The sequence below is a fragment of the Ailuropoda melanoleuca genome, chromosome 7, assembly GCF_002007445.2.
Source record: "Ailuropoda melanoleuca isolate Jingjing chromosome 7, ASM200744v2, whole genome shotgun sequence".
Lineage (NCBI taxonomy): Eukaryota > Metazoa > Chordata > Mammalia > Carnivora > Ursidae > Ailuropoda > Ailuropoda melanoleuca.
The window spans coordinates 68,101,956-68,168,779 of record NC_048224.1 but is presented as its reverse complement, the minus strand read 5'-3'; the positions used below and the strand labels follow the sequence as shown (position 1 = coordinate 68,168,779).

General features: G+C 40.9%; 1 protein-coding gene, 1 long non-coding RNA gene and 2 other non-coding genes across 13 annotated transcripts; 1 reads left to right on the top strand and 3 right to left on the bottom strand.

The window, feature by feature from the left end:
- Nucleotides 1-8,217: 8,217 nt before the first annotated feature.
- On the bottom strand, nt 8,218-12,680 carry RPL21 (ribosomal protein L21). Of its 2 annotated transcripts, none has more exons than XM_034663695.1 (6): nt 12,415-12,439; nt 10,429-10,507; nt 10,108-10,169; nt 9,428-9,540; nt 8,527-8,677; nt 8,218-8,346 (listed from the first exon to the last, which is right to left on the bottom strand). In XM_034663695.1, exons 2-6 carry the CDS (start codon nt 10,493-10,495, stop codon nt 8,257-8,259), a joined length of 483 nt encoding a protein of 160 aa, XP_034519586.1. In that variant the 5' UTR covers nt 10,496-10,507; nt 12,415-12,439; the 3' UTR covers nt 8,218-8,256.
- Nucleotides 9,257-9,383, bottom strand: LOC117803210. Its single transcript, XR_004626903.1, has one exon. It is a non-coding gene; the product is annotated as a small nucleolar RNA SNORA27 (small nucleolar RNA).
- On the bottom strand, nt 9,656-9,726 carry LOC117803197. The gene has a single exon (XR_004626890.1). It is a non-coding gene; the product is annotated as a small nucleolar RNA SNORD102 (small nucleolar RNA).
- A 277-nt stretch (nt 12,681-12,957) lies between the features above and the next one.
- Nucleotides 12,958-39,355, top strand: LOC105241118. Of its 9 annotated transcripts, none has more exons than XR_004626673.1 (7): nt 12,975-13,024; nt 17,704-17,809; nt 19,762-19,862; nt 27,761-27,980; nt 28,321-28,408; nt 35,061-35,286; nt 35,397-39,355. It is a non-coding gene; the product is annotated as an uncharacterized LOC105241118 (long non-coding RNA). The 9 variants fall into 9 exon arrangements; XR_004626672.1 differs by having other exon boundaries at nt 12,975-13,115; XR_004626676.1 differs by lacking the exon at nt 17,704-17,809 and having other exon boundaries at nt 12,977-13,024; nt 27,864-27,980.
- The last annotated feature ends 27,469 nt before the right edge of the window (nt 39,356-66,824 follow it).

Below are 66,824 nucleotides of genomic sequence, written 5' to 3'. Positions count from 1 at the left end.
CCTCTCGTCAGGCTGTGCCTGCGCCACCCTGGGGGCCCCTCCACCCCGCAGAGGAGAGCCCGGGTCACTAGACCAGTGGGTGAACCTGAGATCAGTTACGAGCTGGGGGAGGAAAGAAAGAGGAAAAAGTGCCGTTGCTCCGATGTTTCTGCACGGGAGGGACAAATTCCTGTTGAGTATACTGCCCTTTTTATTTTCAAAAGGTGCTGAGGGGTGGCACTAATAAGGAAAAAAGAGGAGGGTAAAGGCCTGAATTAGTAGCTGTGTAAGGGAACTGCAGTCTCTGTGACCTTGCTCCAGATATGTGAAGGCCCCTTGGGGGCAGTAATTGTTTGCAGCTCAGCCTCCAACCCCAGACCCTCGCTGCTGGCCTTGGTTGAATCCACTCATTAGTAAACCCTCAATACACATTCCATCCCCTGGGAGCTTTGGCTCTGGACTAATTCTCCATCATTAATACCATCCTATGCCCTTTGAGTCATGCATCTGCTTTTATTATTCAAGTACTATTCTAAGCGTAAAATGAAGTTTAGGATAAGGATGGGGGAGTGGAAGAAGGGGACACAAAAGAGAAAAATGGCCTGGTCTTGGGTTTGGGGAGCCCACCATAGTACGGCAGCCTTGGGATTTGATCCTTACAAGTTAGAACTTCATGCTTCTGGCCTCCTGTGTACCAGCCTCGTATGTCCAATTGCCTATTGAAGGGCCCCATCCTTACCCGTTTCTCTGTCCTGGTTGTATTAGTTAGCTTTTGCTGCACGACAAACTGCACGAAACTTAATGGCTTAAAACAACAATCCCCCATAGTTGCTCACAAGTCTATGCGTCAGTGGAGTGGTTATCCTAATCTAGGCCAGACTCAGCTGACCTGGGCTGGGGCCCTTTCATGTACCTGCAGAGACCTGGCAGAGGGTGAGTTGTGGCTGGCAGGCAGTCACCTGTGATGGGGGAGGGGCAGTGACAGAGTCGCGTGTCCGAGACCCCCCCCCACACACACACACACACAGGCTGGCTAGGGCTTGCTCTCACAGTGGCTGAGCAGGTTTCAGAGAGAGAGTAAGTGGAAGTGGAAAAGGCCTCTTGAGCTCTACTCCACGGTGGAACGGATAACCCCTGCTCCATTCCTTTGGCCAAAGCAAGTCACAATTTCAGCCCAAATTCAGGGAGAGGGGAAGGGATACACTCCACACCTCAGCAGAGGGAGCTGAAGTCACATTTGAAAGGGGTGGGTGGCTCAGGTCGGTTAAACATCTGGCTTTTGGTTTTGGCTCAGGGACTCAGGTCATGATGTCTGGGTTGAATATCGAGACCCGCCTTGGGCTCCCCACTCAGTGGGGAGTCTGCTTCCACTCTCCGTCTGTCCCTCCCCACCCCCCTCCCGGCTCATTCACTCTTTCTCTCTGAAATAAGTATTTTAAGGAAAAAAAAGGGCTGGGTGATGCAGAGGGGGATAAAGAATGGGATCCATTTTTAGCAACCAACTACACTATGCATGTTTTCCTCCATCTACCCAGAATTCCAAACCGGCAACCTGTGAGCCATCCTTGACTCCAACCACTCTCACTTCCAAGTTCCACCATTTCTACTGCCTACACCCTTTGGTGTCTCTCCCTCTGCATCCCCACTGCCCTCTTCACCTCTCAGTTGAATTCTTCAGGACTCCTGCTGTACAGTAGGAATAGACCGATGACTTGTTTACTTGCTCCTCTCTTGGAAGCTTTCTTTGATCTCCCAGTTCCTCCCTCTTAGGACACCCTTGGCAGCACTGATCTCAACTGTCACTTTCTGTAAAATTTGTTTCATGACAGTCTCCAGGGGGGCAGAGACTCTAGCTTGTGTCTTTAGCACCAGCACAGAGTGGTACCTGGGACTTAGAAGTTCCTTTTCTCACTGACTGACTTTCTGAATGAATGAATGAATGAATGATGTCTTCACTGTGTGAACTGGAAAAGACAGAAGTCATATGTGTAACCATTATCCCAATACCTTGGTTTTGAGAGCAACCTACTCTCAAGAGAAAGTGTTCCAGGAAATGTCCCGAGATGAACTGCAGTATTTCAGTTGCACTGACTTTTGGCAGCTTACACAGCAATCCCCTTCTGTTAAACTTCAGTTTAACCGGAAAGACTTAAAGCAGGGCACCTCATTCCTTGACGGGGTAGAAAGCACCATAAAGACATTTACTATTTACAGAACAGCCTTGAAACCATTAGGTTCCAGGGATCCTTCAGCTGTTCAGTGATATGGGTCCAAGTTGTTGTGTCCCAGATGCTCTTGGCTCTCTTTGAACACAAAATGGCCCGTTTCACCAAACACCCAAGTCCTCACCAAAGCAGGAAGGGAGCGTGGGACTCTATTCTTGTCTATTTTTATTATGAAATAAAATAATTCTCAGAATCCAGCAGACTTTCTCTTACCTCTTAATCTCCAGAACTGAGAAGCTGAGTTTATCCAAGTATCTGGCAAAGAAGACTAGGATTGCCACTGCCTTAGAACAACCCTGGCTCCTCCCCAGGAGCTAGCAGACACCTCGCTCCCCCATCAAGAAATAGGAAAGGGATCACTGTTGAGGAGTCAATGGACTCTGCACCTTTCACTTTCCTGGGATTAAAACACAGAACTCTGGGGCACCTGGGTGGCACAGCGGTTAAGCATCTGCCTTCGGCTCAGGGCGTGATCCCGGAGTTATGGGATCGAGCCCCACATCAGGCTCCTCTGCTATGAGCCTGCTTCTTCCTCTCCCACTCCCCCTGCTTGTGTTCCCTCTCTCAATGGCTGTCTCTATCTCTCTGTCAAATAAATAAATAAAATCTTAAAAAAAACCAAACAGAATTCTCAAAGAAAAAGAGAGCACTTTCTTGGCTGAATCTTGGACTTACCTCTACACCTCATTCCCCAGCTTACATTCCTTATCAGGAATAACATCATTTTAGTTTAAGGTCACCCAGTAAGTAAGATTCCTAAGACTGTTCTCTGTCCACTGATAATTATGTTCCATTTTGCATTCACATTGCACCTTTGCTCAGAGAGCTCAAAATGTTATTCGCATTTGCAAATAGACAAGATAATCCATGACCTTTTTTTTTTTTTTAAGGATTTTATTTATTTATTTGACAGAGATAGAGACAGCCAGTGAGAAAGGGAACACAACCAGGGGGAGTGGCAGAGGAAGAAGCAGGCTCATAACGGAGGAGCCTGATGTGGGGCTCGATCCCATAACACCGGGATCACGCCCTGAGCCGAAGGCAGACGCTTAACCGCTGTGCCACCCAGGCGCCCCAATCCATGACCTTTTAATACAGACAATATGTTATCGAACTGTTAACGGAACATTATAAATAGCATTGCCTAAATTGTTGCTGCTTGTGTTCTATTTCATTTTGAATTTCTTTGTGTCCAGAGTTATGTAAAACTGTACTGCAACCAATAGAACACAGGCATACTGAAGTGGTTTTAAAATGATAATGGAAATGCGTAGGCACAGATATGGATACACAAATCCTGTGGGTGTTTAGAATGAGTATGAAGGGCAAAATTTGGTAATTCGCAAGCATCAGCCTTGGGAAGTTATTAACCCTTTACCAGCCAAGGAAGCTTGATTTCTAGCCCTGAGGCAAAGCTGCCAAGGCTTCTCTAGTTCAAGAACGTCTCTCCCTCCACCTTCCATCGCCTCTTAAAACAACTCTTGCTGTGTATCCTACATCCTTGAACAAGGAGCTTACTGGAGACTTGCAGACTACCTTTAGATAATTTCACCAGAATAAAAACTGTGCTTTCCTACCAGCTCCCTACTTTATTTCAACAGTCAGAATTATTGAAAATCTACTTGTTGCAAGACTCCATTAAGTGCTGGTACAAAATACAAGTAACAGTTAACTTTCTGTTACCAATCACTTACTGAGGGGATGCCAAAGTAGAAGACATTCCTGCCTGCCTTCACAGACACCCCCATAGTGAAATTAATTATCCTTTATAAATTTGTGAGTTTACCAAAAAATTCTATTTCTTCTTTAATCTTAACTAAACCTGTAAAATGGGTTAAGTATATCCTCAACTGAGGTTCAGACAAGTTTAGTAACTTACCCAGTCACTGAGCCATTCAGTAGGAGACACCCTAACCCCTCCAATTTCTAATCTTGGCATTTTCCATCAACATAGAAAGAAGGATGAAAACACTCTGGTCATAAAAAAGGAATGACAAAGCAGGTCAGGGTGCCAACTCCGATAGAGCTGCAATGGGGAGAATTAAATCTCAATGGGGGAGGTGGGCAGTGGTAATCTGGAAAAGCTACAGGAAGGAACTGCCCAATCTCTGAGCATGAGCATTATTTGGTAGGTGGAAACACAGAGGGTGGGAGATGGCACGTCAAGTTGAAGAAACAGCATGAGCAAAATCACGAAAGTAGAAGTGTAATGCGTCTGGGGAGCTATGAGTAGTCTCAAACATTAGAAGGATAAGGTGGATGGCCCAAGAAGTTGGGGACCAGACTGTGGATGGCAACACATGCCATGCTCAGGAATTTATCCGGAGGCTATGGAAAGCCACTGAATTCCTTAAGGAGGGTAATCCTGACTCTATGTAACAGGGTCAGTGCTAGAAGCATATGAAGAACAGAGTATCATCTCTGCTCTCAAGGATCTTAGAACTGTTTACTTATTCATCTCCCACAAGCAATTATTCTGAACCCCCTTCTCTATCAGGAGCAAAAAGTTCAATCACATCCTCACTTGAGCTAAGCTATCACCTCATTTCAGAGAATAGAGTACCTCATTGCATTTCCTTTCCAAATTAAATGATTTCCATAAATTCTGATAATGCAAGGAAAGCAGGTATCAGAGAATTTTCTCTATGCTTTTTCCATTTGGCGCTTTATGAGCAAGCCTGTCAGTTAATCCTCACCACACAGGTTTGCAGTTTGAAAAGAATCGTAACACAGAAACCCTGGGATGCTTATTCACTCCTCTGTACACTTTCCGCTTCAGCAATACGAGCTACAGACACTGCCTCACTGCTATTATTGATAACCAAGTAACTTGTCTAACAGATTCTGGGAAGCTTTTCTACCAATTGTTTTCAAGTGCAGATTGTATTCCAAATCTAATTATTTCTCTTGTGTTCAAAAAGATACACCTACTTTGTTTAAATCTTAGCAACTTTTATTGCTACATTTTTTTATTTTTTTAAAAAGATTTTATTTATTTGACAGAGATAGAGACAGCCAGTGAGAGAGGGAACACAAGCAGGAAGAGTGGGAGAGGAAGAAGCAGGCTCACAGCAGAGGAGCCTGATGTGGGGCTCGATCCCATAACGCCGGGATCACGCCCTGAGCCGAAGGCAGACGCTTAACCACTGTGCCACCCAGGCGCCCCTATTGCTACATTTTAGCATAATTGTTTTTTCCCACCATAGCACAGAGAAAATGTTATTGACACTAGCGAGACTACACTAGAGATATGAAGCTGTGGGTTTTTTCTGCCACAACATTGAGTATGATATATTTTATTCACTGCTTGGGACGGGCTCAACTGAACAAAAACAGAAGTCCTCAAAAGGTACCTGGCTAGATCAGAAAAGGTAGACTCAAAAGCTCAAGGAGCCAAGCAACTTCATTTATGGTCATGGCTCTAATTTAGGAATAGGGCAAAAAGTTTTATAGTTAGAACATTTTTCTTCATCCTCACCAAGTGTAGAAAAGGGAACTGTATAGTAAGAGATTCATTTATAACTTCACAATCTATAACAATTACTCATTTAAAAGGACCTGCATTTCAAGGCAGGCATATAATTTATCAGCACACACACATTACTCAAAGCTAGGGGAGTTGGATGCAATTTATTTCAAGAAAACCTCTTCAAACTAATCTGTGTATTTGCAGGATATTCAGATGGAGCTGCCCAAAAGGGAGTTGGAAATACAGTTAGAGGTTCAGAGAATTTGAGTTCTGAAATTTGAGCCTCAAGTGTATTAGAGGTGACTAAAGACATAGATGAGTGGTTCTCAAACTTGAGCATCTCAGTCACCCAGAGATGTTGTAAAGAGTGCTGGGCTCACCCCCAGAATTTGATTTAGTAGGCCCATGTTTTTAACAAGTTCCCCAAAATTGTTGATGTCAGGTGGGGAACGATACTTGAGAACCATTGGAGCACAGCAGAGCCTGACCGCACGACCAAGACCTAAGCCAAAACCAAGTCTGACTGAGCCCCCCAGGCACCCCCAATACCAAAAATGTTTTATGTACATTCATGGTACCACTATCACCATTAACAGCGCATTAGAAAATTGCCACACTGTACACCAGATGGAAGAGGTCGCCTTTCCTGATGATCTGCCCTAAGAACTCCATTAAACCAGTTCTATTTGCAGCCCTTCTTTTTCTCAATATTCACCTTCATCAGCCCTCCTGAACTGAGGGATCTTATCCTCTGCCATGTCTTGTCACAATTATGTCATCTGGTGGTCATGGGAGTATGAAGTCATAGGCCCTATGTGCATAAAGGACCTCTAGGAATCATTTGGTCCAATCCCTGTACCTCATTTTACAGGGGGCAACAGAAAGTGGGGCTAATACAAACTGCTGGAAAATGAACAAAGTTTGAGGTTTCCCAGTCTTTCCACATCATGCAGGAGACTTAATCATCTCAATTACTCAAGAACAAAAAACATTATGAGTGCTCTAAAATCACAAACATTCTAGTTTGGTAAAGTCCACAGGAAAAAAGATTAAACACACTGAATTTAGAAAATGTCTGCTCGGGGAACCCGGGCGGCTCAGTTGATTAAGTGTCTGTCTTTGGCTCAGATCATGATCCCAGGGTCCTGGGATTGAGCCCTGCATGAGGTTCCCTGCTGGCAGGGAACCTGCTTCTCCCTCTCCTCCCAGCTTGTGCTCTCTCTCAAATAAATGAATAAAATCTTGGGGCACCTGGGTGGCTCAGTTGTTAAGCGTCTTTGGCTCAGGGCGTGATCCCGGCGTTATGGGATCAAGCCCCGCATCGGGCTCCTCCACTGTGAGCCTGCTTCTTCCCCTCCCACTCCCCCCGCTTGTGTTCTCTGTCAAATAAATAAATAAAATCTTAAAAAAAAAAAAAGATAAAACAAACAAAAAAATGAATAAAATCTTAAAAAAAAAAAAAAAGCAGTGCTTTCCTCCATTCAAAGAACATTTATGAAATGCTTATTATATGCCAGGACCTAGCGGGGGCAAAATTTACTAAGACAGTCTTTAACCTCAGGTCTAATGGGGAAGATTAAGTTTTTAAAAATAAACACTGTAACAGCAAACACACCTGTAGTGGGAACAGGTATAAAGGACTTTATTCTATCATCCCAAACCACAAGTAATTTCTCTGATTCCAAGCACTTTCATTCCTCTCCTTAAAATACTTTTATCAGGGAAGGTTCATTTATGACACACAAGGTGAACAAAGGACAATCAGGACTTCACCAACTTAAGAAAGTGTAGGTATTTCAGGCAAAGACAAGTACAAAGGAAATGGGGCAAGAAAGAGCACTTCCAAGAAATAAATTTTTCCTAAAAGCTAGAGCACCATACAGGAAAACCGTAACAGGAAATGACAGGAAAAACAATTTAGTAGGAACCAGACAGAGTGCTTTAAACCACCTATTTTTTTTTAAAGATTTTATTTATTTATTCGACAGAGATAGAGACAGCCAGGGAGAGAGGGAACACAAGCAGGGGGAGTGGGAGAGGAAGAAGCAGGCTCATAGCGGAAGAGCCTGATGTGGGGCTCGATCCCATAACGCTGGGATCACGCCCTGAGCCAAAGGCAGACGCTTAACCGCTGTGCCACACAGGCGCCCCTAAACCACCTATTTTTAAATAGTAGGCTTCAAAGGCAAGTTCTTTATCCTTAAAACACAGCTATTTAAGACAGGATACAAGTACTCAACTTTCCCTGAGCTTAAATGCAATGCAAAAGATAACCTTTTACATATTTTTTAAATTCCTTTTTCTTAGGGATTTGGAGGGATTATTTTCCAACTATAAATACTTTAAAAGTAATATCTGGCAGTTTTCTAACCAACTGAGTATATTCTGCTCTATTCTGAATATTCACTTCACATCTTTCAGGCAGAAAAAAGCCACTAAGTTTGAATAAAGACATCACCCAATGAATTAGGACACAATTAAAGTTTGCTTTAAATATTTTTTGGGGGAAAGGACACCACACTTCTAACTCAAATAAGAGAAACATTTTTACAGTCTTCAGGTCTTTTATTTTCTTTACATTTATCATGCCATGAATTCATAGGGAATGGGTTCCAGCAGTTCGGGCTCCTTTCCATTGGTTCTCACAAAGTGTGCTTCTCTGGGTGGGGCAGGCTATTTAAAAAAAAAAAAGCAAGGGGACAATTATGTCAAGGACTGTAATCAATTTCAAAGTGTTCTCAGAAACAAAGAAATATACTCAATTCATTAACTTTCATATAAAAGAAAATTACCACTGAGCAAGTTTGAAAATTCCCAAGATCAACAGCAAGAAACCATCTGTCAAGGACTCACCTGGCGCTTCAGTTGAACCCAAGTACCTTTCTCTTTGGCTTCCTTCTTTTTCTGATCATTTTCCTTCACACGCTTCAGGAAGCTATCTCGGCTCTTCGAGTGTTTAATATGCTCTATGCGTACATTAATTCTCTTGGCAAGAATCTTGCCCCTGGGGAGAATCAACATTACTATAAATGCTTCAGCGAAAATATAACAAAGCCCAATTTTATCTGGCAGTTTCATTTATTAAATAAACCACAAACCTTTTACCAACAGAAAGGATTACTCAGCAAGCCGATGGCTAAATCTGTAATCATTAATTGTACTAGAAGAGGCCTTGAAGCAAACATCTCCACTTTTTTTTAAAATTTATTCATTGGGGCACCTGGGTGGCTCAGTTGGTTGAGCATCCCACTCTTGGGTTTTGGCTCAGGTCACGATCCCAGGGTAATGGAATTGAGCTGTGTCAGGATCTGCACTCGGGGGTGTCTGCTGGAAGATTCTCTCTCTTCTCCCTCTGCCCCTCCCCACTGCTCATGTTCTTTCTAAAACTAAATAAAAGATTTATTTATTTGGAGGCGGCAGAGGGAGAGGAGTCTTAAGGAGACTCCATGCTAAGCGTGGAGCCTGACACAGGGCTCGAACCCACAACCAGAGCTAAAACCAAGAGTTATGTGCTTAACTGAATGCGCTACCCATGCATCACCAAATATCTCCACTAATAAAACTTTCCATTAAGTCTAGTTCAATCTGTTTCCTCTGACAGGATACAAGACAAACACCCAGTTTGCTTGAGTTTTAAAAGGATATTTCCTTTGCCCCATTTGAATGACCAATAAAGACATAAGTCCAATTGGCAAAGTGAAAAGGGGGTATGAGGGAATACTAAGCGGCTAAAAAGAACCCTGACGTTACTTACTTAACTTGTTTGTTTACAACAATGCCAACAGCATGCTGAGTAACATTGTAGACTCTTCCAGTTTTGCCATGGTAACATTTGTGGGGCATTCCTTTTTGAACAGTGCCCATTCCCTGTTAAGAAAGGAGATTAAAGTTATGCCAGCATTTCCCCTTCCTTTTATATCCTGACTCTTATTAAAGTAACTAAGATACTTTAAAATTTTTTTCTTTTAAATGGTAACTCAAAAGCTTTCAGAGCCGGTGAAATGTGTTTTTCACATTGCTTTAAGCAATCAAAAAGACAATCATCATTAAGCTCCAGAGTACCAAGACACATTTAAATAGTGGTCACAAAAGAACATAACTTTCACTGTTTTTTTTTTTTTTAAATAACCTCCATCTCCATCAACAATTAAATTTTGCACTAAGGTGTAACACTCCTTTCCACCTCAACAAACTCTTGATTTTTTTCACAACCCGTTAACAAGTAATGACAAAATTCTTAGATGCAGGAATAGCACTTTAAAAACTCTGGTTTCTGAGTTAAATTAGGAGTCCTTATTCAGATCAAAGATTTTCCTTATTCAGGAGACTAAAAAGCCAACAGATGCAACATACACTAGTATTTGAATTCCAGTATTAAAATTTTCTACCTTCTAATATTACTCTGTAGGTTATTTACCCAATTTTCAAATTTACCTTGATGTCCACAATATCACCTTTCTTGTAGATTCGCATGTATGTGGCCAAAGGAACAACTCCTGTAAACAAAAAAATCAGTATAGTCAGTATCAAGATTAAAGTCTAGAGTATAAAAGAAACATGCAAGCTTACTAGCTTTCAGCACTCTATCCTTTTGACAGTTGTATTTTTAAATCTTGTTCATAGGAAACTACTATATGAAATTTATGCTTTTTATTTATTACAAAAACAAGTTAGGTAGATGCTGGTTAATTAATGCCATTTAGTAAGAATGCATTGTATGCTATGTTTGCTCTCTACAAGGGTAAATCTACTTACCATGTTTTCTAAAAGGCCTAGAGAACATATAGCGGGTACCTCTCCTCTTTCCCTTTGTGTTGGTCATTTTGGCGAATTACTGAAAACAGAAGTATAAAACAGTCAAATGCAAATGCAAAACTGACCTTTGTCTTTTTAAACAAAAAACCAAACAGCCCTGTAAATGACAAATGCCTGCATTACAGGAGCAACATAATTAAGAAATCTAAGAAGCTGATTCACCAATCAATATTTCTTATAAACGGTAAAAACCCATCATTTTGGCATGTAAGATCTCTGCTGAAACTGTCTAAGTGCTATTAACATTAAAGCTACTAAGTAGCAGAATTGGATTTTAGAACCCCCACCAGTACTTTTCCTATCAGAACATAAAAACACAACCAAAGTTCTAAAACCATGCTACTTGTAGTAGAACCCAGCCCAGAATGCTAAAGGCACTGGAATTACTAACTAGTGAGTAATCTGGTTGTTGCTGGAGAGCAAGACAACTCAGCCCGGCATTTTTACATGGTGGATTAAACCCCTTCTCCTCCTGTTTTGTTTTGTGTTTTTTTGTGACAGTGTATCTTACACAGTAGAAGCAGAATCCCCACTAAGCAGGGAGTCTGACTTGGGGTTCAATCCCAGGACCCTGGGATCATGACCTGAGCCTAAGGTAGATGCTTTACCCACTGAGTCACCCAGGTGCCCTCTTATGAACACTTCTTAGATTTTATTTATTTATTCGACGGAGATAGAGACAGCCAGCGAGAAAGGGAACAGAAGCTGGGGGAGTGGGAGAGGAAGCAGGCTCATAGTGGAGGAGCCTGATGTGGGGCTCGATCCCATAACGCTGGGATCACGCCCTGAGCTGAAGGCAGATGCTTAACCGCTGTGCCACCCAGGTGCCCCTCTTATACAGGTGTCCCTCTTATAAACACTTCTTAAAGAAAAGTGACTCCAAAGTATCTTATTCATTAAATTGGGAGGTATGGAGACGCAATGTTTCACCTAACCCACCAAAGCCAAATCACTGTTACAACAAATCCATCCATTACTTTTTAAAAAGGCAACTAAGCATCTATTAAGTGCCAAATACTTTGCTTTAATCCTCAAATCCCCTACATTTTTGTCAACTCATACCAAGTGTCAAGTTCATAAACAAGGAGATGCTCTGCAGGTCCAAATCACTTTATGGAGACACTAAGTGGCAGATTCAATAATGTAATTTCTGACTTTAGCATGCTGAAGTGTCCATTCGCCTTCCACCAGATCCATTTTCCCCAGTAAGAAATCTATCTTACATCACGAACCAATATACACTTTACAGAATAATTAACGTAGAAAACAGTGATTAGATTCTGTAACAGTACCAAACAGTACCCGCTATAAAATGCAACCTGCCGTTTGCTCAACCCTGGTACCTAACCATTTACAAACCAGGTGAAAAGCGGGGGGGGGGGGGGGGGAGGAAGGATGAAAAAAAGAAAACTAAGATTAAGCGGTAATTCAGTGACTTTCCCCCTAAGATTCCAAATGAAACACCTTGCTATGCACATGCTGCCCCAGCGTTAACAAAATAACTTGTGGTAATCTGAAAGCACCTTCCGTTTCCCCAAATGCAACCTGGGGCCCCAACTTAAAACAACCGGATTAATTTCACACACTAAAGCCAAGTGGTCTATAGCTCATATCATGCAAGGCATCCATTCACTCTACTCTCGGACCGCAAGCCCAGCTTTTCAAACACAACTAGGCCTTACCGGAGATTAAAGCTCATGCCTTTAAACCCCTAAACCCATTCCTACTACCCCGAAGCCCTTATCCAACACCATTACAAGTTCAGGCTTTACATTAGTGGCAAAAATGTCACACTGAAGAGTTCGAAAGGCATTGGGCCACGCGGCCGCACAAAGCCTGTTCGAAGGCCCAGAATACTGAGGCTGAAGCCGTGGGGGCACAGAAAAAAAACCAAATTATTTCCCAAACTGACCCGAACTACCTCACCCCAGTGTCTCGGGTTCGCTTTTCGCGAGTCTCTCCCCCCGCAGGGCCGCGGCCTTGCCGTCTAGTCCTCAGCCCCCGGCCCAAGCCCGGCGCACGCCGCTCCCGGTCTGGACGAACATAGCTCCACCACCCAGGTCAGTGGGCCCCGGACAGGCTAGGCAGTCTCTCTAGGACCTCTATGCACGGCCGCAGCGGTCACAGGATGAGAACTCGAGTCTGTAAGACACGCGGCACCGGGAGCCACGCGCACGGCCTACCTGGAAGATGGCGGTTCCGGCCGAAAAGAAGGAGGCGGGGCCGCAGCGAGCCTTACAAGGGCCTACGGGTTGCCCGCAGCACTGCCTGAAAGAAATGCCAGTCGAAAGTAACTCTTCTGGGGAAGGGGATCTTCTCAGAGAACAAGGGGAGCCTGGCAGAATATTTTTCTTTCTTGTGAAAAAGAGGCAATAGACCAACACAAGCTGACAGTTGGCTCTTTCCGGACAGCCCGGAAAGGGGCCTTCAAGGGCGTCAATCACGACGCCGACGCCCAAACGTACCGTCCTTCGCCTTTGCGTCGAGCTTACGCAGGAAGTGCGCGTGTGTCAGCGTCTCCGGCTGCCGGGGAGAGGTTGGTGAAACAGCGTTTAAGCCTTTCGCGGGTCGCGTAACTGCTCTTTGTATGTTTGGAGTAATGATTACGTGGGCACAGAAGACAAACTGTAAGGAGGCAGTCATATTATCCCGTGTTTTTTTTTTTTCTCCTATGAGTCCGGATATACGACCCTCTGGCTTGTGTATGCATAAATGTTACATCCATTTTGAAAGCAATCTGGCAAAATAAAGTAAAACGGCAAATTTTCAAATACGTTATCCTAGTATTTTGCTCCTAAGTGTATATCTTTTAGAAATGTTGACATGTAATCAGGACGTGCGTAACAGCACGGTCAGTAAAAGCAAAACATTAGCAACATCCACCGAAGAGAGTACATTAATGGGATGCTTATATGATGGAATATGCCGGTAAATCAATACTAGACCCAGAAATATGAGGCAAAAAGAGGAAGAGTAGAACGTACATAGTATGACAATCTATATACATAGGGTCTTAAACATGTGAAACAGTACCGTATGTTGCTTAGGTACGTATGCATACGTAGTGGAAGTAGTCAAGAAATAAAAAGGGAATAAAAATCGAATTTAGAAATCTATTTCATGTCCAGTAGTGAAGGAGCCGTGAAGTAGTATAAGAGAGTTTTTTTACTGTCTTGATCATCATGAAGCTGAGTACTGAAAATACAGGTAGCCATTGTTTTATTCATTACACTTTTTTGGTATGTATTTTTTTAATAGCGTATTTTTTAGAGTAGTGTTAAATCTATTTTAAAAAAATTTTTGAGAAAAGAGTACAAAGAACTTACACATAGTACCCAGTTCCCCCTATTAGCATTTTACATTAGTATGGTACATTTGTTATAATTAGTGAACCGATTTTATACATTATTGATAACTAAAATCCATTGTTTTTTCAGACTTCCTTAATTTTACCTAATATCCTTTTTCTGTTAGGATTCCATCCAGGATACCACATTACATGTAATTATCATGTCTCCTTAAGGTTGTGGCACTTTCTCAGACTTTCCTTGTCTTTGATGAGCTTGACAGTTTGAGGAGTACTGGTCAGGTATTTTGTAGAATGTTCCAATACTGGAATTTGTCTGATGGTTTTCTCATTGTATTATTTTTATTATGTATTTTCTAAAAGTCAGTTAAGCAACAAAAACCTTAACCTGTTTGAATTTAAATAACGTTATCCCATTGATTTTTTGTGTTTATTTGACTTACCGCCCTGATGCATCTGGAATTTGTAACTTCTAAAAACTGCACAGGCTCCAAAATTTTGATTTTTATACATTCTGTGACTGTAGTCTTTAGTCTTGAGCTCAGTTGCTCAAGGGATCAGGAGCCAGTCTTCTATTCCTTTAATACATTGACTCCACCTTAACTGTATGCATTAATTCCCTTTAGCTTCTATATTCTTCTTTATCCAGCTTAATTTTTAGTAGTTCATCATGACGGTCACTCCACCTCAACTAACTCAATTCAGCCTTCATATCACTCTCCTAACAAATGTGCAACCTTGGATTAATGCACATTTTCTTCAACACATAGAGGGTTTTTAAAATTAAGGTATGTCATGTAAAAATCAAGATTTCTGGCTCCTCTTGAAAAATCTGAGGATGTGGCAACATGGGATCAACAGTTTTGGTGGTAGCAATCCAGTGTCCACCCCATTTAGATTGGATATATATTCTTGAGTTTCATGTCCACTGATCTTGCTTCATTTGTTTACTTGTCTTGCCCCTGTGGGCTTTGGAGCTTTTAGCCCCTGCCATACATTCATGATCAAGAATTCTCAAGTGGTGCCTAGCATCCCCACTGCAGTTCCAGAGTTAGTTTTCGTACCTACTCTTTGTAAAGGTTATCTCACATTCTTTCTTCGATAACCAAATCTTCCATCCCTTTTCTTCACCTTTTTTCAGCTGATAATTGCTTTGTTTTTATCAATGTACAAACCCGGTTTGGTCTTTCCACCCCCACCCAAAACCCGCAACCCTCTCCTTCCATCTTCCTGGCTGTACTTGACCTCATCTTTCCTTCTATACTGCTCCACATTTTCTTCCATCAAGCTTTTTAAAAAAGAATCATTTGAAATTGTTGTTTTTGTACATCAAAACTGTCCGATTTCAGCAAGGTCATATGGGTTAAGCTAATACATGAACATTACTATCTCTTATCTCCCATTCTGTTTTCAGTTTAATCTGATTTCTGCCCTAGTTATGCCGCTAAAGCTGCTTCCATGTTACCCAAACCAAAAGATATTCTCTGTTCATGTCTTTCTTCACTTCTCAGAAGCTTTGGCCATTCCCTCCTTGAAACACCCTTTCTGACCACTCCCCAGCCTATTTTGCTGGTTTTCTCTATTCTTCCTGTCCTCTAAATAATAGGCTACCTCAGGACTTGAAACTAGTTCTCCTGCTCTTCTCTTTTTCTATTCTCTTCTTGGGGAATTCTGTGTACACCTGGAATTTTAAATTTCATCTCTATTCTGCTTACTACCAGATTTATTTTTTAAATTCAGGACTCTTCTCAAAACTGTTCAGGGTAACTTCTATTCTTGGATACCCTTCGGTATCTCAAAGTTAATGTGTCCACAATAAAACTTATGATTTCCACCCCCAAACTGGTTTTCAGTCCAATATTTCCCACGTCAGTAAATAACATAAACCAGAAGCCTTGGTTTCATTTTTAAGTTTTCCTTTCCTCCCACCATATCCAATCCATTAGCAAATTTTGTCCCAGTTCCACGTGCAAAATACATCTGCAGATGGCCTACTCCTTTCCATCTCTACCACCGCCACTACAGTCCCCTTCCCAAACTAGCAATGGACCCATTAAGGTCACTTTTTTCTCTCTTGATTTTGCTCTGTCCATTTTCTACATAGTAGCCAGAATGATGTTTCAGAAATGTAAACCTGATTGTATGATGACTTTGCTTAAAGTCCTCCGAAGGCTTTCTGTTAACTCTTACAATAAAATCTAAACTTGTGACCCTGGTTTACAAGGTCCTACGTAAACCAGTTCTTGGTTAGCTTCTCAGGTTCACTTGGTTTCCACCCCAGTTCACTATAGCTCCCACTGCCTTCCTAGTCCCTGACCCAGGCCAGGTCTTTCCAGCCTCCAGGGCTTTATGCGTATCAGATAGCTCATTCTTTCTCATCTTTTTGTTTCCTAAACATTAACATATACGTTGCTTTATATATCTACATAGTTAGGAATTTAGAATGATGTTTAAGTTATAAAGCAAATCCAAACGTCTGTGACCACAGTATTTGCAATTACTTCTATTTTAGGTAACTTTAAAGAAAATCTTTGTCATAGGAAAATTTTAATTCTAAGTCAGTAGTTCTTTTTTTTAGCATATTCTGTTAATTTACCCCACTCATCAGTTGGTCCAGGCTAAATGTAACCAAAATCATAACTTTTAGCCTAAGAAAATCATAATTAAGGGGCGCCTGGGTGGCACAGCGGTTAAGCGTCTGCCTTCGGCTCAGGGCGTGATCCCGGCGTTGTGGGATCGAGCCCCACATCAGGCTCCTCCGCTATGAGCCTGCTTCTTCTTCTCCCACTCCCCCCTGCTTGTGTTCCCTCTCTCACTGGCTGTCTCTATCTCTGTCAAATAAATAAACAAAATCTTTAAAAAAAAAAATCATAATTAAGAAAATAAAAATAATAGTACAGCAAATCCAAAATTAAACGTGTCCTTGCTGTGACCCACCATTTTAGACTTTGTACTTTGTTCTTGACTTAATTGAATAATAAGTAAATAATTGAATCCCAGTATGATCTGTGTATATGTGTGTATACATACATATACACGGATATGTGTATGTGTGTGTGTATACATGAGAGAGAGACTGAGATAGATTTTAATTGTATGCACTAAAATGTACCGATCCTAACTGTACAAGTAGATGATTTTTTACCAACTTTTATAACCTTGTAACCAGTATTTCCAGTGAAGATATAGGGCATTGCCTTCCCTGTGGAAAATTCCCTGGCATTCCTTTCCAGCCAATCCTCTCCCTCACCAGAACCATCCAATATTCTGATTTCTGTAATTATGGATTAGTTTTGCCTATTCTTAGATTTCATATAAATGGCACCATACAGTGTGTGCTCTTGTTTGGCTCTTTTTGTGCTGCTTGTTTTCAAGATTCCAGCATGTCATATGTACCAATTCCAATTCCTTTTTTAATACTAAGTAGTATTCCACTGTGTGAATATACTGCAGATTATTTATACATTCTTCTGCTGATGGAAATTGGGTTGTTTGCAATTTTTGGGTACTATGAATAAAACCATCATAAATATTTGTGGATATGTTTTAATTTCTTTTGGGAAAATACCTGGGTTTAACATTGCTTGACCACAAGGTAAGTGTGTGTCTAACTCCATAAAAAATTGCCAAATGAATTTTCAGAGTGAACCCCCCATTTTATTAGCATTTTCCTCTGAAGAGATTAAGAGAACAATTTATTTTTACTACAGGCTTTTAAAATAGATTTTTGTCACTAGCTCTGTCATACACATCTGAAAACCAGAGTGGTTTCCTGACCAATAGTCAATTTGTCTCTACTTTGAGATCATTAGTGTAAAGAGAATAAGAAGAGCATTGAAACTTAAAAAAAGTGTGAAGTAAATTAAATGTGGAAAGAAGGAAAACTCAATTCGTTCAATATTTATTAGCATCTAGATTATATCAGGTACTGCACTGAGTGATGAGACTATAAACATGAATAAAACATGACCCTCGCCCTCAAGGATTCTACAAAGAGCTCGGTGGAAGAAAAAAGTGAGTGCATTCCAATATTCTAAGTGGTAAAATAGAGGACATTGAACATGAACAGTATGGGCATTCCATGGATGATGCCATGCACCTACATTAGAGGAAAGGAGTGGATGAGAGACGACCCCTGGACAAAAAGTAAGCTTCACAGAGAGGTTGGACTTGAGAGTAACGCTTTGACCATAGAACAAGTAGTAAGAGTATTTTAGGCAAGAATGTTTTAGGCAGAGGGTATTTTAACTTCTGTAAAAGCACAGAGGTGAATAACAACCTTAAAAACTCAGAGAAATGAAAGTCGTCCAATAGCTTTAGAAAATAAGGTCAACAAATGAATAGGAATGTGACTTACTAAAATGAGGGACATTAGTACTTTTGTACCAGGCTTGAATAAAGTACTAAACAAAATCCATAACTTTTGGTTATTAAGCTAAAGTCACATCTCTATTTCTATTTTCATGTTTTCCCCTGTGAAGGGATTTTGATAAGGTACATGTTTTTTTATTTTGGTTTTCAGAGGACATTGGCAGTTTAACTCCAGCAGGACACATTTTCCAAGCTAGGAGGAAACATGGATCCATCCTCTATGTTTGAGGCTCTAGTGGGGAACTCCATATGAGTATCAATCAACTCCTTTTGATTTGCCCTTTGTCTTGGTGGACTGGTAGGAGAACAATTTCAAATGAGAACTGATTAGGAATTTCTAGTGTAGAAAGTATATAATGAGACTCCTCGTCTCCAGAGAAATGTCATTTTAGTGATAAGTAATGGAGACTGAAATACTATGAATAATTGAAAAACATATAGCGAAGAATAATTACATAAAATAATCCTTTTTCCATAAAAATTTTCATTTGAGATCCCGAGAAGCCAGGGGCAGGGTAATGAACAAGGTAAAATCCGTTTTTTAATCAAAGAGGCAAAGATTGCACTCTTCCACAATTTGATTTTCTACCTGAAAATAGTGAAGCATACACAAGCTTGTGATCATGTGAGTGGACATTCAGATGGATTCTCAGTCCTCAAAACAATGTCCTCATTGTCTGCATCCAGAATTTTCTGTTCCCAAATGCTGCTTTTTCCTCCAGCTTCTAAAATATCTTCAACTATCTTAGATGTTAAGGCCAGTACAATATGAGGAAGAACCTAGTCACATATCAGAAGTGTTCAGACAGGAAGGGTGTTGCAGTGAGAATTGGGGAAGGCATTGCAGTGATTTATGGGAGCCCAATTATGTTTAGAAGTAAAGCACAATTTGGAAAATGGAAACAGGTATGATGTAGAGTTTCGTAGTAGGTAGGAAACATCTAGTGGACTCTTAAACTTGTAGTAAATTCAGGGAGACTGATCAGTTGCGGTCAACAATCCTTACTCTTAACGATTGTTAGTTTTGATAGGTAATTCCATCACTTGGAGCTGTCCACATCTCTTCCCGGCAAACTTACATTTTGTATTTGTAACGGAGGAGGAGGTTCATGCTGTTCCCACACACGTTTCATAATGATTTAGAGATGCAGGGCTGACAAATTTCATGTCTGTTGTTAGCTCTGATTGATTGATTGATTAATTGAGTATGGCTACCTGGACCTGAGTTGAGATGTTTCTGAGGCCAATTCCAGGCTTATGGAAAAGTAAAGATTATTAATGTCCAATGGGGCCTCACTGGAGAAAAAGACCTCCTAGGCCATATTCTTGTCACCTCTGGCTTAGATAACTGGTAGTAAGAGAAGTAGTTTTACTGGCAGAGTCAAAGGCTGGCCCAGACGTGGAAACAGGCCAGAAGATAGTGTGGGGGCATGGCTTATGGCAGGGGTGGGCACTTTGCAAGAGGGTCCCTAAATCAAAGCTAAAAGGAAGATATCTTTTTCTACTTTGGGCGGGGGGGGGGGGACATGAGTTTTGGAGTCAGACTAGGTTCTATGTTCTATCACTTCCTAAAGCCTGTTTCTTTGTCCTTAAAGTGGAAGCACAGATACGGGTTCAGGAGGAGCTTGTATTTATAATCCCACAGGAGATGATGAATGTAGAACATTTTTTCCATTTTGTACAGCACTGATACGTGGTAAGTACAAAGCTTCCCATCTCCCTTGGGTCCTTTTATAGCTTCTCTTCTCATGGTCCAGGTGTTTCAGAATCTTGTCTGTGGACCCCCTGGGTGTCTCTGAGACCCTTGCAAGACAGTTGGGAGGTAAAATTATTTTCAGAATAGTGTTGAGACATCATTTTCCTTTTATACTACATTGGCATTTATCTGATGATGCAAAAGCAATAATGGGAAAAACAGCCTAGAGTTTTACCATGAATCAAGGCGGTGGCACTGGTCATTATGGTAGTTTTCACCACCATGAACTCTTAGGATTAAAAAAAAAAGCCAGTTCACTTAATAATATGCTTGATTAGGGCAGTAAAAATCATTAATTTTATTTAATCTCCATCCCTGAGTACACATCTTTTTAATAAATTGTGTGTCACAAAATTGGAACCACACATAAGATACTCGTGCTATATAACCAGTACAATAATTGGAGGAAAAGCACCTCTTTTCTGCTGTTAGAGTTGAAAGCTAAACTAACCACCACTTTGTGCCATTGAACACTTTTTACTTGCAAGAACAACAGATAAACTATGGCTTGTCAGAGTTGTGTATTTGGTTGATATTTTCCAATAAATGAACTTAACCAGAGTAGTGCTACTTCGAGGGAAACAACTGGCAATGTTGTCAATGAAAATTTGAGCTTTTAAATAGAAATTATAATTTTAGAAAACTTGTATCCACCACTGTGAGCCTGACAGCTTCCTACAACTTAGATACTTTTCTGATCAGATCATTGGGGATATGAACAAATACACTTTGTTTTATGTAATTAAATGTGTCAACATTTGGATTATCTGCCTGAGTGAGCCATATTTTCAGGTGACCAATACATAATGTTGCAAAGCAAGGAATGGGAAGAGATCACTTGAAGTGTAAGACACACCAATAGATTTTAATGTATCAGTATGAAAAAGTCACCAATAGCATTTCAGATTTCACACTGCAACTGCTCTTAAAAAATCTGCCACTTGTTGAGTGTTGGTGTAGTATCAAACAAGATTAGCCACAATTACCTGAAAAAGTTATGAAAATACTCCTCCCTTTTATAGCATACCTGTGTGAGACTGGATTTTCTTCATGTACTTCAGCCAAATAGCATATGACAATAGATTCCATGCAGAAGCAGACAGGAGTGTCCGGCTGTTTTCCAGGGAGCTAGACCTTCAGGGTATCGCAAAATGTAACACAATGCCACACTTCTCACCAAATGGTGCAGCAAAAGAGAAATGCAATGAAAAAAAATTTGCTTTGGAAAATAAGGTTATCTGTCATAAAAAGATGTCATGTTATCATGTATGAGGTTTTTATTCTTTTTAAATAAATTAATGAATATTCCTAGAAATTATTCATTTTAATTTCTAATATGGTAAATATCGATAGATAAAAATGCACATAAGCAAAAAGTTCTGATTGGCTCCCATTCATTTTTAAGAGGTATAGGGGTTCTGAGACCAAAAATGTTTAAGAACACTGTCCTAGTCCACTACTTCTGTTAACTGCTGGGTCGGCTTTGACCTGAGGAAAGCCAGGGATGTTACTGTAAGTTCTGGAAGTCATCTCCATTTGTAGCCAACTTTGACTATTATACTATTAGGGTGAGTCCCAGGTCAAAATATGCATGTTCCCATAGTAACCTTGCTTCTGCAGAGTTATTCAGGAACCTGGACACATGGAGTTATTTCCATTGTGCTTTGTGAATTCTGAACAAGCCCTGGTACAATTTTGCTGACTTGCCTTGAGCTGACAGTCTTCAATTTTTAATTTATCCTGTAATTAAACGGGTTCTGTTTCACTGTTCCTCCGTCATGTCCTCAGATTGCCAGTGCAACTGCTTATTAGTCAAACAGGTCAAATTTTGTGGGAAAATCAGGTAGGGAACTAGCACTTGGTTGTGCTTGTTAAGATTAATCTTGGAAACACTTTAAAAAGAAACCCACAAAAATTTTCTCAAAACAGTCTTTCTGGCTGTCAAATGAAATAGGTGAGGAATGAGGCTTCTGTCCTGTGATAGATTCAAAGTTTTCTGCTAACTGTCTCAGTGTCCTGTCTCAGCCTCTGAACTATTACTCAGGTGCTTGGCTGTTGTCTGACGGAATAAGAAGAATCTGTGGTTGAACTATTTTAACTACCGTACTTGCTGACAAAAGACTAAAACGTTTTTAGCCATTAGAAAAATTACTCTGGCTACAGTTTCATTTATGCCAGGAATTATTGAAATAGGCTTTTTGGGGGGGGGGGAACTGACAATAACTTTAACCATTATAATGAACCACAATGCCATCAAAGTATTTCTGCAAAATAATTGATACAAATGCTTTTAACGGTTTTAGCACTGGGATTTGTCTCTGAAACAGAAAATTACATGAAGAACCTTTGACAGACATCAGTTTAATGCTGCCAGTTTGCACTCAGCTTTCAAATGTTATGGACGCAATTCCACTGTCACCTATTTGAACTAGTTTCCAGGTATCTGTAGCGCTTCAAGCTCGGTTTCTGTGGTATTTGAAAGCTGATTTATGTGCATGAAATTGATAAGATTCAATTTAAATCATTTGGTAGAATTCTGCTTAATTTCAGTTGATCTAGGGGAAGGTACTGAAACTGAGGAGAGTGGTGTGCTGACTTGCACAGTGAATTTCAGAAAACTATCGTGTAAGTTTCATAAAGGCAAGGACTTTGTCACTCTAGGCTTACCACTTTGTATCCAGTGTTTAGCACACAGTATAGTAAAGGCTCAAAAAATATTTGGAAACAGATGGAAAAGATGGAAATAGAAGGGAGCAACAAGCTGACCCAACTGAATCAGTGTTAATATGGGTCATTTTAATCACATGAATGGAATTTTAAAAAAATGATCGTTTACAGTTGCAGGGTCTTGTCAGGGAATGATTTGATATTTTGGATCCGCTAGAGATTAACAATAATCCGACTTAGTCTGCTGCCCAGCTGACTGGTTTCCTCAAGCCGTGCTCAGGGCATTTGACCATTCATTCATGGAGCATACATTCGTTGAGCACCTACTATGTGGCAGCATTGATCTAGGGCTGGAGATACAGGGGAATAAAACAGACAAAAACCCCTGTGCTCTTGAAGTTTACATTCTAACAGAAGAAAGATAATGAAGAGTATACTATGTACAGTATCATGTTACAATATATACATTATGACAGATGGAGACAAGTGCTATGGAGAAAAAAAATAAAGCAGGAAAGAGGAGATGAGGAGATGTTAAATTTAAAATAGAGCAATTAGAGAAGACCTCACTGAGAAGGGTATTTGAGCAAAGATCTGAAGAATACGAGGAAGGTAGTCATGCAGGTGTCTGAGAGAAGAGCATGTCAAGCAGAGAGAATAGCAGGTGCATAGATCTTGTGGACAGAATGTCAGACATGTTTAAGCAACCTTGGGTTAGGGGTGTTTGGACTGAAGGTAATCGAAAGGAGAAACAGACAATTCAAAAAATAATAGTTGGAGACTTCATTACCCCATCTCAATAATGGGTAGAACGACCAGACAAATTAGCAAGCCTTTAGAACACTTAATACTATCAATCAACTAGACCTAACTGACATCTATAGAACATTTGAACAATAAGAGCAAAATAGACATCTTCTCAAGCACACATGGACCATTATCCAGGATAGACCATACAGTAGGACACAAAACAAGTATACAAAATTTAAAATAATTGAACTCATACAAAGTATGTTCTCAGTCCACAGGGGAACACAAGGAAAATTCTGGAAATCATAATCATGTGGAAATTAAATGACACACTCTTAAGTTACCAATTGGTCAAAGAAGAAATCATAATAGAAATTAGAAAATACTTTGAAATGAATGAAAATTAAATATAACAAAACATATGAGATACAGTGAAAGCAGTGCTTACAGGGAGACTTATAGCTTAAATTCTTTTAAAAAATATTAAGGTATAATTGACTTGTAATATGTGAGTTTCAGGTGTACAACATAATGATTCAGTATTTGTATATGTTGTGAAATGATCGCCACAAAAAGTCTGGTTAACATCTGTCACAATACTTCGTTAAAAAGATTTTGAAACACAGGATACCAAGATGAGAAATTACTATGATTGTATGTAATAAAAAGTAAACCTTGCTCTAATTGACATTTGACTGGAAGCTGGGAGAGAAAGAAGCCCTCAAATGCCAGAATCTTACATTCACTCATGCCTTCCTCAGTAGTGTGCACCCCCTTCTCCATTCTCACTCTCTGTACAAGCCAGAAGTAAGACAACTTACAAAAATTGTGGACTCCCTTCTTTATAAGATTCTCTGTGGTGTGACATATTTATTCATTAGTCCTTTACCAAGCATTTCATTATGTGCCTGCTTGATACTGGGAACCCCATTCCTAAAAGGGGAACAAAGTCTGTGTCTTTAGGGAAATTACATATTCTCCATGGAAACAGATAATAAACTAGTAATTAGGAGATGATTTAATGATAATCTTTATATGTGCCATGAATGACCAGCTGAGACTATGAGAACAACAGTAGCGCATGATCCTTCCTTATCCGGGAGGTCTGGGAAGACTTGGCCAGAGGGGGTGGCATCAAGCTATAGGAGTAGGTGAGAGAACACTATTGGGACACATGTACTCAAACACATTTTGGATTATTACCTGATTTATATGACTATATCCATACCCTTGAGAAGTATACATTTTATCAGAGGCTACAAAACTGTGAATAAATTATTTTCACTCAGTAATATATGGTCTAGGAAAAAGACCAACACATTTCTATGGCTAGGTAGATATTTAAAAAGAATTTGCTATATAAATAACAAATGTTGAATTTTTCAGCTTAGTAATATTTTTCCAGCTTGCTAATTGTTTTTTATTGTGTGTTGGTATGTTTAACAGTTTGTAAAATATGTACATGTTCCTATTTCTTGTGTGTCTGTGGATGTGGATTTGATCATGTTTAGAATGAAATACAGAACCACAAATTAAAGGAAATATATATTCCTGTTCAACATCAAGCACACTATACTTCCTTAGGCCCTTTTATTTTTTAAGATTTATTTATTTATTTTGGAGCGAGAGAGCATGGTGGGGAAGAGGGAGAGAGAGAAAGAATCTCAAGCAGACTCCCCGCTGAGCACAGAGTCCCATGTGGGGCCCAATCTCACCCTGAGATCATGACTTGAGCCAAAATCAAGCGTCGGACTCTCAGCCGACTGTGCCACCCAGGCTCCCGAATCCATAGGCACTTTCTACAAAAAGTAGATAAGAAATAAAATAGTTTGATTTTTGAATGAATGTGTAATATACAAAAGTAACCATCTGAAATCCTAAATTCTACATAGGTCAGTAAACTCCATGACTTCTTTTCTTTCCTTTTTTTAAACAGTCGTAAAGGTTGGTGTATTTATATTGGTAGAGAGACCTTGAAAATACCCACAGAATGACAGCTTCTCTTCAAGTCTTGAATTTGAGGTCAGGTGGATTGTTTACAGTGGTCTTTATAACTTTTACCTGGGGTAGCCTGAAGGTTTTGCCCGATTCTCCCTATTGAGATCCCCTAGGCCACATCACACTTACATATATGCTCTTTTGGCTGCAAGAGCCAAAATCCCAATTTAAATGAGCTTAGACAAAAAAGTCAATTTCGTAACAATGGAGGATGTTTGCTCCACTTGTTCTGAGCATCAGCCTCCTTGTTCTCTCTCATGGCAAACTGTCTTCCAACACTTAACGGAAACATGACCGCTGAGAGCTCCTGAGCTTTTCAGCGGACCAAGTTGGCCCCCTGCAGAGAAACCATGTCAACAATCCGGGTCCTAAATCCAAGAGCAGGGGGAAAGTGCTCCTTAGGCCACAAGACTTCTAGACCCATCAACTGTGACAGGAGGAGGAGACACGTGTGTGTGAAGTTGTATCATAACTGTCGCTCCTGAGAGAACAATCTGGGCGGAAAGAAAGGGAACTGTTCTCAGAAGGAGACAATCCTAGTAAACAATCACATATGAATCTACTCTGGCATTACTGGGAGTAATAAGCCTGAGAGACTAGGAGTGAATGATGAATGAGGGACTCGTGTTGGACATTTTATGTGAGATAAAGGGAGAAAAGAAGGTCAGATTTCCCTGAGAACGTAAGGAAACATGAGAAACTTTAGCTAAGACACACCGGGACATCACCCGAATGCTGACAAATGTTATGCCTCATTTTCTTTCAAATACTTCAGTAAAAACCAGATGAAACAAATGGGAAGATGTTAATATTAAAACTAGGCAATGAATATAGGTGTTCATTGTTCTAGTCCTTCTGTATGTTTGAAAAGTTGTTCATTAAAAAAAGAAAAAAGACAGATTCCAAAGTGGATCTCGAAAAAGAAGTAAGCAGCTCGTGAGGGAAAGATTAGTCGGTAGGTGGGGCTCTCCTAGACTATAGAAACCATTTTAAATATCAAAATAATGTGTCTGACAATAAGGTAAATACAAAGGGTAAAAACCCTCCTAAAGCACAAAAAGAAAAAAGGAAAAAGAAGAAAGAAATGAAGTACTGCTCCGTGCTCCATCATGAATGAACTTCAACTTTACGCTAAGTAAAGGAGACAGACACAAAAGGCCCTACATTGTATGATTCCATTCATATGAAATGTCTACAATAGCTAAATCCATAGAGACAGAAAGCATAACGGGGTTTTCAGGGGCCACTTAACGAGTACAGGGTTTCCTTCAGGGGTGATGCAGTGCTCTGGAAGTAGACAGTGGTGATGGTCGTACAACACCGTGAATGCACTAAACGCAGCCAAATCATACATTTAAATAAATATTGTACTCTTAAAAGGTGTTACTCCCTAAAGTTATATGTTCAGTCTAACAACATTGCCATTCTTGAAATATTTTTGAAGATTCTAAGGTATAATTTTTTTTATTGTGGTGAAATATACACAATATGAAATTTACCATTTAACCATGTGTAGGAGCACGGTGGCATTAAGTGCATTTTCGTTGTTGTGCAACCATCACCACCGTCCAACTCCAGAACGTTGCCACCCTGCAGAGCTGAAACTGTCCCCACTGAACAATGATTCCCCATTTCCTCCCTCCCCCCAGGGTCTGGCAGCCACCATTCTGCTCTCTGTCTCTGTGATTTGACTACTCCAGGTACCTGGTACAAATTGGATCATACAATATTTGACCTTTTGTGTCTGGCTTATTTCACTTAGCATGATGTTTTCAAGGTCTGCGCATGCTGCCACCTATGTAAGAATTTCAGTTCTTTTTATGGCCAAGTAATACTCCATTGTATGGATATACCATTTTTGTTTGTCCATTCATTAGCAGATGGACATTTGGGTTGCTCCCACCTTTTGGCCTTGTGACTACTGCAGCAATACACATTGACATACAAGGATCTGTTCAAGTTCCTGTTTTCAGTTCTTTTGGAATTCCACATAGGAGTGGAATTGCTGGGACGTTTATTAATTCTTTGTTTCACTTTTTGGGGAACCACCAAACTTTTCCACAGTGGCTGCATCATTTTACGCTCTTGCCAGCAATGTATTTTTATATCCTTGCCAACAATTATTTGCCATTTTTTGTTGGTATATCCATGCTAACGGAATGAATGGTATCTCATTGTGGTTTTGGTTTGCATTTCCCTAATGACTGATGATGTGGAGGCTCTTCCCATGTGTTTATTGGCCATTGAAACATCTTAGTTGGAGAAATATCTATTCAAGTCCTTTGTGTATTTTTAATTTGGGTTGTCAGTCTTTTTGTTGTGTGGTAAGTGTCCATACACTCTGGGTATATATGATTTGCAAATATTTTCTCCCATTCCATCCATGGGTTGTCCTTTCACTTTCTTTCTTTTTTTTCTTTAAGGAAATATATATGTACCACTACAGTAGAAATGGGGAAATTATAAGTTTGTGCAAACCAGACTTTCCTGAAATGGATCCTCATTCCATATTCTTTTTAATACCAGCTAACTGCTGCAACATTATTCCTGCATTTTCCCAAATGCAGCCAACATGGATACCTCTGCTACTCTGTTTTGGCCACCATAGCTGCTGCTTCTCTCGGGAGAGCTCTCTTTTCTAAGGTCAGGCTTGTTAAAGACTCATTTCTTTTTCTTTTTTTTTTTTAAAGATTTTATTTATTTATTTGACAGAGACAGCCAGTGAGAGAGGGAACACAAGCAGGGGGAGTGGGAGAGGAAGAAGCAGGCTCTTAGTGGAGGAGCCTGATGTGGGGCTTGATCCCAGAACGCTGGGATCACGTCCTGAGTCGAAGGCACACACTTAACCACTGCGCTACCCAGGAGCCCCAAGACTCATTTCTTTTGACAGCCTTCTTGCCCTCAACAACCATTGAGATGCATCCTGCCACTGTCAGGGCAATCATGACAAAGCTTATCTTCCCCCACATCTTGTTCTTGGCAGCATCAAGCATCTCAAACAAGACAGTCTCTGGGATTTCATCTTCCTTTTTGAAGCGACCTGACCTATCAGGATCTTCATTTCCCAACACGTAAGTTTGCGTCATGGCGCTCTGCAGCTGGAAGTGTAGGATGGAGCTTTTAGACTGACTTGTGGTTTAGTGCAAAATCCACTTATTGTCTTCAAATCAGGATTTCTGGTAAGTCTTAGAGATGAGGAGACATCTCTTTCATATAACCTAAAATAACTTCCTACCGCCCTGTGCAGGTCATACAGGCTCCCCATGGCCGCCTACTCTGCTGACCTGCCAGTGCCTTGTGGGTGGTGACAGCGCCGGCATGTTCAACGTCACCAAACACCACCTGTCTTTTCACTTTCTTGGTAGTATTTTTAGATGCACAAAAGTTTTCATTTTGATGCAGTCCAATTTACCTATTTTTTCTGTTGTTCCTTGTGCTTTTTGTTTTGTATCTAAGAAACCATTGCCAAATCCAAGGTCACAAAGATTTGCCTTTATGTTTTCTAAGAGTTGTATAGTTTTAGCTCTTACATTGAGGATTTCAATACATTTTGTGATAATTTTTACATGTGGTGTAAGGTAAGAGTCCAATTTCATTTTTTTTACATTTAGCTATCTAATTGTCCAAGCACCATTTATTGAAAAGAGATTTTTTTTCCTACTATGTGATCTTGGCATTCATGACAAAAGTCAGTAGACAAAGATGTATGGGTTTATTTTTGGATGCTCAGTTCTATTTCAGTGATCTATACTAGTACCACACTGTTTTGATCACTGTGGCTTTGCAGTAAGTTTTGAAGTAGGAAAATCTGCGTCTTTCAACTTTGACCTTATTTTTCATGATTGTTTTGGTTATGTAGAGTCCCTTGAAATTTCCCAAAGACTTTAGGATCAACTTCTGTTTCTGGAGAAAAAGGGAGTTGGAATTTTGATAACGATTACACTGAATTTGTAGATCCCTCTGGGAATTATTAATAATTGCCATTATTAATAATATCAAATCTTCCAAACAATGAACACAAGAAGGCTTTCCATTTATTTAGGTTTGCTTTTATTTCTTTCAAGAATGTTTTGTAGCATGCAAGTCTTGAACCTCCTTGATTAAATTTATTTCTAAGTATTTTATTCTTTTTGATGGTTTTATAAATGAAATTTTTCCTTACTTTTGTTTTTAGGATTGTTCATTGCTGGTACATAGAAATACATCTAATTTTTTATGTTGATACGGAATTCTGTAACATCTAATTTTTTATGTTGATACGGAATTCTGTAACTTCTGAAGTCATTCATTAGCTCTAAACTTTTTTGTGTGTGGATTCTTTATGAGATACTATATAAAAGATCATGTCATCTATGATAAGTTTTACTTGCTCCTTTCCTATTTGGATGCCTTTATTTCTTTTTCTTGACCCATTTATCTGGCTAGGACTACTGCAATGTTGAGTAGAAGATGGGGAAAGTGGGCAATTTTGCCTTGCTCCTGATCATAGGGGGATTCTTTTCAGACTTCACCATTGTGTATAAGGTTAGCTGAGGGTTTCAAAAATGCCCTTTATCGTGTTGAGGAAGTTGTCTTCTGTTCCTACTTTCATGAGTGAGTGCTTTTATCATGAAAGTATGTTGAATAGTGTTGAGCGCTTTTTCTTTGTCAATTGAGATAATCATGGAGTTCCCCCCCATTCTATTTATGTGCGGTATTTTATTAATTGATTTTCAAACGTTGAACCACTCTTGCAATCCTGGGATGAATGAAATCCAGGACTCTGTTTGGATTCTGTTTGTTAGTAGTTTGTTGAGGATTTTTGTATCTATATTCATAAGGGGTACTGGTCTGTAATTTCTTTTTCTTGTGATATCCCCATGTGGCTTTAGTATTAGGGTAGTGCTGCCTGATAAAAAGGATTAGCAAGTGTTTCCTTCTGTACTATTTTTTGGAATATTTTGAGAAGGATTGTTGTTAATTCTTCTTTATATATTTGGTAGACTTCACCAGTGACACAAGCCATCTGTTTCTGGCCTTTCCTTTTTGGGAAATTTCTTAAATACTGATCAAATCTCTTCGCTTGTTATAGATTTGTTAAGATTTTCTATTTCTTCTTGAGTCAGTTTTGGTAGTTTTATCTAGGTTCTCTGCTTTGCTGGAGTCTGATTGTTCATAGTATTTTTTTTATTAGTTTCAGAAGTAGAATTTAGTGATTCATCAGTTGTATACAACACCCAGTGCTCATTACATCAAGTGCCCTCCTTAATGCCCATCATGCAATCATCCCTTTCCCCCATCTACCTCCCCACCAGCAACCCTCAGTTTGCTTCGTAGAGTTCAGCATCTCTTATGGTTTGCCTCCCTCTCAATTTTCATCTTATTTTATTTTTCCTTCCCTTCCCCTATGTTCATTTGTTTTGTTTCTTAAGTTCCACATATGAGTGAAATCTATGGTGTTTGTCTTTCTCTGACTGAGTTATTTCACTTAGCAAAATGGCCTCTAGTTCCTCTAGTTCCACATTATTGCAAATGGCAAGATTTCATTCTTTTTGTTTGTTGAGTAATATTCCCTTGTATATCTATACCACATCTTCTTTATCCATCCATTTGTCGATGGACATCAGGGTTCTTTCCATAGTTTGACTATTGTGGACATTGCTGCTACAAACATTGGGGTGGACGTGTCCCTTTGAGTCACTATGTTGGTATCCTTCGGATAAATACCGAGTAGTGCAATTGCTGAGTTGTAGGGTAGCTCTGTTTTTAAATTTTTGAGAAACCTCCATACTGTTTCCCAGAGTGGCTATTCATAGTATGTTATAATACTTTTTATTTCTGCAGTGTTGTAGTTATGTCCCCACTTTCATTTCTGATTTTAGTAATCTGAGCCTGCTCTCTTTTTTTCTTGGTCTTCTGGTTTAAAAATTTGTCGAGGGGCGCCTGGGTGGCACAGCGGTTGGGCGTCTGCCTTCGGCTCAGGGCGTGATCCCGGCGTTACGGGATTGAGCCCCATATCAGGCTCCTCTGGTATGAGCCTGCTTTTTCCTCTCCCACTCCCCCTGCTTGTGTTCCCTCTCTCGCTGGCTGTCTCTGTCGAATAAATAAATAAAATCTTTAAAAAAAAATTTGTCGATTTTGTTGAGCTGTTTCAAAGAACTAGCTTTTGGTTTCCTTGATTCTTCCTGTTATTTTTCTATTCTCTATTTGGTTTGTTTCCACTCTAATCATTATTATTTCCTTTCTCCTTCTAGCTTTGGATTTACTTTGCTTTTATTTATCTAGTTTCTTAAGGTGTACAGTTAGTTTATTGATTGGAGATTTTTTTTCTATTTTAACATAGGCATTCACAGCTATACGTTTCCCTCTGGGTTCTGGTTAACTTCATTCCATAAATTTGGGATATGTTGTGTTGTCATTTTCATTTGTCTCAAAGTAATTTCTAATTTGTCTTGTGATTTGTTTGTTGACTAATTGTTGTTTAAGAATGTGTTTAGTTTTCATGTAATTTAAAAATTTCCAGATTCTCTTCTGTTATTGATTTTAAGTTTTATTTTATTATGATCAGATTAGATACTTTTTTTTTATTTTAATTTTTTAAAATTTACTAAGTCTCCTTTTGTTGCTTAACATATAATCTACTTTGGAGAATGTTTCATATACACTTGAGAAGAATGTGTATTCTACTGTTTTTGAATGGAGTGTTTTGTATATGTCAGTTCTGACTGGCTTATAGCATTGTTCAAGTCTTCTATTTCCTTGATGATCTTTTGTCTAGTTGTTCTATCCATTATTGAAAATGGTATATTGACATCTCCAACTATTATTATAGCACTGTCTATTTCTCCATTTAATTTTGTCTGTTTCTGTTTCATATATCTTGTGGCTCTCTTATTAGGTATTTTTATTGGGTGCTTCATATGCTTTGGAGCTATTTTATTAGGTTTCGTATCTGGATGTCCTTTATATTTTGGAGCTTTTTTATGTGGGAATCTTTTATTAGATATAATTGTTATATCTTTTTGGATGGATTGATGCTTATATCAATATATAATGTCTTTGTTTTTCTCTTGTAATAATTTTTTTCTTTAAGGTCTACTTTATCTGATATTAATATAGCTACCCAACCTTCTTTTGATTACGATTTACATAGAATCTTTTTCCATCTTTTCATTTTCGACCTACTTGAGTCTTTGGATCCAAAATGAATCTCTTGTAGAGACTATATATTTGGATCATTTTAAAATTTAATTAATTTAATTATGTCAATGTCTATCTTCTCATTGGAGAGTTTAATACATTTCATTTAATGTGATTATTGATAAGAAAGTACTTACTCTGCCTATTTTGCTATTTGCTTTCTATATGTTTTATACCATTTTTGCTCCTCATTGCCTCATTCATGCCTTCTTTTGTGTTTAACTTTTTCCTATTGCATTGTTTTGTTTCTTTTCTCATTTCTTCAACTAAATAACATTTTAGTTATTTTCTTAGTGATTGCCCTGGGGCTTAATTGTTAACAATTAACATTGTTATTTATAACAATCTGGTTTGAATATATGCTAAGTTAGTTTCAATAATTTTGGTCCTGGGGTGCCTGTGTGATGCAGTTGGTTGAGTGTCAGACTCTTGGTTTTGGCTCAGGTTGTGATCTCGGGGTCATGAGTCCAAGCCTCATGTTGGGCTCCACATGGAGTCTGCTTGAGAGTCTCTCTCCCTCACCCTCTGTGCCTCCCACTCATGCTCTCTCTCTCTCTCTCAAATAAGTAAATAAATCTTAAAAAAAAAAAAAAGCTTTGCTCTATGTAACTCCATATATGTTATGTCCCCCTTTTATATTGATATTGTCACAAATGATATTTTTCTACATTGTGTGCTGGTTAACATAGGTATACAACTATTGTTTATGCATGTGTCTTAAATCATATATGAAAAAGAAAAACCAAGAAGTTACAAACCAAAAATATAATGATGTTGGCTTTTGTATATATGTATGTAGTTACCTTTACTGGTGGTCTTTACATCTTTATAAGGCTGCAGGTTACTGTGTATTGTCCTTTTATTTTAGCCTAAAGGACTCACTTTAGCATTTCTCATAGGGCTGATCTACTACTGACAAATTTCCTCAGTTTTTGTTGATCTGGGAATGTCTTAATTTCTATTTCATTGTTGAAGAATGGTTTTGTCAAATATAGAACTCTTGGTTGACAGTTTTTCTTTTTTAGTAATTTAAGTTTGTCATCCACTGCCTCTGGCCTCCATAGTTTCTCATGAGAAATCAGCTGTTAATTTTATTGATAATCCCTTGTATCTGAGGAGTTGTCTCTCTCTTGCCGCTTTCAAGATTCTCTCTTTGTCCTGGGATTTTGACAACTTGGTTATAATATGTCTTAGTGTGTATCTCTTAGATTTTATATTACTTGGAGTTCATTGAGCTTCTTGGGTGAGAGCTTCATGTCTCACATCAAATTTGGGAGTCTTGGCCATTATTTCCTTCAATTGTTCTTTCTGATTCTCTTTCTTCTTAATTCTGTGTATATTGGTATGTTTGATGGTATTTCACAGGTCTCTTGGACTCTGTCCATTTTTTTCATTCTTTTTTCCTTCTGCTCCTCAGGCTGGATAATCTCATATTCACTGGTTCTTTCTTCTGTCTACTCAGATCTGCTTTTGAAACTCTAGTCAGTTTTTCATTTCAGTCTTTGCACTCTTCAACTCCAGAATTTTTATTTGATTCTTTTTTTGTAATTTTTATATCTTTATTAATATTTTCCGTTTGGTAAGACATCATCCTCCTAGTTCCTCCCCCCCCAACCCAATGGTTTCTTTAGCCATTTGAACATATTTAATACAGTTGATTTAAAATTTTGTATGTTAAGTCCAATGTCTGGGCTTCCTCAAGAACTGTTAATTTCTTTCTTCCTACAAATGGTTCTTTCTTTTATTCTTTCGCATGTAATTTTATAATCGTTCACTGAAAACTTGATATTTTGAATTTTATAATGTGGCAACTTTGGAAATCACTTTTCCCCTCTCTCCATGATATGTTGTTACTGTTTGTTGTGGCTGTTGTTGCTTGTTTTTTAAATGACTTTTCTGAATGAATTTTTAAAGTATACTTTTTGTCATGTGTGGCCACTTAAGTTTCTATTCCATTAGCTTACTAGTCAGCTAGCGGTTAGGCAAAGATTTCTTTTAATGCCTGGAGCCAAATAACAACAACAACACTAAAAACCCTTTTTAGTCTTTTCAGATGGGCTCTATGTTGTGCTGCTGCTTTGATATTTGGCCAGGCCATTTACTTCCTGCTTGCATGGAGCTTGAAGATCAGCCAGTGATGAGGGCTTTAAATCCTCTCAGGTCTTTTCTGAGCATGTATCCAGCCCAGGCATATATGTGGCCTTCTAGATTCTCTGGATTAAATGGGAGCATTTAAAAGCCCTTAATCCCCAGAATATGCCCTTCTCCAGCCTCTTTCTTCCCAGTATTTTGGCTTTTCTATTGCTTGCCCTAATTGTTATCCTTTGCTATAGATGGCAGCAGCTTACATATTTGCCTTTAAATGTTTTTGGCTGGGGCACCTTGGTGGTTCAGTCATTAAGCATCTGCCTTTCCTGGGATCAAGCCCCACATCGGGCTCCCTGCTCAGTGGGGAGCCTGCTTTTCCTGCCCCTTCTGCTTGTGCTCTGTCTCTGTCAAATACATAAAATCTTAAAATAAATGTTTTTGGCAAATGTTATCCAGGAAGCTACCTCGGAACTGAGGCATGTGAAACAAAGGCAAGTCCTTGAGCAGAGCCTTCAGGGAGCTACCGGAGAACTCAGGGAGCTACTTCAGGTCAAAATATAAATCCACAATTATTTGAGAGTAAGATTGGTGTTGGTTCCTCTGGTACCAGTAATCTGCACCAGGAAAACGGGCTTCTGTCTTCAAGTCTGCAACTGAGTTGGGGAGTGGGAGATGTATCGAGGTAAGCTAAAATGCCAGAGAGCTCTCTTACTGAAATTAAGCTTATTTCCTTCAGTAAACTTTCCCCTGGTTGCTGAGAGGTTGTTTTGTTTTGTTTTGTTTTTAAATTAGATTCTGGAGTTCTGAAGAAGTTCACTGTGACTATTTTTGCTGCTGTCCATTGCTTTCGTGGAGGGATGAAGCTTTGGAGTTTTCTACTCCGCTATTTTCACAGATGTCCGTCCAGTGGAGAGAGTGGGTGATATGGCTGTGATATTACTGATTCTAATGAAAGGGTAGCATCCAGTCCAGATCCCTTCAGGCTTCTCTGAGAGTCTTCAGATTTGGATGCCTGAGAAGATCTGTGGCTGAACCCTGGAAAGCATTTACCTGCACCTTTCGTGGGGTCTACTTTGAGGGACCCTATCCTATAATGTATGCGTACAGCTTCTGTCTAAGGTGACTTGATTCCTTGGTGATACAGACTGACAAAAGGCTTTTCACACTCAAAGTGCTTTCAGTTCTCCCAGAATAGATAAATTCAGGAAAACCTGGCAACAGGACATTTGGTGAGCCTTTTCAGAGGGTTGGACTCCAGAATACAGCACTGAACATGGGTGTTAGGATGGCAAACTTCTATGTGACCATAACAGAAAACTCAGAAAAGAATCTATCTCTTCCGCTTATCTGAACTATTTTGAAGACCTCTGCTTGACATCTTTCAAACAACTTATGCTTCACCTGCCTATAGCATTTGGTGAGAAAGAACCAGGATGGGCTATTCATTTGTTCTCAGTATCTTGACATTTCTCAGATACAGAAGATCCAGATCAACATGGCCCTTGGGAGGCTGGTGACTGAGACCAGGGTCCTCATGCCTGTGGTAAGCATTTGATTCTATATGCTCAAATGCTATGGGTCTACATGAATTTGGGTCCACTAACCACCAACAACTGTCTCACATTCTCTGAGACATGTGGGTTGTCAAATGTGGGTATGGCTGAGGGAGTCTGACAGAGAATACTGAGACATTCCTCTCTGCTGCTTGTGTCCTGGCTTCCCCATTTCACTTCTGGCTACGACTATTGGAAGATGGAAGTTGGGGAGGGGCAGGTAGAAATGGGATACAGGTGTTTGCTTGGAGTCTGCACATTGTCAAGGAACATTCCCTATGTCTTCAGAGCTTGGATTCCGAGTTGTGGGCCTCAGAGGAGGTTATGAAGTTGTGTTGTCTGAACCCAGGACCATTCTTCACATGAACCTAAACTTGCAGGATGTGGACATGTTCCAGGTTTGACCTAAAAGCCAGCTCATTTTGTGATGCCCCTGATGGCTTCCATCTCTACACATTAAAAAATGTGTTTACCTCAGGGCCTTTGCATCAACCTTGTGTCCTAGGACCCCAGGCAAGGGTGAGAACGTGAAGATCTGTCCCAGGGGAGCCACAGGTGTTGAAGTTTGGCCACAGTTACCCTAAGAAGACGTGTAAACTCTGTCCAAAATAAAAAGCAAATGGGAGAAAACTGCTGACTCATATAGACCCAAGATCTTTCATTATTACAGATGTTTATAAGGTTGAGAATACTGGGGGTTTTTTTTCTACTGATAAGGAAGCCTTTGGATTTAAAAAAATTGGATTTAAAAAAAAAAAAGCCTTGGATTTAAAAAAAGGAAGCCTTTGGATTTAAAAAAAAAATTTAAAAAAATTGCTAATCCAAAATAAAAAGCAAATGGGAGAAAACTGCTAACTCATATAGACCCAAGATCTTTCATTATTACAGATGTTTATAAGGTTGAGAATACTGGGGTTTTTTTTTTTTCTACTGATAAGGAAGCCTTTGGATTTAAAAAAAATGGATTTAAAAAATTGCTACTGATAAGGAAGCCTTTGGATTTAAAAAAAAAATTAAAAAAAATTCTAACTGCGAGGTTTTGCTTATGTTGAGACAGAACAAACCAAAGAGCATTATAAGTGTGGCTTTGTTTCCTCTTACATGTTTCTGAGAGGACATAGCCATGAACTGCTGCTTTAGGAGGAAACCAAGAGCTCATTTGTGGACAGTGTCCAGGATGAATCTGTGTAAAATGCCAATGAAAATACTCCCAGTCAAAACATGAGGTGTGTGGGTGAGCTGTGAACAAAGAAAACGTCATCACGTTGAAAGCTTGAAGTACCAAGCAAGAAAGATGACCAATAACCAAATGAAGCATCCGACTGAACAAGACAAAGGAGGGCTCAGAGACAGAAGATTTTGACAGGGAAAGTACTTGCAAAGAACACAAGGAAGTCAGGCTTCAGAAGGATTCGCTCCCCAAATAGAGGACCCAGTAAGTATTTGATCAAATAAACCACAAAGTTATCAAGGTTTGCAAGTTTACATTAGTGTGTTAATTCTGGCAATAGACAACTTCCTTACATGACTACAGTCATAAAGACCAAGACGTATTCTCAGATATCAACAACAAAATCAAGGGTAGAATTGCTTTTGTTTGGAAACCAGGTTTATAGGCTATTCAATATTTTAATAGCTTGGTGGCCCAAGCCAGTTAGGGTGGCCCTGTTATTTTTATCTTAGAATACAAAGTGCTTTACTTTTATCCCAATTGCTATCTACGAAGTGCTCAGTTACGTGGGAAATAGCGTAATGTGTCAGTGTTGGCTTCCTGTATCCCTCCTTTGGTCAAGTTCCTGCCATTAAGATGTGGATTTGACAGAAGAGTTAGCTTGAAGTTGTTTTTAAGTTCAGTATCATTAATTGGCTGTTTTGTGTTATTTGATGTATTTATATAGGAGTAACTAGAGTTGTTTTCACAGAAAGTCCTTTTAACGCTTATCAAAACTGCAGTCACATAAAATGGAGGCCTAGAAGTACACTTTTTGGGGGAGATTTTGTTCAGCCCTTAGGGTTATAATTTCCTGTTATGTTCAGAAGTATTTTATTGCCCTCATCAGATCTGCTGGGATTGAGAACTGAGAAACTAATTCACTCTATGAGGTCAAGCTGAAGTAACTATGACTCTGAGGGTCCCCATGTTGGTTACTGTTCTTGGCCTGCAAGAAAGTGAGGCTCAAAATATGTGTAAAGGGAGGATCTCGTAAGCCATAGAGCAGACACCAGGCTAGTTTTCCTGGGTGAAATTTGTGGATATCTTTTCCACATGTGAATCAGATCTTAAGAGTGGGTTTTGATACTTAATTCCAGAAGGATTAAACATTTTCATGTACAAAGGTGAGACCTTTAAACATTTAGAAATAGAAGACTATGTTTTTTATCTTTATGTAAGGAAAAAGTACTTAAGACATAAAAAGCTCTAATCAGAAAGATCGACACCTCTGCCCTTGTTAAAATTAAGAAATTCTGTTCATTGAGAGACACCAACAAGGAAGGGTAAAAACAATCTACGGACTTGGAGAAGATATTTGCAATGCCTGTAGCTGAGGAAGATGGTACTGTTCGGAGTAATCCTATAAAACAAACAGAAAATGACAATCGTGGGAAAAACTGTCCAAACAGAGATTTCACAGGAAGAAGAAACACAAAAGGTGAATAAACATGAGAAATTACTCAACTTCTTTAATAATGAAGGAAACACAAATCCAGACTGTAATGATGCAGCCCATAAAACCCACTGAAGGAGCTGAAGTTAAGTTGTATAATTACAAGTCTCAGAGATGAGTAGAAACTCTTACACACTGCTGATGGGATGATAAATACACATCCACTTTGGACACAACTTGTTAATATCTTGGTAGTTGAACACTCACATACCCTATAACCCAGCAGCTCCACCGGTACCACGACTTTTGCGTGTGTGCACAGGGAGACATCCATAAGGATGTTCGTGGCAAGAGTAAAATGTCATATTTCTACCTTCCTTTCTGAAAGCATTAGATAGATGCAGAGGTCTGCGTCTCCTCCCCAGGGCTGAAGTCACCTAGAAGGTTCGTTCTATGTAATACCTTGGGGGAAGTGCTTAAGAATGAACAAAGAAGATGTTCATACAACTACCCATTCTTTTTTTATTCTGGATAATTTTAAATATCATCCGACTGGCAAGTCACCTCCAATAAAATATAAACTGAAAATAGATGTTTCTTCTTCCTTGTCTAGACTATTTAATTTTGTTCTCCTGTGCTATTGTCTAGTTCCAAAAGCAGCAGCTTAGTGTGAAATTTGTGGGAAGGATGCTATTCAGAGTTTAACTTCATTATGTAGTAACCCAGTGAAAATACAGCAGAAAGAATATAGATATTTCCAGAAAATGCTAAAAACTATTCAAAAAGTGAAGAATTCACAGACATAATTTCTCTAAAATAGAACATTCAATCTTTAGAGTTGGAAATTGAATAAATGAATGGATGATTGAATGAATGGTTGATTCAAAATGCATCATTAGTGAATTGGAAATAATAGACTATGTCACTTGGTCCTAAAAATATTCCTCTAAGGAATTGTTAAGAATATATGGGAGACTTTAAAAAAATAATACCCAAGCTCTAGTTAAATTGAATCAGAATCTCTAGAAGGACTTAGCCGTTAGTATTTCTTAAAAGCCCCAGGTAATTCTAAACTTTTAACAGCTTTGTGAACCACAGAGCCATGGTCTGTGCTCCAAATGGGGTCCAAAGACAACATCATCTGGGATGTTGTTAGAATTTAGGATCTTGGCCCTGATCCAGGTCTGTTGAATCAGAGTCTACAGTTTGACCAAGTTCCCAGGTGATGTGTGAGTTGGAGAAGCTCTGGGTGGTCAGAATTGCTTTCCTTCCTGCATGCCATTTTGCTACATCTTTGATCAGGAGATTGAGGAAAGGTGTTTCTTTTTCAAGATTCTTGTTCCCACTTTAATCGGGAAGCAGCTCAAATTACCGTTTTGGTAAATCTGATCATACAAATAAACAGGTACATGAAAAGGGCTCAACATCACTCATCAGAGAAATGCAATCAAAACCACAATGAAATATCACCTGACACCAGTTAGAATGTGTCGCATCAAAAAGACAAGAAATAAGTACTGACAAGGATGTGGAGAAAAGGGAACACACGTACACTGCTGGTGGAGATATAAATTGGTGCAGCCACTATGGAAAACAGTAAGGAGTTTCCTCAAAAAAAAAAAAAAAAAACTACCATATGATGCGGCAATGTCACTTCTGGGTATTTTTTTGAAGGAAATGAAATACTAACTTGAAAAATATGTGCATGCCTATGATCATTGCAACATTGTTTACCATAGCCAAGACTTGGAAACAACCTAAGTGTCCATCGATGGATGAATGGATAAAGAAAAAAAATATATCATCCAAAACAAAAGAAAATCCTGCCATGTGTGACAACATGGGTGGATCTTGTGGACATTATGCCAAGTGAAATAAGCCAAACAGAGAACGATAAATCATATATGACCTCACTTATACATAGAACCTAAAAAAGTAAAAACAAAACCAAATTCACCAAGAAGAGATTGGTGATTGCCAGAGGAAGCGGGTAGGGGGTGGGAGAAATGGGTGAAGGGGATCAAAAGGTACAATCTTCCAGTTATAAAGTAAATAAGCCCTGGGCTGTAATGTACAGCGTGGTGACTATAGTTAACAGTACTGGATTGTGTATTTGAAAGTTCCTAAAGAGTAAATCTTAAAAGTTTTCATCACAAGAAAAAAAAAACTGTAACTGTGTGTGGTGATAGCATTAAATAGATTTCTTGTGGCAATCATTTTGCAACATATACTTCTATCAAATCCTTATGTTGTAAACTAATATAATTTTATATGTCAATTATATCACACTTTTATCTTTTTTTAAAGGTTTTATTTATTTAAAAGAGAGAGAGAGAGTACAGGGGGAAGGGCAGAGGGAGAGAATCTCAAGCAGACCCCACACTGAGCACAGAGCCCAAAGCAGGGCTCAATCTCACGATGTTGAGATCGTGACCTGAACCAAAGTCAAGAGTTGGAGGCTTAACTGACTGAGGGACCCAGGCACCCCTATGTCTCACTTTTAAAAAATAAAGACTCTACATTCCATCTCCTGGTGGGAAAAGTCAGTATCTCCAAGCTAACCTTGAGCAAAAGTGCCAAGTAGTAGGATCATCCTGTCCAACTCCTCCAGCAGTCTCACCCCCATCCCAGGATGACTTTCCTTTGAACCCTGCTTTCAGCCTCAGTGCTTTGTATTTTTACACTGATTGCTAAAGATTAAGAAAAAATATTTATTATAGGAATCTCCAAACATATATAAAATAGTCTAGTATAATGAACCATCATGTACTACTGACCCAGCATCAGTAATTACCAGCTCATGGCTAATCTTGTTTCATCCATGCCAGCACCCACTTCCTCCTCTTCTAAATTATTCTGAAGCAAATCCAATCATTAGCTCATCTATAAATATTTCGATGTGCCTCTCTAAAGGACATAACCTAAATACCATTATGACACTTTAAAAAATGAACAGCAACCCCTTAATACCATCAATATCCAGTTACTGATCACATCTCCCCAATTGTCTTATAATTTTTTTCATATGTTGAAACTCTAACCCTCAGTGTTTCTGTATTTCGAGATATAGTCATAAGGAGGAAATAAGGTTAAGTGAAGCCATTAGAGTGGGACCCTGAACCAGTAGGATTGTTGTCCTTATAAGAAGAGGAAGATTCTATGTAAATTATATCTTAATAAAGCTGGGGGGAGGGGCGCCTGGGTGGCTCAGTCGTTAAGTGCTGCCTTCGGCTCAGGGCACGATCCCAGAGTTCTGGGATCGAGCCCCACATCAGGCTCCTCTGCGGGAAGCCTGCTTCTTCCTCCCTCTCTCACTGGCTGTCTCTGTCAAATAAATGAAATCTTTAAAAAAAAATAAAGCTGGGGGAAAGTTATAAAGAAATATAGAAATAAATAAACAAAGAAACATCAAAAAACAGACATCAGAGAGCTCTTTCTACTTGCATGCACAGAGGAAAAATCTGTGTGAGAACACAGAGAGAAGGCAGCCCTTCTACAGGAAGAGAAGTCTCCCCAGCAACCAACCCTGACAGCAACTTGATCTTGGACTTACAACTTTAACAACTGTGAAAAAGTAAATGTCTGTTGTTTAAGCCACCCAGTCTGTGGCATTTTATTATGGCGGCCTGAGATGACTAATACGATTACTGAGCACCTCCTTCACAGTAGTTGCTGGGTGGGCATTTACATGGGAGATACATATCTTTACGCTCCATGCACATTCCAGAAGTCCATCCACATACCTCTGTCCCAGCCATATCGCCAGACATGCAATTTATTTTTTCCAAGTCCCTAACACCCTGGTGCCGCTGTTAGCCACTGCCCATGAATCAGATGGTCATTCTTCAGACCACCTTCCCTTCCATACGAAGTAAACCAGATGTACTAGCTGAAGCTCTGCCCACTGGGGAGGATTACCTTCACTTTTTTCTAGAAGCCATATCTTAGTGGGGCTGTAGTTGGGTGGCTTATCACTGTCTGCTTCCACCATACCACGTAGATCCATTAATAAATCTGGCCTCCACTTTTTCCTCCTCTGTAAGTGGCTATAGGGAACTCCCCCTTAAAGCCCTCAGTGTGTGTTGAGGGAGGGGCAGTGAGGTGGTGGGAGGAGACACCACGGGAGCCTAAACCACCTGATCCTGAAGTTTCTGGTCTCCAGATCTTCCAGGGATTGTTCTCATATACATCCTTTACACTTCACAATGAATCCCACTGAGCACACCCAGGTCGCGATGGCCAGTTCATCTCACACAGTCATTTGTGACCCAGGGTTAGATGTTCAGTCTCTGTCGGGAATCTCAGGCAGTCCAGGAGCTGCTTTTCAAGTGAAAATAGTTGTCAGCAGTTGACTTTACTTGGGTCTTAGTGGCTCTGGACCGGGGCTCCTTACAGCATCTCTGTTGGCCACAGATTCTTCCTTTTTATTGGGTCTGCTGGTCAGACTGCTTGTAATGCAGCTTGGACTTGTTTCAGGACCTCCTCACAGGGCACAGGACCTGTGCCCACTCAAAACTGGAAGCCTTGTAAGCTACCCAATAATTAGGTCTGAGCAGCACATCAAACTATAGTTTAAGTTGCCTCTAAAATCCAAGGAAAGCCGTGACGTGTTGCGTCTCCTATGTAGTACTTGGGGCAAGGTGCAATAAGTGTGCCTCACTTGTAGAAGGAGGGATCCCTACATGCTCCAGTCTGCTGGACCCCTACAAAACCCATTGATATAGCAGCCCCTGGACTTCCAGGGGGTTACCTCCCAACTCCTTGGCACGCATGTATCTTACCAGTGTGCCCCAGCCGCTTGCCACCTCCTGCTCCCCGGATCCAATTAGTATGGTGCTATCAGTGTAACGCACCAGTGTGATGTTTTGTAGACTATCAGGACAAACAAGTCCCTCTAGATTATATTATGACAGCAGGATTTGATTTAGCCCTGGAGCAAGACGGTTAAGATACAGTGCTGTCCCTGACGCAGGAAGGCACACCAATTTAATTGTTTTTGCTGATAGAGAAGGGGAGTAGTGAAAGCATTTTCTAGGTCATTAGCTGCATACCAGGTGCCAGAAAGTGTTGCCTTTGGAGCGACCAACCCACAGCAACTCTGCTGAGAGAAAGCCAGGATAATAAATACGTCAAGCACTCTGCAGTACCCTGCTAGTGCCTCCAATCAGCCAAGTCCCACCGAAAGCCAACGCGACAGGTCAGCCCGGAGGACACAGGCAGAGAGGAGAAGGTGGAGATGGGTTCTGGAGTTGCAGATGGCCCCACCCGCCGTACTGGTACACGGTACAGTACAGTTCACCGGTACATTTGTATGTGAATGAATGAATAAATGGACCTTGATTCAATGTTAAAGGAAGTTTCCTTTCTCAGACATAGAATTTAAAAGTCATGTCATTGAGCAAGAAGCTCTCTGGATCCCATTGATTAAAGTTACACTGCCAGGACATGGTGTACTCTCTAATTATTTAATATACAGTGGAGACAGAGATCTTATACACTAGTTACTGCAGGATTCGAGGTTTTGCCAAGTCTAGGATCCTCTGCTGATTCATCATAGTTTCAGTAGTTTTCTTAATAATATCAAGTTTTATCACAACCTAACCCTCCCCTTTGCAGCTCTGGCTGGGACACATTCTTCCTTCTAGAGATTAGCAGGCGGTACAGGGTATGGAAAGATATTGGCATCTGTGGCTGAACCTTGAGGGTATTGTGCTGAGTGAAAAAGCCAGTCACAAAAAGACAAATACTGCACAATTCCGATATGAGGTCCCTAGAAGAGTCAGACTCACAGAGGCAGAACTTAGAATGGTGGTGGCCAGGGCTGGAAGGAGGGGGAGTGGGGAGTTGCTGTGTAATGAATAGAGAGTTTCAGTTTTGCAAGATGGGAGGAGTCCTGCAGATGGATGGTGGTCGTAGCCGCACCAGAGTGTGACTGTCCTTAATGCCACTGAGCAGTATGCTTAAGAATGGTTAAGATGATTAATTTCATGTTGTGTATTTTACCACGATTTTTTTAAAGTTGGAAAAAGAAAAACACCTAATGCAGAAAAGCGTGTAGATTTTAGAGGTGCCCCAACTGATTAAAATCCCAGCATTACCTCTTACTAGCTGTGTGATTTGGGCAAGATACTTAACCTCTTGGATCCTCGATTTCCTTCCTTCTAAACTGGTATTGATATGCCTATCTCACCGGATTATTGAGAGAATTAGGAAGATACTGTGCAGAAGCATCTCCAGCAGAAGCTGTTTACAGATGCCGATTCCTTTGCCAGAATACCTGTTCATTGTTCGGATCTCAGCTGAGACACCCTTTCCCCCTCGAGGCCTTTTCTTACCCATAAATCTGGTTAGGGAATCCCTCTTGCAACACTTACTACGCTAATGCCAGAGTTGTCTGTTCAACCGGAATTGCTTATCTACTGCTCAAGAACGGAAACTACATGTGAGAAGGGACTGTGTCTGTCTTCTTCCAGTTGTAACCCCAGACATGAGCAGGTCCCACCAAAATGGGAAAGGATATAGAAAAACTGTGGAATGACAATGGGAGCCTTGAAAACAAGAAAGCCCCATCCATGGACAAGACATTTTGACAGTTTATAGAAGATAGAAAGTAGATGGGATCGTAGCAGAATAAAATGGTAACCCCAGGCCACCATGGAAATAGTGGCTGTTTTTCCTGGCAGAACTCTGGAGAAATTCCAAGACGTGGAGTCAGCATGTTGGGAAAAGAGGTGATGGATTGAAGGGCCATCTATAGAATGGCTCAGTCAGTCAATCCCTGCCCTCCATAAAATGTCTGGAGCAGCACCATTTGCCCCAGGTACAGCCCTGTGCACCCCTCCTCCAACAAAGTAAAAGCTATGAAGGTGAGGGAAGGGGGGGCTGCAGATTGAGGTGCTGCCAGACCCGGGGCCCTCACAAAAAGCCACAGCCAGGAGACTCTACTCTCAGAGGAGACTCTTCCTTGCTCTGGCAATTCCGAGAATCCTGCCTGTGGGGAGGACACACCCATTTACCCAGAGTCCTCCTGCTTGCCTCTTGGGCAGATGCGGGTGGAGGGTGGGAGTGGGGTGAAGGAGAAGCCTTTGGGTAAACAGGCCTGCCCATCTGCAAAGGAAGCTCAGGTGAGTCGACCGGAAAAGTCAATATATCCCATCATTCATCATTCATGTCAATCAAAATCATGAGGCATTTAGAAGAAATTCATGCTGTGAAAGACCAATTTGCACAAACAGAACACATCGTTTCAGAGAGTGGGAGACAGATAATGGCAAGAAATAGAACTTGAAAACACTTTCTAATCTAAGCTCCAAAAGACATACTATCTATTGAAGAAAAGAATAGAAACAGATGGCCATGAAAAAAGAACACTCAGAAAGTGAAAAACTCTCAAAAATTAAAAGTATGATTACTAAAATGAAAACTCCGAATGAAAGAACTGAATGAAGCAAACGGTCTAATAGTGATCTGGAAGAGATGGACAGAGAGGTTTCCAAAATATGGAACAACAATGAGGGAAGGTTAAGAAATGTGGATCTAACATCTATCTGTGAGGAGCTCCAGGCAGAGAGACTAGAGGATGAAAAACAAGTATTTAAAGAAATAGCGGCACATAATTCCCCGGAACTGAAGAAATCCAAGTGCTGGATTGAAAGAAGTTTCTTGCTCACCTCCCATTCTGGTGAGTTCGGAGGGCAGTCTGTATCAACATTTAGATGTGTTCCGGGGAAAGAAAAATACTAATATTTTGCAGAAAGGAAAGAAAATAAGTTTCTCAGGTGGAAATGAGGAATACATTGGCCCCAGATATATCTGAAGTAATGTTGCCCCCCTAGAAGACAGTGAAAAAATGACTCAGAATTTTTAAGGAAAAATTATTTCAACCAAGAATCCTCAAGGCGCCTGGGTGACTCAGTCGTTAAGTGCTGCCTTCGGCTCAGGGCATGATCCCAGAGTCCTGGGATCGAGCCCCACATCAGGCTCCTTCTCTGGGAGCCTGCTTCTTCCTCTCCCACTCCCCCTGCTTGTGTTCCCTCTCTCGCTGGCTGTCTCTCTCTGTGTCAAATAAATAAAATCTTTAAAACAAAACAAAACAAAAACACCCAAGAATCCTCTATCCAGTCAAACAAGTAAAGTGAAGATAGAATAAAAATGGTAAGCACCCACAAAGGTTATCTCTATGTATACCCTTTCTGAAAAAAAAAATTCATTGAGGATGTACTCTTCTCCAGCTGAGAAAGAATCCAAGAAGAGGGAGCAGAGAAGCTGAAAATCGAGGGGACTAGCTCAGGAAATCATTGAAAAGAAACCACAGGGGTCATTTGTGCAACAGGCCTGGAAAGCTGTCAGTTCAAATTAAAGGAGGAAGTGAAAGGCTCCACAAGGAACTTTAAGAACAAAATAGATGTCATTACACATGCTGAATATTGAACAACCTGCAAGTTCTTAAGGAGAAAGGGAAGACATCTCAACCACCACATATAAACACACACACACACACACACACACACGCACGCAGACAAGGAGATGAGAAACTTCCTTTGGGGAAAACAAATGCTCTCCGAGAAAGTCACGATCCAAACAGGAAGCTAACTGAAGCATGACATGATTCTGAGCTATATAGGGAATTCAGAAAAATCTTCTATTTAATCATGACACGGGTTTCATGACACGGGGTACTTTTCCTTTTCTATGGGTTCAGTTACATTACTTGTTTTTGCAACGAACCTGAATCCATAGCACAAAAGACTTCATCAGAGTTCTAGAAGAAAATGAAAATGTAAGAAGGACGGCAGACTTGACTGGAAGGAGGGGAAGGGGAAGAGAGGCAGGAAGGGCTGCAGGTGCCTGCGTGTGGTGTGATCCTGTACTGAGTGGCCACCAGGAGAGCTAAAAAGGGAAAGTAGTCACCCCCTGGGGAGTGGGGTTTTGAGAAGAGAAAGGGGGGGCACCTGGGTGGTTCCGTCATTAAGCATCTGCCCTCCGCCTTTGGCTCAAGGCGTGATCCCAGCTTCCTGGGATCGAGCCCCGCATCTGGCTCCTCTACTGGGAGCCTGCTTCTTCCTCTCCCACTCCTCCTGCTTGTGTTCCCGCTCTCACTGGCTGTCTCTCTCTCTGTCAAATAAATAAATAAAATCTAAAAAAAAAAAAGAGAGAGAGAGAAAGAAGAGAAAGGGAAGACGGGAGGAAGGGGATTTGGTGCCCTGGCCTCAAGCTTCAGCTTGGAGTGTGACTTGGGTCTGCAGGCCCAGGTAAAGCAGTTGAAAGGAGCCAGATTCTCAGCTACCACTGCCTGTTTTGAGACCTAGGGCCCATGGCCCCATTTCTGCCTCCCTGGGCTCTGTTTCTCTTCTGTGTCTGGCCCTCCTAAGTAATTCTCTTGTTTCTAAGCCATGTGCTCTATCTTCTTTCTTTTCTCTTTGTATATTTTGTTCGGCATTGCTTGATGTTTGCAGTGGATGAAATGGATCTGTTGTACCATCTTGACTAGAAAGACATTGTGTTACTTTTATAATTAAAAAAACGATAGTATCTGAAAACAAAATTCATTCCTCTCTCTTTGTAGCATCTATTTTGTGATATACTGATACTGTGTAGTTATTATTCTTTTGTACACATGCAAACCAGAACTTAACTTTCAAGTCAACATAGTGTTTGTCTTCTGAACTCCAAAACGTAGTGTTCCATGGGGGAAACTGAGGCTCAGGAAAGAAAACCATAGATGTTGAAGTCGCTCACCTGCCCTCTGCCTGTGCCCTGCCTCTCCAATCTCCCAATCCCCGCCCTCAGGAGGGGCATATGCAAATATCTCAGCATTCGGAGAGTTCACTGTATAATCTCCATGTGCAGTCTTTTAATAGACAATCCCTGCCAGCACAGTCACCTTAAGTCACTTCTGCCCCTTTTTGCCCTCCTCAGTCCTTAGTGGAGATGAACAGCTGGTCAGCCTCCTTGTCCTCCTCCCTCTCCCCCTCTTCCTCTGCGTCAGAATCCTTTATGTAGCAGAGCATCATTACGTAGTCACCTTCTAGCCATTCCTTTCTCTGGCTGACTCATTCCCGTCCCTGAAAGTCCATCCTAAGTCTTATTGTTTTGAGCTGTTAGTCATTCTGGTGGCTTTTCTTTGAAATCCTCCGAAGAGCTTTCCTTCTCTTTTAAGCCAGGGAGAACAGAATGGGAAGGATACTCTGATGAGCATTTCTAGGGGGACTGAGAACATAATTCTTTTTATGGTTTTTTGTACCGAAGCATAAAACACAATAAAACAAACCATTGACAGTTGTGCCCTAACAGATAAGTAAGCAAATACATAAATCTTGGGGTTGTCTTTATTTCTCTTGAATATGACCATTCTATTTCTCTCTCAGAGCCAGTTTGTTCTCTATTAGGCTATGGTAGGGAACCCTGTTTTACTCCCTAATAGCCATTCTCTCCTTTGTTGTACTAGAGCCCCAGTTATTGGCCGGGCCCAGGGCTACTCAGAGTAAAGACTACTCCCTAGCCTTTCTTGTAGCTGGATGGGATTCTGAGACCGAGTTCCGGCCATTGGAATGTTCATGGAAGTGTTGGATGCAGCTACTGGCGAATATTTTTAAAGGGTTAGGGCAAGCCCATCCCCCTACCCCATTCTCCTTTCCACTGCTTGGACAAGGAGATCAGGTGATCAAGCTACCTTCCAGACCCATGAGGCAGCTCACTAAGGAGGGAGAAGCAGTTCAAGAAAAGGAACTTGGATCCAGCTAGTGGTGAACCCATTAGAGCAGCCCTGGGCTGCCTACCTCCTGTTTTATTTTATGCATGAGAGAAATTAATTTCTATTTTTATAAACTGCCAGTTTGAATGTATGTGTGTGGGGAAGGGGTATTTATTTATTTCATGCAGCTAAACCTAACCCTGATGGATACAATGGCCTTGAGAATGTATTTATATATATTTTGTTTTGCTTTGTTTTACCTGCATAGGCTGATACAAATAGGAAGTATCTAGCAGGTTGCGCTTTTCTTTCCTCTGTGTATGAATAGCTCAAGTATACCAAATGCTTACTATCTGCCAGTTATTTTTATACTTTGTCTCATTTAATCCTGACACAAAGCTGTAATGCTAACCGACACTCAGAAGTTAGGTAAGCATGTTCAAGGTCACACAGATGGTAAATAGCAGATCGGGGATTTGCATCTGGACAGCCTGGCCCCAGAGCCCACACTCTTGGTACACCTTTTCAATGTGTATTCTGTTCCCCAAGGACCTACCAAAGGTGTTCCTAATAGCTACCATTGACTGAGTTCCCCCTCTAAGCAGGCGCTATGCTGGTACAGAAAGCAACTTCTAGAAAGGCTGAACTGAACTGAACATGGGGGAAGCAGAGTCAGCCAAGCACCCAGGGTCCTTTACATGTTCCGAGCACCTTTCAGCTGTGCTGTTTAGTGCAATTTTCTTCTTCTTCTGCTGTTGTGTTTTGAAATTGTGATTGATGAATTCTTTTTGAAGTTCAGTAATCCAGGACTCTTTTTTGTACTTTTGTCTAAATTATTCTTTTAAATTGCTTCATCTGCACTTTCCCTTTGTTTTCTGTTGAGCATCTTGGTATCATAAAAATCTTTTTCATCATGTGCTTATAATAATTCTGGCAAATTGTTACTCTGAGGTCCATCTTGTCTCATTGACTCACATCCCGCTCATTATCAGACAAGAGATATGGGATATAGTAAAAATACAGTAGTTTAGCAGCTATTAAGCTGGAGATATTCTATATGAGTTAAGCTCCAAATAAAGTAAAATAAAAGATTCTTTAGTGTCACTTTTACAAACAGACTAACATTTAAATAATTATCCCTTTTTAAAGTAACCACCTTTGGAAAATTCAATACTCAGCATACTCAGTAAACTCTATTGAGTGATGACACATGGAAATAATTTCTTATTTGTTCTCCTTACTCTGGAGCTATTCTTGAACAGAAGGAAACACTTCTGTATTTCCATTTTGAACAGTTAGCAAGGTGAAATTTCGATCCAAATTAAACTATTTTTCCCTGTGAAGTTCTATCATAAAATGTTATGTTCCTATATAATTTTACAAGAAGATTTTGGCTCTATTTTATTGGTTCAGACGGGAAGACATGATGCTTCTCAGCTACTATATGATTCCTGAATATCAGCCTCATCATCCTTTTAATTGCGTTTTATAGATGCAAACACGCCCCAGAACTGAGCATGTGTAATCCTACACATGGTAACTTTGAACCAATATTGCAAATTGGATTCTCCGAGCCATTTTTTTTCTTGTTGATGTACCATAAGGACACAAATAGCTCCAGTTGCAAGATGTGAGAACTACTTTTCATAGGAAAATTGGTTATTGAAATCACAGGGCTGGGTACCAGCCAACTAGTTCTCGAATAGAGAAGCGATATAGTTTCTGTAGTACCATGCAGTACTGTTTTAAAAGAAAGGTTATTGGGGCGCCTGGGTGGCACAGCAGTTAAGCGTCTGCCTTCGGCTCAGGGCGTGATCCCGGTGTTATGGGATCGCCCCACGTCAGGCTCCTCTGCTATAAGCCTGCTTCTTCCTCTCCCACTCCCCCTGCTTGTGTTCCCTCTCTCGCTGGCTGTCTCTCTCTCTGTCAAATAAATAAATAAAATCTTAAAAAAAAATAAAAAAATAAAAGAAAGGTTATTCTCTGGGACCTGGTTTGCAGCGACTTGGTAAAACACAACAAGAAGGTAGGAATCGTTGATAAATACAGGGTCCCCTTCACTCCATTATGGGGCCTCCCTCAGGAAAATGGTGACGAAAACTGAAAGAAGACAGCATGCCGAGTACACTTGCTCCTTCTGTGGCAAAACCAAGATGAAGGGACGAGCTGTGGGGTTGTGGCACCGTGGTCCCCACATGCGAACAGTAGTCTGTGGTGCCTGGACCCTCAGCACTGCTCCTGCTGTCACTGTCAAGTCAGCCGGCAGAAGACTGAAGGAATTGAGGGGCGCCTGGCTGGCTCGGTGGGTAGAGCATGTGACTCTTAATCTCAGGGTGGTGAGTTCAAGCCCCATGTTGAGTATGGAGACTACTTAAAAAAAATTAAACACTGGAGGATTTGAAAGACCAGTAGCAGCTCCCCTGTTTGAAACCTGGCTAGCCTATAATAAATGTGTCAATTTACGTAACAACAACAACAAAAAGAAGACATGGTTAAGCATCAATGCAATTTAAAAAGAGACAGACTCAATAGTTTCTCTCACAAGAAATAAAATAAAATGAAATAAACTTCTCTGTAGCAAAAATGTGGCGTTCAAAAAAAGGCAAACAAAAAATTTGTAGAAATAAATATTTAAGACAAAAATTCAGGCAGCTTACAGAAATAACTTAAAAAGCCCTGGGATACCAATGGGCAAAGACTACAGATACATAATTCACAGAAGAGAAAATGCAAATTCCTAATAAACAAGTTATTCTGGTAAAGAAATGCAAATTAAAGAGTACGGTGGTTTTAAAAGCTCCTATTAGTAAATATTAAAAATAATTCTCTGTTGAATAAAAGTGGTGGGAGTGGACATCCCTGCTTTGTTCCTGATCTTGGGGGGAAATCATCTGGTCTGTCCTTGTTAAGTATGACGCTTGCTGTGCATTTTTCACAGATGCCCTCGATTACATTGAGAGCTTTTTTCTATTCCTAAATTCCTTTTTGTTCTCTATTTTAACAATAATGCACCATGTTGGCAACAATTGAAAAGACAGACACAGTATGTTCTGCTGTGAGAATGTTAAGGTCACACTTTCTAGAAATCAAGTTAGCAATATGTATCAACTGTTTTTAGGCCGTATTTTACGTTAATACATTTACTTCTATGTATCTGACTTAAGAAAGTGATCTGGTATATGGTAAAAGATTGTTTTACCATACATCTATTCATTACAAAGTTATTCATAATACTGTCAAATTGAAACAAACATAAGGTCAATATCAGGAGAATAATAAAGCAACTTGAGAATAATAAGGAGAGTAATATGCAACTATTCAATTTTGATTTACAAAGGCTTTTTAATGTCATGGGAAAACGCTGATATATGAAAAAAATATATAGTAAAGATCAGATGTGGCCCAAGAAATTGGTTTGGGGTCAAAGTGATAACATAAATGGATACAAAATGATAGGGCTCTGAGATCCTGATCTGGGTCATGATGTTGGGACCCGTGATTGGAGTAAAGACTCCAATTAAGGTCACAGGATCAGAACTCTGGGTTTGGTGGGGAAAGGGTGAGAACAAAAGGTGGGAAAAAAGAGAGTCATCAGTGAGGAAAGTCAGAACAAAGACACCACTGCTTTAACATGGAAAACAAAATGTTCTCCTTGTGTAAGTCCACCCATTCTCAGCACCAACGTGAAATCTAGCACTCCAGAGCAACCTTTCTCCACTTGCAGAGAAAAAAAGACTAGAAAGAAGCACAACAAAATGTTAAGACTAATTTTTGTTTGGTGGATTATGGGTGATTCTAATTTTCTCCTTTATGTCTTGTTATGTTTTCAAATGCTCATGAGAGAGAAGTATTTTTAAGGATTTCTGATTGCAGAAAATTAGCTTTTTAATTCCGTGTGCGAGGTTCAGAAACATACCCTAATGGAACAAGATAACTAAAAGATGGGAAAGACGTTGAGGTATATCCTTTTGATCTCCAGGCCAATTCTCAATTGCCATATATGTGGACTTTTACCCCCAAGTGTCCTCAAAGCACCGCCATCACGTACACCGAGTTGAGAGTGTCTCAAATATGCCTTTTCTTAAAACAATTGGTTCAGGTTTAGCAGTCAGTGGGTGATTTTCTTGTGTTCCTTTGTTTTTGTTTTTTTTTTTCTTAGTGCTCCTGATGTATCCTTGCTTTCTTTCTTTTTCTTTCTTCCTCTCTTTCTCTTTTTTTAAAGATTTTATTTATTTGAGGGAAAGCACACGAATGAGGGAGCATGTGCAGGGAGAGGGGCAGAGGGAGAGGGAGAAGCTGACTCCCCACTGAGCAGGGAGCCCCATGCAGGACTCCATCCTAGGACCCTGAGATCATGACCTGAGCCAAAAGGCAGACGCTTAACCAGCTGAGCCACCCAGGTACTCCCTGTTATACCCTTTCTTTTTGCCAACATATTAGTCTAGAATAACTGCTTACAAAGGTTAGGATCGAACTCAGGACCTTTACATGATGAGACTGACACATTGTCAGCTACGCTAAGAGGGCAGGCTGAGAGTTCGGCTTTGTGTTTTGTAACTGTTCTTAATATATTCATTTACTCATTCATTATGTTCCCATTAGATGTTGAAGGTCTTACAAAAATGAAGTAATTATCTCTACATGTTCAGATTCCTTATGTAGTTGATAGTCAAGGAAGGGTTCAAATGAAGCGAAGCAGGAGTTTTAGAGGAGTGAGAGAATATTTCTGCCTGAAGGGATCAGGGCTGACTTGACAGAGGAGATGACATTTGGTCTTCACCTTTAAGTACATGGGATTCCAGTAGGTAGAGAGGGGAGGATGACCATAATCTCTCTGTAAGGGCGGGATTTGTGCTTACCTTTTTAACTACTGGATTCTCTAGCTACTAACTAGCCCCTGATGCCTAGTGGGTGTTCAACAAAGATTTGTTTAACGATCATTTGCATGCAGGATAAGGAGAAGAGACATATAATCAAATTCTCAGAGTCGTGGAAGCCAGGTTTATTCATACAAAAATCAGTTTACTTTTGCTGAAGGATAAGCTGCACGAAGAGGAAAACTGGAAACTGAAATTGGAAGTTATATATCGAATCCAGGTTCTACTAGACTAAGGAGTACTCAGTAGATAATCATGACAATGGATTGGAAATATTCATCTGGGGTGTTTTTTTAAATCAATGGGATAGATCAAAGGTAAAGAAACCAATTCTAAATTTATTAAAAGAGAATTGGGAGATGTGGGTACAGGCTGGATGTTTGATAATGTTAAGAAATTGTTGTTCGTTTAAGTGTGATAGTAATATTTTGGTTATCTTTTGGAGAAACATAAGGAAATATTCACAGATAAGATAATCTGGTGTCTGATTTTGCTTCAGAGTCATCCTGGGAGTTGTGGGGTAGGGGTATGGATGAAAACAAACATGGTCATGTGTTGATAACCACTAAAACTGGGGGATGGCAAAGGAACTTTCTGGGGTGATGGAAATGTTCTATATGTTGATTGGGGGTGACTGTTAAACAGATATATACATTTGTCAAAACACATTGTATACTTGAAGTTTATGCATTTTATTGTATGTATGTTTTATGTAGAAAACCTAGGTGTTGGTTAATTTGGGTTCATCTTACTATTCTCTCTCCTTTTAAAAATATATTTGAACATTTCATTACAAAGAGTAAAAGGAAGAGAAGAAAGGGAAAAGAAAAAAAGAGAGAGGAAGACATTTACTGCAGTACCAGGTGCAACTTACTCGAAGTGGCGGCATGGGATAAAAGGGGATTGATTGAGGGTGACCTCTTTCAGGTCAAAACAGATAGCAGATCACTTGGATTGAGCAGGGTTCTGCCTCATTAGAACACTAGTGCAGTATCGCAGAAAACGGGATGGGCAGCGTTGACCCAGGCATTAAAAGGAAAAAGCACACAGAAGGATTCATTCAGTGTTTTCTGATCCAGTTCCCATTTTCTCCAACCAACTTCATTATCAACATCATCAAAATACCTACTTGGTGTTCTCATCCATAAGCTAGTTACTCCATCATCTCATAAAGAAAAAAACGATTTGAAGAAATTTTCTTTGATGTGTTTTTAGTAGGATTGAGACTTTCTTAAGGCATAATGATGGACCCAGGAGAAAAGGTATTCAGGGCTTTCTGGGTGGGGGCCGGATCCTAAAGAGATCTGTCTTAGAGATTAGTGCCCCTGGGTGCCTTGCTTCTAACAGAACCATGTCTGTGGAACAGACTGTATTACCATTTTCATGTTTGTAGATCCATTTTTATTTTCATATTTGAATGGTAGCAATTTCTGTGGGTATGTTTTTCTACAGATTTGATATTACGATGACTAAAAATACTACTGATGCAAAAGTTAGGGAGCAGCGACGGTCAAAGAAAGTTTTAATGATAAGGTTAACCGATCTTGACCATGAACAAATATGAACAACAGGCTCTCGTGTCATGCGTGCCATGGGAGCCATTCATCCAAGCCTCTACAATAACATTCTGAGTTATATTCCGATGAGGTTACTGTCCAGAGATACCCTGACAGGATTGCAAGAGGACATTACCAGAGGCAGCTGTGGCCTGGAGGTGAATTATTCCCCAATCCTACCCCAAATGGACACTGTTTAGCTGGCATCTATTCTTTGCTTCTTGTCTTCTGACAAAATGTCTGCATTGTCCCGGGTGGCCCCCTTTCCTTGGACAGCCCCGTGCCTCGAGCTAAGTGACTCCCAGCCCCAGTTCCAGGAGCGAGCCTCCTTAGTCAAAGCAAACCCCATACCTTCACCCTTGCCAGTGATTTGTTCAGAAATTAACTTATGTCTGTTTCCTCCACTTAAATGTAAACGTGATGAGAATGTGGATGTTCATCTGTCTTGCTGAGAACCTGGAACAGTGCCTGGCACATAGCTCTTAATAAACATCTCATGAATTCATTTTTCCATTCCTCTTCAGGAAATTATTTTTTATTTTTTATTTTTTTAAAGATTATATTTATTTATTTGACAGAGAGAGACAGCCAGCGAGAGAGGAAACACAAGCAGGGGGAGTGGGAGAGGAAGAATCAGGCTCCCAGCAGAGCAGGGAGCCCCATGTGGGGCTCGATGTGGGGCTCAATCCCAGAACGCTGGGATCACACCCTGGGCCGAAGGCAGATGCTTAACAACTGAGCCACCCAGGCACCCCTCTTCAGGGAATTTTAAGTGAACATGTCAGGGACACTACTGAGCACTGGGGATACAAAAACACACAAGACTCAAGAAGTCTAGTAAAGAAGACAGACATATAAACAATTCTCTAACAATACACCATGGCAAACACTGTCATGAATTATATACATAGAAGGCTGAAGGAGCACGGAAGGAGCAACCGACTTCCTCCATAGGACTCAACCAAGGCTTGCCAGCACTTCTTCCAGCACCTGGAGCAGAGCTTAGAAGATGAGCAGAGATTTTCCAGGTGAAGAAGTGGGGCAAATGCAGTGTGACCACATAATCTGTTGACCAAACCAGGAAATTTGGAGAATGAAAGGAAGGCTATTAATAATTACACTGAATTACGGGTGTAAACAGAGACTGTTCTGGGCAAACCAAGCCATATGGTCAGTCTTGGAAGAAGGAGCAACGTGGGAGAGGGTGGAGGATGGTGGAGGTGCCCTGGGGAAGGCCAGCACTCCAGTGTGTGGGAGTAAAGAGCATGGCACAGTGAGAGGAGGGGCTGCAGCTGGGGTGGGGGGTGAGGGTCGTAGTGTAAGGGACCTATTCTGGCAACCAAAGAACTTCAACTTGGTCCTCCAGCATCCAGGCCCTGTGGAGGTTTCTCGGCAGGAGAGCACCACGACCAGATTTGCATCTGGGGACAATAGTTCTGGCAGGCATGTACAGAAAGAACTTGGAGGGGTACAGACTAGAGAAGAGAGGTCAGACAGGATGCTAGTGCCGTGGCTCATCAGGGGATGATGGGCCTCTGGTCTCAGGCAGCATGGGAGGCTGGGTTCAGAAGGAAATACATACTCCAGGTAATGCTGAGGGAGAATTGACTGACTGTATGGAAGAGCAGGGGGTGAGGAACAGAAGAAAGAGATGATGCTAAAGCTTCCAGACCGGGTGGCTGGTAGCTTCTGCTGTCCTTTCCCATGGGTGGAGGCAAGCAGCAAATGACCTCAGCTGCTTGGCCGACTGAGAGTTGACAGGGAGCAGATACAGGAAGCTGAATCTTGTAGGAACCAAGTGCCAAGCCAAGAGGCCAATCCAAAACCTGAGTCACTATATCCAAAAGGGTCAGCACAGATGGGAAAGAAGGAGTCAAGGTGCCTCTTGGGACCAGGGAAGCCTGCGATGGAGAAGTATTGAAGCAGATGGGCAGGGAAGTGGGTACCCAAGGGCAGACCCACTGAAGAACAGATAAGACACGCCCCCTATGGTTGGAGGAGTAGACTGGGTGGTAGGAGAAGTGAATCTGTAGGGAAGTCAACACAATAGAAGTGATCAGTGTTTCGATGCCCAGAGGAGGAAGGAACTCAACACAAATGAATAAACTGGGGCATCTGGGTGGTGCAGTGGGTTCCGTGTTGGCTTTGGCTCAGGTTAGGATCCCAGCGTTCTGGGATCGAGCCCCATGTTGGGCTCCCTGCTCAGCGTGGAGCATGCTTCTCCCTCTCTCTCTGCCTGCCCCCTGCTTGTGCTCTTTCTCTGTCAACTAACTAACTAACTAACTAACTAACTAAATAAATAAATAAATAAATAAAATTTTTTAAAAAAGAGCAAATTGGCATCCTGTTTTGTCTACAAATCCTGGGTGTTTTTTAAAATTTATTGCATTTTTTTTTTACCATTTTAACCATCTTTAAGTGTACAGTTCAGTGGTACTAAGTACAACCACATTGTTGTGCAACCATCACCAGTATCTATATCCAAAACTTTTTCATCATCCTTGACAGAAACTCTGTCCCCCTTAAACAGTAACCGAGGCGCCCTGCAATCACACACTATTCTGACTAAATGGTCTTACTGAGAAGAGGAGAGATTCCAGGTGAACAATGGCGTGTTCCTTTTATCTCAATCATCCTATGATGGCCCACTGTGGTTCTGAGCATTTATGCACAGTTTCTCATTTAACCCCCCAACAACATGATGAAATAGAGAACTTTTCCTTTGTGTAACGATGACACCGGAGCTTAGAGGGTTAAGAGATTTTTCAGCATCACAAACCGAACTGGATATCCTGGGTGGTGAGGTCCGGGAGAGGGGATTCAACTGAGAGTGTTCTGATGCCATTATTATTATCATTATTATTATTATTATTATTATTATTATTATTATTACTATTTCTTCTCCTCCTCCTCCTTCTAATTCTTCTCCTTCTTCTCCTCCTCCTCCTTCTTCTTCTTCTTTTTGTAAAGTAATCTCTACATGCAACATGGGGCTCAAACTCAAAACCCCGAGATCAAGAGTCACATACTTTACTGAGCCAGCCAGGTGCCCCTGATGTCCTAATTCTTAACTTGGGGCACCTGGGTGGCTCAGTCGGTTGAGCTTCCGGCTCTTCATTTTGGCTCAGGTCATGATCTCAGGGTGATGAGATCAAGCCCCACGTGGGGCTCTGTGCTTAGCAGGGAGTCTGCTTGGAGTCTGTCCCTCTCCCTTTGCCCTCATCCTCCTGCCCCCCTACTCATGCTCAATGTCTCTCTCTCTCTCTCTAAAATAAATAAATAAAATCTTAAAAAACAAAACAAAACCTTGCCCTTTAATTCATGTGTAAAGAAACCGTTGTCTTTCTTTACTAGGAGACTCTGAGCCACTGAAAGCAGAAGAGCCCTAAGAGGGTCCTAAGGAAGGAAGTGTCAGAGTTCAAGTGCGTGTTCCATTTGGGCAGGGAAACTAGAATTAAACCAGGCTCACACTGATCAATTACTTTTAAAAAGAAAAAAATTTTAGATTGTGCCTAGTAATTAAAAAATATTGTCACTTAGGGGCTGGGCAGCTCAGTGGGTTAAGCATCTTCCTTGGGCTCAGGTCCGGATCCATCAGGCTCCCTGCTCAGTGGGGAGTCTGCTACTTCCTCTTCCTCCGCCACTCCCCTCCCTTGAGCTCTCTCTCTCTCAAATAAATAAACGGATAAAATCTTTAAAAGAATATTGTCACATAAATATGTCGCTTAAGCTTTAAAAATATTTAATCTACTTAATGTTTGAAAAAGTTATACATTTGTGTGATTCAAAACCCAAAAAGTATTAAAAAATATATACGGTAAAAATTCCCACTTCCATCTTGTCCCCCAACTCACACATTCCCACTTCCTCAATCTTGGGCCTATGAACTGTTTCTTGTGTATCTGACAGAGTTTCTTGAAGCTAAATATATTTTGGAATTTTTGCTTTTGTTCAGCTTTGCAAAGCTTGGCTATTTTAATAGAGTATTTTTTAGAAAGAAGAAGTGGAAGCCAGGCCTGTTTCTCTCAACTGATGACAAAGCTGAAGCATTTCAGGAAACCCCCAGGTGGTACACTACCCCTCACCAGGTGCCCTGGGGAGCCAGATCAAGGTCAAGTGGCAAGGAGGCTTGGTGGGTGCCAAGATGCAAATTTGGCAGTGAAATCAGCAGTTAGAACCATACTTTTACAATACAAACTCCAAACATACGGTTACATTCTGGTAAAGCGTACAGAAAACCCACCTGAGAAGTTTGCAAGGGAGGGGGCACGATGAAAAGAAGAAGCTGTCTCCAAAGGAAAAAGACTTAAAAGACCCAAGAAGGAAAATCAGGTTGTGATTGGGGAAGTAAGATGTAGGTACTTGAGACTTTTAGAGTCCAGAGGTGGTTGTATTTTCTTTTCTTTCTTTTTTCTGATGAACTTCCTCATGAGAGCCCAGCAAATGCTGAGGTGAAAATGGGAAATTCCAACCTGAAGAGAGTCAGAGAAGCAGCAGAGCACCCCGGAGTGCTTTGGGGGCCTTCAGACCTATTGTGTTGATTAGAGAAGATAAAACACCTCTATGGGTCAGAATTATGTTATTATTATTATTATTATTTTTTGCTTCAGAATTGGACCTACGGAAAGTGTAGGTGTTTTTCGGTTTTGGCCCACAGAGGAACAAGTCTTTGTTCAGCACTTAACTATTCTCCTGCAACCTTGGGGATAGAGCTCTCCAAACAAACAGATGAGGTTCCCGTTCTTGTGGAGGTCACACTGAGAGGAGGGGATCCAGGGACAGCAAGGACGTGACTGTGTGAGAGAGGGAGAGTGCTCTGGGGACGAGGACTGCCCCGGGCCAGCCCTCGTAGGTGGCACGGAGCTTGTTGGTGTTTGAGGAACAAGATGGAGGCACATATGAGAGGAACATAGTGAACGAGGGGGAGGAATATGGGATGAAGCTGGAAAGGTAGAAAGGAGGAGGAGGAGAAAAGAGAGGAGGACAAGGAGGAGGGGCAGCGTAACAGAAGTATCTGTTCCTTAAGTACCAGGTGCTGTTTTAAGTACTTTATAAGTATTAATTAATTTAATTCTCAAAAGATGTCAGGAGGTATATATCATGATACCCATTTTACATATGAAGAGATCTTTCTTTAACAATTAGTTACAAAATGTAATTATGTTACTCTTTGAGATTTTCCAACTTTTCCCTGACTCTCTAGTAGTGGTAGCATTTTTTGACCCCCTAAAGAAGAAACAATCTTTCTCTTCTCTGAACCCTAATGATACTGTAAATCACACAATTGGCACTTGTCTACTTTAAAGTTGTTTGGGTACACATCTTCTGTCTGAACTAGGGGGAAAACTTTTTGAAGGCAGGACCGTCCTTCCCTAAGCGTCTACCACAAGCCTTCCCAAGTAGGAGGTATTCAAGGATAGGTATTGAATACAAAAATGCAATGCAGGTATACATTGTTGAATAATTGTGCGATCAGAACAGACCATGTTCCTCATGTTCCTATCCAAGGTTGTCAATGTGCTCTACACTTTATGGCTCTATTTCTCTCTGTTCTGCAATTTGCATAGAAGAACGGGGTGGCTCATGAAAGCATTTGAAAGGGTATCCTCTTCTCAAGTTCAGCTCAGCAACTTTTGACTTTTTCCAAATAGCTGAGATAATTGTGTCATCCTTCCCAGCATCTGAATAGTCGGGCCCTGCTTAATGAGGAGCTAAGTACACGAAGAAAATATTCTGGTTTACTTCTGTGCTCACCAGCACTCCAGGTTTTCTCCCCAGTTGTAAACCTGGGAGTTTGATGTCTCCTTGAAATTCTCTGCCATGTTTGGTCTCAACAAATTGCAGGACTGGGAATCCAAACTGATATGATGATGATGAACAAGGAACAAGGAACATTCTAAGGTTCGCTGATTCTACCACTTAGTATTAATGGATTTGACAGTAGAGATCCCAGAGACTCTAACATTTGCTTGATGTCACTCTTGGTCGGATCATCCCCTTGGCGTTCCTCACTCGTCTTCACAAACTCTCTGCAACACGCCGTGTGCTGAAGCCTTAGACACATGCCTTGCTCTTTCAAGGTCGGTGCATGAAACTCTCCCTCTGCCTGGGAGACCACTGCCTTCCCCTCCCCCACTGTTCATCTTACTCTTCTGGATCACGATGCTGTCCTCAGCTTGTTTCCCCTATGGGCAGAGCTCTTCTCACCCCTTCTGGGAACTGCCAGAACTTCGTTCTTCATTTTCTCAGTGCATTTTCCATAAATGCAGTCATCTGTCTACCTCAGTGGCCTGGGTGCTTCCTGAGGGTGCAGAATTCTCTTATTCATCAGTAGGTGACCAATAGATATTTGTTTTAATGAATGCACTCACATTTCAGTTTTAAATAGAGTATAACAGGACTGTACCCTTTTAAAACCTAGATTTAAATGGCAGAGTTTTAGATACATTAGCTATATGCCATCCTGCCCAGCAAATCAACGTCTTATATCAACGTCTTATAGACAAGTGCACATGACTCAGCTTTACTCATCAGAATTAGAAGTCAGCCTCAAACAGTAAGTCACTGATTTTTTTTTTAAAGATTTTATTCATTTATTTGACAGAGAGAGAGAGACAGCCAGTGAGAGAGGGAACACAAGCAGGGGGAGTGGGAGAGGAAGAAGCAGGCTCCCAGCAGAGGAGCCTGATGTGGGGCTCGATCCCAGGACCCTGGGATCACGCCCTGAGCCGAAGGCAGACGCTTAACGACTGAGCCACCCAGGCGCCCCAAGTCACTGATTTGTTGATTCAAACCAACAAAGAACATCACTGTTTTCATTAATATCTGCCTCGGGACAACGGGACGATGTTAATGCCAACAAGAAAGTTGATTCATTGGACTGTCGGTGGGCAGGGTAAAGAAGGGGAGAGATCATGGGTTTTCAAGTCTGAGTGTGTGGTGTGGTGTGGCTCCTGGCTCTGCACTGGCTGGGCAGCGCAGTGGTGAATGTGGTAAAATGGGCACAAAATGATCGAGCTCCAGGGGCACTGGGAGGCTCACATTAGAAAATGTACCTGAAGTACTAATTAGGTGTCTGGCACACAGCGGAGGCTCACTAATTCTGGGGGAGCAAATTGGCAGGCTGAGAGCTGTGTGTGCCCCACCCTGATTTTTAAAATATTGACTTTCAAGTGCTCATTCAAAGCTCTCCAGTTTGTGTTGAATGCCAGGCACCGTTCTAGAAACGTCTCCACGTTTTATCCTTGTTGCACCCATCTGAGGTAGACGTAATTATTACCTTTATTTTCCAGAGGGGGGAACTGAGAAAAAAAATATTTGAATATATTTCGTAACTAAAACCCGCATGTGAATACCAAGGGGTCAGTGCTTCTCCACCTACCTCATCCTACTAGAATCAAAATGAGGCATTTTTACATGAGCTGGTTAGCAGAGTGGATACAAACGTGGCCTGTGCAGCCAGGTTCAGATCCTGGTTCCGCTGCTTACTAGTTGTGCAATCTAAGAAAGTTATCTCTGTGCCTCAGTTTCCCTACCTAGAAAATGGGGATTAATAATAGCACTTACTTCACTGGGTTGTGATGAGGATCTGATAAATTGTTTGATGTATAGTAAAGTCCTCAGTAAGCATTATCTGTTATTATGGTTGTGTTATACCCCAATTCTACCTCCTTCTCCCCACTTCCTTCGCCACCCCACCACAGGCAATGTTTCATGTATTTGTGCTAGCTGGTGCAAACCCGAATGCCTTTGGGCAGAAGAGAAATAGCAAGGAGTCCACAAGTGTCCCTCATTTTACTGCTCTTCACCTGTCTTGTGCTTTTCAGATACTGTAGTTTTTTACATCGAAGGTTTGTGGCCATGGTGTGTCCAGCCGTTCTCCCAAAATCACATGCTCGCTTCATGTCTCTGTGTCTCATTTTGCTAGTTCTTGCAATATTTCAAAGTTTTTCATTTTTATTCTATGTGATAGAGTGATCTGTGATCAGTGGTCTTGCAATCACTTTGTAATTGTTTTGGGGTGCCACAGACGGCACCCATATGAGACCATGAACTTAATAAATACGTGTGTTCGGACGGCTCAGCTTGTTCCCCCTTTCCTCTCCCTCTCCTCGGGCCTCCCTATTCCCTGAGACACCACAATATTGAAATTAGGCCAATTGGTAACCCTACAGTGGCCTCTAAGTGCTCAAGCGAAAGGAAAAGTCACAAGTCTCTCATTTTAAATCAAAACTAGAAGTGATTAAGCTTAGCGAGGAAGGCATGTTGAAAGCCGAGTTAGGTCCAAAGCGAGGCCTCTTGCACCAAACATAGCCAAGTTGGGAATGCAAAGGAAACAATCTCGAAGGAAATTAGAAGTGCTAGGTTATGAATGATAGGGAAGTGAGGCAGCCTTACTGCTGGTGTGGAGAAAGTTCGAGTGGTCTGGAGAAGAGATCAAACCAGCCCCAGCATCCCCTTAAGCTGAAGCGTAACCCAGAGCAAGGCCCTAACTCTGTCATCCTGTGAGGGCTGCGAGAGGTGAGGAAGCGGCGGAAGGAAAGTCTGAGGCTGGCAGAGGTCGGTCCACGAGGTGTAAGGAGAGAAGTCAGCTCTGTAACATGAGGTTCAGGGTGAGGCAGCAAGTGCTGGTGGAGAAGCTGCAGCAAGTTCCCCAGAAGGTCCAGCTGCCAAAGTAACGACAGGCTACACGCAACAACAGGTTGTCAGTGTAGACGAGACAGCCTTCTACTGGAAGAAGATGCCACCGAGGGCACTCACAGCTGGAGAGGAGAAGTCAGTGCCTGGCTTCTAAGCTTCAAAGGACAAGCTGACTCTCTTGTTAAGGAGCTAATGCAGCTGGTGACTTCAGTCGAAGCCAGTGCTCACTGACCATTCCGAAAATCCTAGGGCCCTTCAGAAGGACGCTAAACCCACTCTGCCTGTGCTCTATAAATGGAACCGCAAAGCCTGGATGACAGCACATCTGTTTACAACATGGTTTACTGAATATGTGAAACCCACTGTTGAGACCTATGGCTGAGAGAAATGATTTCTTTCAAAATATTACTGCTCACTGACAATGCACCCGGTCACCCAAGAGCTCTGACGGAGACGTACAAGATGAATGCTGTTTTCGTGCCCGCTGACACGACATCCATTCTGCAGCCCCTGGATCATGGAGTCATTTTGACTTTCAAGTCTTATTTTTTATTTTATTGTTGTTATTATTTTAAATAATTTTTCTTGTGTTGAGGGCTTTTAATAGATTGCAGTGAGGGAGCTGCTCTGCTACCTACAAAACCCTGAAGGCCTTATATTTCAATAAATAGATTTTGTAAGGTTATAGCTGCCATAGATAGTGATTCCTCTGATAGATCTGGGCTGAGCAAATAAAACCCTGCTGGAAAGGAGTCATCATTCCAGATGCTTTTAAAATATTTATGGGAAGAGGTCAAAATATCCACATTCACAGGAGTTTGGGAGAGGTTGGTTCCCCCCTTCCGGAGGACTTGGAGGGTTCAGGGTGTCAATGGAGGCGGTCACTGCAGAGGTGGTGGAAGAAGCAAGAGAACCGGGGTTAGAAGTGGGGCCTGAAGATGGGACCCCATTGCTACGGTCCAGCTTGATCTAACTTGAATGGATGAGAAGTTGCTTCTCATGGATGAGCAAAGAAAGTGGTTGCTGGAGATGGAATGTGCTCCTGGTGGAGAAGCCGTGAAGACTGTTGCAAGGACCACAAAGGATTTAGACTCTTCCATCAACTTAGCTGATAAAGCAGCAGCAGGGTTCGAGAGGACAGACTCCAGTTTTGAAAGAAGTTCCATGTGGATAAAATGCCATCAAACAGCATGACATGCTGTAGAGAAATCGTTCATGAAAGGAAGAGCCAGTCAATTTGGCAAACTTTATTGTCTTCTTTAAAGAAATTGCCACAGCCACCCCAACCCTCAGCGGCCACCGCCCTGATGAGTCAGCAGATCAACATCATCGACATGGAGGCCAGACCCTCCACAAGCGAAAAATTATGACTTCTGAAGGTTTGGATGACAGTTCACATTTTGTAGTAATAAAGTATTTTTTAAGTTAAGGTCCGTCCATTGTGTTTTTTTAGACGTAATGCTCTTTGCACACTTAAGAGACCACAGTATAGTGTAAATCTAACTTTTATATGTACTGGGAAACCCCAACATTAATTTGACTAGTTTTATGGCAATATTTGCTTTATTGTGGTGGTCTGGAACCAAACCCACAATATCTCCGTGGTATGCCTGTATGAGGTGACGTGGTTAGCTGGAGACAAGATGGGTAACGGAAAATGTGAAGTGGCTTGGGAGGAACTAGACATTACAGGATTGTGTAAAACTATTCAAATGAAAAAAATTTAAAATACTGTGGGACCAAATAGATTAAGCTTGGTCCTAGTTTGTTTACTTGCTTGGTCCTTGAAGTGATTTAGGTGTATTTTGTAGCTTACACGCTCGGAAGACCCTAAAGAAGTCAGTTGTACACATACCCACCTTTTCCTTGGTACCATGTAGGTGGCTGTTAAGCTGATACAGCTGCAGGTAAAAACTAGGTTCTTAAACCCAGATGAACACTTCTAAGCTCTGGGTATAAAAGGGTGGTGTTTCAGTCAAATCTTTTTTTTTTTTTTAAAGATTTATTTGTGTGTGTGTGTTTGTGTGTGTGTGTGAGAGAGAGAGAACACAGAGGAAGAGGGAGAGGGTGAAGCATACTCCCCGCTGAGCAGGGAGCCTGATGCAGGGCTTGATCCCAGGACCCTGGGATCATGACCTAAACTGAAGACAGATGCTTAACCTACTGAGCCACCCAGGCTCCCCTCAGTCAAATCTTAAATGTATTACACATTGTTAAAAAATACCCCATTGCAGTGCTTAGCACATAGAAGAATCTCTTTTTATATCTGTGCCTCTCCAATAAACTTTACGCTGG

What these genes read in the sequence shown, in the direction of transcription:
- RPL21 (XM_034663695.1), bottom strand. Translation starts at nt 10,495, where the DNA reads ATGACCAACACAAAGGGAAAGAGGAGAGGTACCCGCTATATGTTCTCT. An exon ending in GTTGTAAACAAACAAGTTAA is followed by an intron (nt 8,678 to 9,427) that starts GTAAGTAACGTC and finishes GATTCTCCCCAG; the next exon opens with GGGCAAGATTCTTGCCAAGA. An exon ending in GGGTTCAACTGAAGCGCCAG is followed by an intron (nt 8,347 to 8,526) that starts GTGAGTCCTTGA and finishes TTTTTTAAATAG; the next exon opens with CCTGCCCCACCCAGAGAAGC.